The sequence below is a fragment of the Spermophilus citellus genome, assembly GCF_964194105.1.
Source record: "Spermophilus citellus genome assembly, chromosome: 7".
NCBI lineage: Eukaryota > Metazoa > Chordata > Mammalia > Rodentia > Sciuridae > Spermophilus > Spermophilus citellus.
Genome location: NC_138188.1, coordinates 122,692,280 through 122,761,065, shown reverse-complemented (window position 1 = coordinate 122,761,065; position 68,786 = coordinate 122,692,280). Strand labels below are relative to the sequence as shown.

Sequence of the window (68,786 nt, the reverse complement as noted above, 5' to 3'; positions counted from 1 at the left end):
CATCAAGAGGATGGATGCCTACTCCCATCTCTTACCCCCTCAAGCAAGGCAGCCCTGCTCTTAGAGATCTGCAAAATCCTATCCGAGACTTTCCCTCCTCAGGTTGTTTTTGTAGGCTCTGGGCATAAGGCCTTCCCAACCCACCTCCCAAAGCTCAACTTCGGCCCTATTTGTCAGTCCCTTTTCTGCATGCCCCCCATTTCTTCTAATGACATTCTCTGGAGGAGATCAAGAGGGGGCAACCCCAGGTCTCCCGGGGGGCAGTACCTGGGCAAATCCCACAAAGAAGAGCTGGTGATTGGTGAGCCCCACAGCTGGCAGCTGCTGCTCCTCCCCATGCTTCCTGAGCCATGCTTTGTAAGCCTGGGGGAAAGAGTGGGCAGCAAGTCCACCTGGGCCTGCTGCTTCCTTCAGCACCCTTCCACCCAGACCCACAGGTCTCGGCCACAGGAGGCTCACCAGGCTACTCACATTGTAGGCAGCCTTAAGCCCCCCATTGTCAGCGATGTTCTCCCCCAGTGTCTGGCGGCCATTGAGCCTCTCCCCATTGACTTGGTACTGGTTATATTGTTCCTCCATGCAGGCCGTGTGATTGCGGAAGGCTGCCAGTGACTCATTCTGCCACCAGGGTCGCAGATTCCCTTCCTTGTCGTACTCACGACCTGAGGAGAACTCACCTTTGCACCCCACAGGATGATAGCTCACCCCTTGAGAACAGAAACACCCCTGCCATCCCTGATCCACAGATTCCAGGGCCCTTAGGACCTGCCCCCCAAATCCCAAGGTCTTGCAGGAGCCACTAGGAATTCTATGGGACAACTCCCCAGGTCCCTACCTTGGTCATCAAAAGCATGTGTCAACTCATGACCCATGACTACGCCAATACCTCCAAAGTTCAGGGCCCTGGTAGATGAGGAATGCTGAGTGAGGTCATGATAGGGAACTTGTGAATCCCCTCCTCTAGTTCTGCTCCAAGCTCACATGCAGGCCCAGGTCCCAGCACCCAGCCCCTTCTGCTTCAGATATACTTGGGGTGGTTGCGGGCATAGAAGGGGGCCTGCAGGATGCCAGCAGGGAAGACAATTTCATTCTTGGTTGGAAGGTAATAAGCATTCACCGTCTGAGGGGTCATACTCCACCTAGAGGGGAAAGGGAGAGGCTGAGGCTCTCTACTCTCAAAATACCCACCCCCAAGTCCAGCAGCCCTGCCCTACCTTCCGCAAGAGCCATGTGCCACCCCTTGTCCCCCACCTCCCCTGATGTCCCCAGTGTCTGTGGCCTCCCATTCTCACTGGTCTCGGCTGGGAGGCTTGCGGAGCTGGTCAGCCATCACCTTAGCAGAGAAGTTGTACAAATTCAACATGTTTTGGAAGAAAGAATCTTCAGAGACTTCATACTATTGGCATGGCGAAAGGTGGAAAGGGAGAACATAAAGAAGATAAGAGTCCCAGATTGACTACTCATTAGCCTCTCTCCAAGCCTCAGTTTCCTCAACTGTAAAATGGGACTACAAGGTTGGGGATGTAGTTCAGTGGTAGAGTACTAGTTTAGTATGCATAAGGCTCTGGGTTCCATTAAAAAAAAGGAGTAAAATATCTGGTAAATAATTGCCAATATATAAAAAATAACTTATTGCCAGGCATCATGGCATATGCAACTTGGGAGGCTGAGACAGGTAGACTGGAAGTTCAAGACTAGCCTCAGCTATTTAGGGAGAATCTGGCTCAAAATAAAAAATTAAAAGAATTGGGGATGGACTTGTGCTGCTGGTGCTGTTATGTTTTTTTACATACTTCCTAATTTTATTCTAACAACCCTGTGAAGTATTAGTAGGACCCTCATTTTGCAAATGAAGACACTAAGGACCACAAAGGTCTTGTCCAAGGTTATACAGTTAGTTATGGGTAGAAACATGATTCGACTCAGTCTTGATCCAAATCCCTACTCACTCACTAATATTTACTATCATCTGGCCTGCAGCCTGGCACAGAGCCAACACTTAAGCAATGTGGGTTGCCTGTATCCTTTGAAAGAAACAAACAAGCACCTCCTTCCCTCCCAGTGCTTGAGTCCCAGTTACTGAGGCAAGGGAATAGTGCACTCCCTGCCTGAGGCTGCGGGTCAGTACTCTGAGCACGGGTACTCACCCCATCATAAACATCATCCAGCTCTTTGGGCTCCAGGATAAAGTCCGGGAAACCAATCATATCATAGATGGCATCTGCCTGAAGAGAACAGGTTAAAGGGTTCCCTCCCCAGGTCCCAGTAAAACTGTATCCTCCATTCCTTCCTCAAGATGGCGCTCCAACGCTAGCCATTACTCACTTTCTCCTTGGCTGCCTGACGGGTCTTCTCATCCATCCAAACCAGCTGTCCCAGAGCCTCCTCAAAAGCAGAACGAATTTCACTGATCATCCCCTCTGCCTGGGAAAGAGAGGCACAAGTTAGTCTCCCATCCACACTTAATGTATCCCTGCTCACCTATTTGCCCTACAGCCCCATCCCCATCCCCAGGTGAGCCATGGGAATGTTCACCTAAAGTTTAGCATCTGGGAAGGATGAGAAGGAAGGATCATTTATGAAGGTACTGGCATTAAGGATGGCTTTCTTTTTCTAATTAATTCAAAAATTTTAACATGTTAACAAGTCAATTAAATAAATTAATAATAAAATTTAATCTAGCACATTGTTTTTATCAGATTCTGAAAGAAAGGAATTAATGGAAACTCTGGGAAGTTGAGAAGAGTTGAAGAAGAAAACACAGTATTTATAATCCAATCACTCTAAGATAACTTCTTTTAACATTTTGATATGTATTTCTAGTGTTTTCCTCTGTCCAGATATAAATATAAAATATGGAGTTATGTTGTATGACATATGTTTTTTGCAACTTATTTTTTCACTTAAAAGTACATCTTGAATTTAAAGTTGCATCATAATCTAATCTATTCTAACCAATTTATTTTTCCTATGGTTTAAGCTGTTTTCATTTAAGCTGTTTTCATTCCCTCTATTATAAACAACACTGTCATAAACATCCTTGTGGATAATACTTTAAGCACACCCATTAATTCTACCTAACAAGAAAATATTACCTTTTTCTAATTATATAGATAATATAAACTTATTATATTTTTTTGGAAAATAAAGAAAACCTTAAAGAACAACAATAAAAAAAATCTTTATGTTTCCACTGTCCAAAGTAACCACTATTCATTTAAGAATTTCCTTCCAGTTTTTTAATATATACTCATATAATGGTGAATTTTAAGGTAGGGTCAAGAAGCCTGAAGACTCACAATTTCCTTGCTTTGTCGGTCAAATGTGGCCTTCACAAAGAGGGATCCCAAAGCAAAGCCAAGGGCATCATCCGTGTTGGAGATGCAGGTCTGCCATCGTGGTGTGCAGGACTGTAAATAAACAAGAGGGCCTTTCTGTCTCTGAAGCTAGCCCTTCTCAGCTCTGGACAATAAAGGCCTGGATTTTGGGTGCCATTTCTTCCCCAGACTCCAGGGGATATAAAGGCAATATCTCAAATTGTGCCAACACCAGGAATGAAGCTTCAGTAGGAACACATGGCTACCCACTCTGTTTTCGGCACTATTATCTCTTGCCTGAAGATTGCAGTTGTCTCCTGACTAGACACTAGTTTCATTCTCATCCCCCTCCCCCATCACTCTCCTCCATCATCCATTTAGACATCAGAAAGATCATCTAATACATAACATAACTGTAGTGCTGATCTCCTGCAGTTACTCCCGTGGTCTTCCATGAAAGAATCAAGGCAAAACATCTTAACACAAGAGCCAGGTCCCTTCATGGATTTCCCATGCACACCTCACCAAGCTCATCATCTCTGTTGTCTAGTTCTCAAGCTCCTATCAGAACCAAATTCCTCCTTTCCTCTGGGGATTTTCACATGCTATTCCTTCTGGCTGGAATGCCCTTCTTCCCTAATTTCTTGGTGAACCCATTCCTCTCAGGGAAACCTTTCCTTATGCCTCCCCCTTGTTCCCACCTCTATCCTATATCACAAAGAAAGTCTTTCACTCAGTGTGAGCTCTTATCCCCCCCCCAAATACATGTATTTGTTTATAAGTCCAACCCCCACCCACAAAAGGGAATTGTAAAATGAAGGGACAGCATTTATTTGCCTTCCCCATCCTCATCATCAAAGTTACAATGTCTGTACATATCATGTACTTAGGACATTAACTCAATTAATCCTCATAACAACCCTGCAAGTTATTCCTGCTTTACAGACTAGGAGATGGAGAATCAAGGAAGCTGGGTGACATGCCCAAAGTACCACAGGCTAAAAAATGGAGGAGTTGGAATTAGAACCCAGGTCAGCTTGATTCTAAATTTTGTGCTCCACACTCTCCACCATGAGGCAACTGGTGCCTGATGCACTGTGAGTGTACAGCATCAGCTGGGATGGGTCAGAAGGTGGGGGCAGAGTCAGAGAGCCCACCTTCTTGGTGCCATAGAGGGTCTCCAGCAGCTTTTCTTGTGCAGACTCAAAGCGCCGATCTAGGCTCGAGGTCGTCTTTTGCACCAGGTTCCAGATCAGGTAATTGTTCAGGACTCTGGCATTCATACCAGGAAATAAGGGGAAGTGGAGTACCTTTTTCCTTTCCCACCAGCCAATCCCCAAGAACATGCAGGCAGCAGGAGTCCTGAGAAGCACATGTTGAAGCTGTCCTAGAGTCCCTCTTTCACCCTGAGACCACATACCTGCCTGCAGAGGTCAGCTCCAAGCTGACTTGGGAATGGAAGTCACAAATGGGCAACCTGAAACCCTAGTCTGGAGTAAGAACCTACAGACATTCTCATGACTGGAATGACCCAGGTCCTTACTCATCAAATGCTGCTTAGTGCGGTTGTATGTATCCACTGGGTCTATCCTACTATCTCCACAGAGCCCCGAGTCCCACCCCCTGCACCTTGGGCTCCCTCCCACCTTGGTTCGGTGCGGTTGATGAGTTCTGACACCTGCTGCAAATAATCCGTCCCATACACCACCACAGGCTCAGAGTCACCCAACTCCAATGGTGACAGCAAGAAAGACAGGAACTCAAGCCAGTCCATGGAGGGCGCCAGAGCCTGAGAGCAAAAAAATTCTCAGGCTTGGTTGACTGCCTGCTGATGCTTCCAGTGGATCCCTCCCCCACTGATACATTGTAGCCTGGGAGGCCTTCCCATTGCCATGGCAACAGCTACTGGCTGCTTAGTGACTTCCTCCCTCCCTTTTCCAGGCCTAAGAACCACTCAGTCTGGGAGCTCAACCACTTACTATACAAGGAAATGTGTGATATTCAGCTGGAGCACAGATAGTCAAATATTTTCATAACTGTTGATACAATACCACTCCCCTGACACCTCCCACACACCTGGCCTCTACTCCAGAACCTCCCCTTTCCTAGCCTTCCCATAATTCACCACCAAAAGGACTGCTGCCTGACACAGAAGGAGCCTACGGGAGACACTTCCATATCCATTCTGATTGTTGTGTGAACATCTCATCCAAGTTGTTATAAATTTTTTAACACAATCTCTCCATTCATTCACAAGAAAGAGACAAATGGATGATCCTGTGAGAGGTGGCTTAAAATGGTCACCATTTGTCTTTGCAGGATAGGAACAGTGCAGCTGGGAAGCTCAGAAAAGAGAGGAAATGAAGAAAGGACCAGATGCCTCAAGGAAAATGGCATGAAGGAAAGCTAGGTGCTCTGTACCAGGGACCGGCCCATCCCAGATGTCTCTAGTCCTCTGCCTATCCCACCTGCAGCTCTGAGATGCTCATCTTGTGATAGATCTTCTCCTCATCCCGCCGCTGGTCCTGGGGTACTGTGATGTTGGCCAGTTGTGTCTCCAGCTCCAGCACCTGCCTCATTTGTTCCCGGGTGGAAGTTGGCTGTCCACCAAGTAGCATCCCCAGCTCCTCCATGTAGTCCAGGTAGGCTGTGAGCACCTGTGAAGCACCAAGACATCCTCAGAGTCAGCAAGTGCTGGCTCAGGCGGCAAGGATCTGTCCTGGCCCCACCTCTGCCCACTCTCTCTTCTGCTCAACTCATCCTTAGGGAAGCCATCATGGTTGACCCTGTTTCATTTCCAACATAGCCCTGACCACTGTCTGCTCTATTTTGATTATTTATTTCTGCACTTGTCAACTACTTTCCCCAAGGAGAACTCTGTTCAAGTTTCAGCGGCTGTTTACCCCTGCATCCCAAGGGCCTCAAACAGGACCAACCAAACACAGAATTGGTGCTCTGCAAATATTTGTCCAGTGGATGGTCTGGACAAATCTGCTTTGCCTTCTCATTTCCTAAAGCTCTTCTAGTCGTCCTAGCCCACCAGTGGCTGTGGGTCTTCACTGAACAGCTGACTGGACCCTACTGGAAATCTGGCCCCCTGCAGCCTTCAAATTCTTTCTCTCTTTCATCCTACCACGCCTCACACTTGCTATTTTTTCCAATCCTCCCCTGATCTCCAAGGGAGAGAAAAGCACAGAAAATAAATCCTTAGTGATTCTATATACACACATCAGACTGCTAGGGACTTTGCATATAATATATATCCCCCCACGCTCCCACAGCAACTTCATAAAGTGGGTACTAATCCATTTTACACAGAGCAGAGGGAATAAGTTTGGTAAGGTGACATGACTTGATTCCTATCTCAAATTACTCCATAAAAGAATCAGAATGTGCCATGGCCTGAGCACTACATGGGTCCAGCACAAACTTATGTTGCTAGCATACAAGCTCTGTGAGAGTGGGGACTGTTTGCTTTGTTCACCACCATGGCACAGTGTCTGCCACATAGTAGATGCTCAAAATATATTTGTTGAAGAAAGGGATGAAAATATACAAACAGATCTCAGTACTGTTTGGCACCAATCCCTGTGGTTTTCTTCCCAGAGACCACTCCCAGCCCTATCCTGGACCCCCTTAATGGACAAAGAAAGGCCATCTCCTTTTCTATTTTACTGAAAAGTTTTCAATCCCTTAATATTCACAATGTCTATACTACAAAATGTCTCTTTTTCTCACTCTCCTTTTTCTTGCTGCTGGTGCCAGAGGAAGAGAGAGGAGTGCCAAAACCCAATCATCCCGGATCCTAACTGGGATGGTCAGCTCAACCAAATAACGGCTCCAGCTCCTTACCTGTGGCTTAAGACTTACTTTGGAGACTTCCCTAAAGCCTCTGTACTCCTACTTTTTTTTTTACTCCATCTTAACCTTTTGTGCTGCACCCTCCTCTAGATCTTGGCAGGAAGCTTCTGCCCAAGACAACCAGTGACACACTGAGAATCAAACCCAAGGCTTTCCCTCACTCCATCAGACGTGCTGAATGATGTGGTTCACTCCTGCATTCTCCAAGTTCTCTCCTCACAACTTAGATGATGCTAAAAACACACATCTATTCACATCATTTATTTTGCAATAAATCCTAAACTTGACCAACAATATTCATACATAAAACTGGTCTATATCCCTGTCCAGAAGGACTTAGCCACTCACCCCTCCTGGTCCCTCTCTCCTTGAGTATATCAACAGGCCATCTGCCTTCCTACCTCAGAGCTTTCACCTAAGCTGCTCCCTCTGCAGAACCTCACCACTCGCTGGGGTCCACCCTCACCCCAGCACTAGGCTGGTTCCTGGTCCTGCTCACACTGAGAACCATGCTTCTCCTCTATTTCAGTCCCAACAACTGTGAACTGTGTAACCAGCTACTTCATGTCTTCTCTTCCATTCAGAGGGCCATGGTGATGTCCTGTTCACCAGTGCTTAGAGGAGAATCTGGCCCAGGAATGCTCAGGAAATGTTTGTGAAGGAATGACAGTGTGATAAAGGGCTCTCCAGGTTGTCATTCCCCACAGCAGTCTCTTTTGCTGATGCTCCTTCTTCTCACTGCACTTAAAACACTAGGATTTCCTCCTTTCCCATGTCCAGTCTTTTCCTTTCTCTTTCTTTCCCTAAATCTTTGAGTAGGTCTCAAAGAAGATGCCCCTCAAGCCTCACATTTCCTTCATACTGTTGTCTCTCTGCGATTCCACTTGACTTTCACAGCTGCTACAGACCTCTCACAGACAAGGAATCCAGGCCCCTTGTACTCAGACATCTAAAAGGAGAGGCTCTCACCCACTGAGTGTCTACCACAGCAGGAGCAGAAGCTTGCACTCCCACACCCCACGCCCCACATGAGCTAGAGGCTCTGGTTCCCCTACTTACAGAAGAGAAAATAACCTTAGCAAGATCAATCTTCTTGCACTAAGTAGCAAAGACGAGATTAAAATCCAGGTCTGACTCCAAAATCTCTCTGATGACATCACATTGTCTCCTTTTCCCCAGTGTACCCAAATCTGGTTTCTCCTGATTCCCTAAGGACCCCTCCATTTCACCATCACCATCCTAACATTCCCTCTACACTCTCTCACTTGGGCCCTTACTGACTCACAGCCTGGAATTCAGAGCAGAGACTCTTACCTCCTTTCCAGGCTCCCTGTCTCGCATCTACTTTTCATACCCTAGCCAAATTGTCTTCCCAGAGCACTGCTCACTGCATCACTTCCTCCCTGCTCTGGAGCATACAATGGCTTTCTGGGGGCTATAGAATAACTCCTTAGTGAAACATTCACAATCCCCTCCATAACTAGTTCCTGACTACCTTTCCAACCTCACTTCTACTTAGATCACTACATCTTTCCAAACTAGACCCATTCCCATGATCTGAACACACCTTGTCTTTCCTTCTTCAACACTTTTGTTTAACTTGTTTTTCTCTACCCAGTATGCCTTCATATGCTTCCACATGTTCTACAGGGTCTGGCTCAAATACAGTCTCTTCAGGAAACCTTCTCTGGACACCCAGGTCTCTCCCGAGTCCCAGAGATCCTCTTTTGAGCCCTTTTCTTAGCTATCTAGGTACACCAACAGTGCAAATTTCCAGTGATAATGGCTCTGCAACTTACAACTCAGAATTCCCCCACTGTACCTGGCACACAGTATGTGCTTATAAAATGTTTTCCTGGAGCTTAGGGTATAGCTCCATGGTATAGCCCTGTCTAGCACTCACAGACCCTTGGTTTGATTCCTAGAATCACAAAGAAAAGAAAGGAAAAGAAAAGCAATGCTTTTCTGGAAAAACAAAATGAAGGAAGGAAAGAAGGAAGGAGGAAAAGGAAGGAAGGGCAGTCAGCTCACTAGGTGACAGAATGGGCTCACCTTCCCCACTCTGACCCTGAACAAAGAGAAAAGTATTCAGGGATCAGCCCAGCTCAGCAAGGGGTGAGGATGGGGGTTCTGAGGATGTTCCTTACTTTCTCATTGGCGGTTCTGTTTAAGTAGTAATCTCGAGAGGGCAGAAAGAGCCCAGACTGGTCCACCTGCAACAGCAAGGAAAGAAGATGAGTCCCTATCACACCCGGAACCTGGACTCCTGTGCAGGGTGCACCTGCCTGTCCCCAGGTAGAGGAACCTGGGCTCAGCAAAAAGTCTCTCCCCACCCTTTCTCAGTCCAGCACCTGGATGACATTGCTGTTGGAACTCTTGGAGTCGGCACTGACATAGACGGTGAAGAACGGGGTGGCCCTGTAGGTCCCTGCTACTGCCTTTAGCACCTCCATGAAGTTGTCCTGGTCCCAGGGCCCCGTAATGTTCCAACCACCGATCTGAGTAGAGATCATAAATGGAACCTCTCGCACAGGGACCCCAAAGCTTTCTTTGAACACATTCTCTTCCAAGGCCCTCTTGCTCCCCCTGCCCACAGTCCATTCAATAGCCCTGCCTTGTCAATGAGGTCTCTTAGTGGCTGGGCTCCCAGCTCCTCAATGCGCTCCACCTGTAGGCAGGACAGGTAGAAGCGCTGTGTCTTCCGTTCAGCTTCACTGCTGGAGTTGAAGGTTGTGTTCTCTGTGGGGTGAAGACAGAGTCCAGGTGCCAATTAGGTTAACTGGTGAGGGGGAGTCCCTGGCCCTTTATTGTGCTTCTCCTTGCCCTACCAATGAGCGTCTTCCTAATGTGGACCTAATAAGACTGTCTGAAACAGCAAATGTGGGTGCCTTCCTCTCCCCTGTTCGTGGAGACCCTCAAAGATATCCAAACACTACAGGGTCCCTGGTGTCTACCACATCTTGAAACAATGCAGGAAGGAGCCCTTTTATTATACTCAATGTTTTGCCTCCCTCTAACCTGTCTCCACCTCTCTGGAGCCCCCTACTCTCAGCACATTCTACCTCACAGAGCAATCTACTTCTTCACATGTGGACATCTATTGAGTGTCTACTAAGTGCCAGGCCCTGGGATGGACACCCTAAAAATATACTTGGCACATCAATTCACTGACAGCTCCACTCACCAAGCAGGTGCTTCAGTATGGCCTGGTTCTGGTCCCAGAGGCTATTGAAGGTGTTCCATCGAGAACGCCCATCTGGCAGAGGGTTCCTCCGAATCCAGCCCCCACAGGAGAACTGGTAAAAGTCTTCACAGGGACTCACCCCACGGTCTAGGGACTCCAAGATTTTTCCAGCCACTCGAATGCAGGCCTCTGTGAGGCAGGTACTGTGGGATGGGTCTGTGGCAGGAGACATAGTTTGAGAGTAGGAGACTTTCAGATAATCTGGGAGAGGCAAACTTTTTCCAAGGGCCATGATCATAGGAAGGATGGGAAGGCTGCCTCCAAACAGACGGAATCTTAGAGGCCCTTCAGCCTCCAGATCCCTCACAACTATGAGGGCTGGTGACAGGTGTGGGCCCACCTACCTCTGTGGTACTGGACCCCCAGGACCACCAAGCAGCCCAGAAGCAGAGCAGCCAGCAGTAAAGAGACACCTGCCAAGATCAGCTCCAACTGGGTGTGCAAGCCTAAAAGTTGTCTTGTCCCCTTCCGGAATCCCACCTGGGGAACACAGGGGGACAGAGAGGGAATGAAAGGCAGGGCAGGGATCCAAGATTACAGAAGTACTCCCAGAGAGTGAAGTCACAAGCAATTCCGGAACCATGAAGCAAAAACACTAAGGGGTTGAACATTGGGCCCAGGGGCAATGAGGCAGGCCGAGTGGAGCACTGAGCCTGTTTTGTGCAACGTCATGGCTTAGAATCACCTCACCATAGTCCTAACGCAGAGGCCAGAGATGGAGCGGAGATGGGGGCAGGTGACCCTCCAGAACAGCCCAGAGCTCCTGGGTGTGCCAGGCGTCATGCCAGAGCTGGGGCCTGGTGAGAAAGGGGAAACCCCCTTGCCCACCTCCACGGCGTCTGGGGAGGCCCCGCCCTCTACGGGGGTCTCGGGTGCGTCTTCATCCCGAAGAGTGGCCCGTTTGTACTCCACCATCTGCCAGACAGTCCGGGGGTGCCAACGAGGTCAGGCAGAGAGAGCTGATGCCCACATCCCTGGCCCAGCACCCGTCGCCCAGCGGACCCCTTCCCTCCTGCAGTGAGGGCCCCTTCCCACCACCCGGGCTCTTGGGCCTGGGGTCCCCTTTGACACTGTCCCCCACCCCAACCCCCACACGAGGCCTCATCTCGGCCAGCCAGAGCCTCTTGCCCGACGCCGCCTGCTTCCTCGCGGCGGACCCCTCTGCCTCGTCCCTTCCTCCACCCGGGTCCTCTGCACTGGCACCCCAGGCCCCCACTCACGTTGCCGCCGCTGCCCAGCTCCTGAAGCGCGACATTCATGGTGAGTTGGGCCGGGCAGCGCTTTAGGGCTCAGGCCCTCCGACCCTCTCCCGGGCCGCGGCCCAGGACCCGCGCCTAGTCCGGCTACCGACCGCCATCACGGCCGCTGCCGCAGCCCCTCGCGTAGTCGCGGCGGCCCCCGCCTGCCGGAGTCCCCCCTTCCCCGCGGCGCCGCGCCCGGGGGTGGGGAGCGAAGGGGAGGGGCGGAGCGCGCCGGCGGCTCCCAGCCAGCCACCCGGAGCCCGGCGCTTGAACCCCGCGCTTGGCCCGCGCTGGCCGCCAGCGCTGTGCTCCAGCCTCGCTGGAGAAGACCTCCTCCGTTCCCCTCTCTTTTTATAATCATACCACCTCTCAGGAGCGTCTTCCTGCAAACCATCCATAATTTACTTTCCTTTTACCCAGGCCCAATCCCCGCTAATATTCCATGGTCCAGTTCTCCAAGTTTCAGGCCTTTAAGCACCTTGGAGAAATCATGCCCTCCTGAAGAAGACCTTTCCCCAATAGTCTGCACAGCTTGTGCAAAGCACACAAGCAGTTGGCTCCTATGCAGGTGTCCACAGGATGTTTACACAGAGCACAGACCCCAAGTACACAGGCAGGTACAGAGCCCAACACCCAGTCCACACACACACACACACACACACACACACACACACACCGAAATTGGCAGAATGCTCACACACTACATACTCACATGCAGGAGGCACCCAGAGTCAAAGTACGCTGTTGTTGGGTACACAGGATACGGGCGCAGTCAAGTTGCAAGGGCAGCATGCACTCCACACGCGGCCCCCCTGACTCCATTCTTACATGTTGCTTCAAGATTGCACTTTTACTCTCCAAGATAATTGCTGTCATCAGATCATCTCATAAAGGGAGGGTTACAGATGGTGACAAATTGGCAGGGAAAAAAACAGCCATGCACAGATATTTAAAGAAAAGACGTGCTAACACTTCTAACTTGGGGAAAGCAAAGGATTTTATTTGGGAGGTTTACAAGGAAAAAAAAAAAAAACCCAAGCAATATTTAACTGAAGCGCAATAGTGTGGCATCCATGCATTTGCCATCTGCCTTCCATATTGTCATTCCTTAATCAGGCCTGGTGTTGCCACAGTCTGCTGTACTGAAGACTGCTTAGTGTTTTTTTATAGTTGGGGGCAGGGAGAGGAAGAGAGACAGACAGACATTTTCCTCTCACCAGCCCCCTTCACCAGAAGACTACAAGAATTTGACCTGAGATGGCTTGAAGTGGTTGCAAATACATAATCCGTTTCCTGACTCCCACCTCAGTTCCCAGACATCTTGCGGCAAGTGGTTCTAGCAATGGAATATTCTTGTGACTGAGAAAGGGCGTATGATGAATGGATTTGGCTGAGAAGTGTTGCATTGCTTTCTTAGTCATTTTTCCACCCCAAGTTGCATATTCTCAAACAGGAGACAGTACAGTGTCAGAGAATGAAAGATTCAGACTCAGTTCCCCCATCTGTAAAATGGAAGAAAGAATAGTACCTACTTCAAAGGGTGGTTCTGGGGCTGGGGATGTGGCTCAAGAGGTAGCGCACTCGCCTGGCATGCGTGCGGCCCAGGTTCAATCCTCAGCACCACATACAAACAAAGATGTTGTATCCGCCGAAAACTAAAAATAAATAAATATTAAGATTATAAAAAAAAAAAACAAAGGGTGGTTCTGAGTATTAAATGAAATGGTATTTGTAAAGTACTTTGGATGGTGCCTGGAATTTGGATGGTACTCTTTATGCAAAGAGTACTTGTTATGTCAGTACTATTTCATTTTAATTATTATTATCACTCACGAACCATAGCTACAAATGGGAATTGTAAGACTAGAAGAAGCCTGTTCTAATTCCCAGATGGCAGAATAAGCAGATATTTACTAGGTTAGTCAGGGTTCCCTTTCACTTCTTAGCAAAACTGGAGACTGAAGCAGCAGATCTTTAAAAAATGACACACCACTTTCCTCTTCCTCCTCCCCTCCCCAAAGTTACATGGAGAAAAACAGGGCATCAAGGTCATTCCTTCTCCAGGGGAATTCCACCATGGTGTGTGGTCATGTGAGTACAATCAAAGCTACTGCAGAAGAATCACCTGTCAACAGGATGATCAGAATTAGTCTTATGACCACTGCAACACCATATTGTAATTGACCAAGTTTATGCAATATTTTGCTATCTGACAACCACTATTCTAGGTGCTTTATATCTATGTGTTCATTTACCTCAATTATATTTATGAAGCCATTCTACAGATGAGGAAACTGAGGCATAGAGATGCTGAGAGCCACAGCTAGTAGGTGGCAGAGCTTGGATTCAAACCCAGGGGTTCTGACTCCTTTCTGGAAAATAATTTAGCAATAGGAATCCAAAGGAGGCTATGTATCCTCCTACCATTAGTTGCTAGTCTTTTCTACATCTCCTCTAGAAAGAGTAAGTGGAAACATCAGTTTTCAAGCCAAGCAGATTTGGACTCCAATCTGGAATATCTGTATCAAGTTCTGACGTTTAGTTTTTCTTATCTGTATCATGAGAACAATTAAATGCAAGCACATATGAAAGGGTCTGATACCTATGTTTACAGTGTTCTCAGATTCACAGGCTTTCCTTAATAGCATTTCTTTTCATACATCTTGTAACCATAATCATTTATAAGGCCCATAACTATTCCTGATTACATATTAAATAACCTATTATAAAAGGTTTGGAGGTGGTTTTATTCTATAAGTCTTCTGTATGTATTTATTTATTTTTAAAGAGAGAGAGAATTTTAATATTTATTTTTTAGTTTTCGGCGGACACAACATCTTTGTTTGTGTGTGGTGCTGAGGATCGAACCCGGGGGTCACACATGCCAGGCGATCGCACTACCGCTTGAGCCACATCCCCAGCCCTTTCCTCTGTATTTATAACTTTTGACTTTTTTCTTATAGTCTTCCATTTTTTCTCTTTTCTGCTCTTTTCCCCCCTACATATTTTTCCCCTTTCTTTTTCTAAACTGACTAAACTGAGAGGGAATGGGCAATTCACTCTTAACTTTACAAGCACAATGCAGTCACAATGATAACAAGAAACATTAGTGTTTAGTACTTTTTTAAAGAATCTTTTAATATTTATTTTTTAGTTTTGGGCAGACACAACATCTTTGTTTGTATGTGGTGCTGAGGATCGAACCCGGCCGCACGCATGCCAGGCGAGCGTGCTACCACCTGAGCCACATCCCCAGCCCCTAGTGTTTAGTATTGACAAAGATGGGAAATATGGGTATTCTCGTTTATTGCTAGTAGTTTATAAATGGATACAACATTTTTGGCACTTTGAATCAAAAGATATAAAAGTGTTCACATTGACCCAGAAAGTCATGCTTCTAGGGAACTGTTATCTAAAGAATGTTTGTATCACTGGGTGTAATAGCACACACCTAGTATCCCAGCTACTCAGGAGGCTGAGACAGGAGGATCTAGGTTCAAGGCTAGTCTGGGCAACCCGTTTCAAAATAAAATAAAAGTGCAATGGCACATGCCTATAATCCCAGCAAAGTGGGAGACTGAAGCAGGAGGATTGCAGGTTTGAGGCCATCTCAGCAATTTAGCAAGGCCTTAAGCAACTTAGCAAGACCCTGTGTCCAAATAAAAAATAACAGGGTTGGGATGTGGCTCAGTGGTTAAGCACCCCTGGGTTCAATCCCTCCTACCAAAAACCAAACAAAACATACATTGCCAGTGTATCTCAGTAGCAGTGTCCAGTACTGGGGGAGAAAAAACATATTTGCATTAATTAGCTTTTGCTGTGTAACAAAGGATCCCAAATGTAGCAGATTAAAATAACGAACATTTATTACCTTTCATATTCTGTGGAGTGATTGCTATAATTGGGTGATTTTCAGGGCTGGGCCAGCTCAGTAGGAGCTGATGGTCTGGGATGACTTAAAATGGTCTCATTAACATGTTTGGGCTTTAGCTGGGATGACTAAATCCCATCTCTCTGTAGTTTTTCCTCTTCTAATAAGCTAACTATAACTTCTTCAGATAGTGGTCTCAGGATTCTCAGCATCAAAAAAGGAGACATGCCTTGATACATAGGCATTTTTCAAGCCTCTGCTCCATCATACTTGCTAACATCCCCACTGGGCAAAGCAAATCAAATGGTCTAGCCCAGATTCAGAAATAGACTCACTTCTTGATTGGATGAGCAACAAAATATCATGGTCATGCTTTTAAAACATTTGTTCATCGCAGCACTATTTATAATACAAAAGAAAAAAGGGGGTGTCAATGTCCAAGATAAGAGGGCTTCTTGAATAAATCAAACACCCACACAATGGGACATTTGCAAATGATAGAAAAGGAGTTAATGCTATGGGGAAATATATTCTACATATAGGTTTAGGTGGGAGAGAAAAAGGGTTACAAAATCTCAATTTTGTGAAGCTACACACACACACACACACACACACACCTTAATTACAGGGGTTTGCCACTGCACCTGCTCCAGTGTCATTCTTAAAGGTAATCATTATCATTAGCAGTTTGGTATCCCATCATATCTTTCTCTTTTTTTAAAATAATATTTTCACTTGTAGATGGACACAATACCTTTATTTTATTTGTTTATTTTTATGTGGTGTTGAGAATCCAACCCAGTGTCTCACATGTTAGGCAAGCATTCCACTGCTGAGTTACAACCACAGCCCCAGATCTTTCTTTTACGCATTTACATACTTAAACATCGTGTGTGTGTGTGTGTGTGTTTGTGTGTACACTTTCCCCTCACATATGAAATTATATTTTCCATATGGTATTCGGTGACATTTTGATAAGCCTTGGAGATCTTACATGTCTGTTTACACAGATCTGCCTCATTCTTTTTGTGTGTGTGTGTGTAATTTATCAGCATCTTTTAAATAGAACAAGTCCTGGAAATACCCTGATGGTAAAGGCTTCCTTTGAGTGGATAGGGTAGGGGCAAAGGGCCTTATCAGAGCATTTAAGAAGGAGAAACCTTCTTTAAAAAAAAAATTACCCAAAACTATTTGTAACAGCTTGTATTTATTTCCAAAGTCTGGTGTAACAAAGTACCACAAACTGGTTGGCTCAAAACAACAGAAATATTCTTTCATAGTTTTGGAGGCTAGAAGTTCAAAATTAAGGTTTTGGGAGGGCCATCCTCCCTCAGAAAGATCTAGGGAAGAAACTTTTGTGGCTCCTTCAGTTCCTGGTAGCTTCCACTCCTATTTCTCTACCTCCTTCATTTGGTCTTTTCTCCTGTGTGTTTCTGTGTGCCTGTCCTCTTCATACAAAGACATCAATGATTGGGTTTTGGGCCCACACTAATTCAGTTTGGCCTCATTTTAATTTAGTTACTTGTATTTGTAAGTATTTTATTTCCAAATAAGGTCACAATCTAGGTACTGGGTGGACATGAATTGAGGTGTATGTGAAAAGGGTTCTATTCAACTCACTATATGGCTGTACAGCTTCCACTTGAATAAAAATGTTGATAATTGCCAAAACACTTATTATTTTGTTTGGGACCTATGGAGTAAGTTCACTAGATTTGGGGGGACATTCAAGTGAGAAACAATGTGCCATTACACATCTCCAAATTTTATTTCATTTTAACTGAAAATATATTTTCTTCTCATGAGCAAGGATGCAAACATCAGAATTTTAAGTATAGGATCAAAGTTTAAAGAACTCCTCCACATTTTTATAATATAGCTGAATCTTATTTATACACAGTATTGCAATATCTTTACAATATTCCCTTAAGGCTTTTGCTTTAAGCATGATCCAGCATACATAGGAAGGACAAGAATATAATTTAAACAAATGAATTCGGGCTTACATTGTTAATCCCCGTTCTCCCTCATTCTGTAGGGAGAAAAGAATTGTTTAAATTCCCCACACAAAGCTGTTATCTTTGCCTGAACAAGAACTCTCATGGCCCCTTCTTTAGCACCTTAGGTGAGGGGTTACTCATTACCTACTGAGACAACATACAGTCTCACTATCTTTGTAATTTGACTGGAATGAGTAGAAAGGGCCTCCGCCTGGGGTGTGGAGTGAACGTACAAAGTGATTATTATCTTCATCAGCGCTGTCGTCACTTTCGCCGAATGTGAGACACCCCCTCCCCTCCAAGGCCTGTGATTGCGCCAGAGCCTTTGCGCGCTAGCAAGCAGGTGACGTTGCCGCTGACGGCCAGCTAGGGCGGGGGTGGGGGTTGCCAGAGGTAAGTGGGAAAGAGCTTGTTCCGGTCCAAGACGCTAGAACTCTCCCGTGGTCCCGGCAACCAGGGCTAGGGGCGCCCTCAGTCCCTCCCTCCTTCCCTCCCTCGCGACCCATACTGGCAAGCGCCACGTCCTCAGGCGCTCCTTGCTTCCCCGCGTCACCCGCAGCCCAGGCGCCCCCCACGACGCTGCCATTCATTCCTCCTACACTGCAAACGCGCGGGAGCCTCCTGGGCTGGAAGAACCAAAAGGCGCAGCGGGCTCTTCGAGTCCGGATTTCGGCCGGGAGTCCGCTTTGGTGCGCGATATGACCTTGGATTTATGTAGACTCCTCCTAGCATAGGCTGAAATAGACTAAGGAGACAGAGACACAGTAGAGCAAAGGTTACAGGGGCCAAACATGGAAACAGATTCAGAAAGGCAAAGATCCTAACACAGAGATATACAGGGAGACACGTAGAGATACACTGACATACAGAGACAGACATAGAAAGGCAGTGGGAGATGAACAGACCCTGAAGAACCGCTAGAGACCCGCAGAGCAACTAGGATAAAAGAGCGCGCCAACCACGAGGGCACCACCCACAGGCCTGAGCTCTTCCCGCGCTCCTGTGGATTTGTGTCTTTTCCACTCTTCACCCATACCCAGAGCTTCCTGCCGCCGCGGTTCCGTTGTCCGCTCTTTGAGTTGATTGCCTTGCTGCTGTTTTCAGGCCCCGAAGGGCCGCGCCAGCTTTTGCACCCCTGCTCAGTCTCCTTTGCACAGCCTTCTGAGCCCTGGTGTCGGACCCTCCCCCTTTCTCTCTAAGTACCAGGCTCGCTCCCAATTTCTCTCTGGTCCCGCCCCTCCCCGCCAGCTCTTCCCAGCGTTGGTCGGTACAGTTCTTCCAGACCCACTGCGGGCCATTCCCCGCCAATGTGCGGGAACCTCCCACTGCTGCTCGCTCCTTTCGGGGGATAGCTGGGCGCGCTTCGGCCCCTCGGCCCCGCCTCTTTCTCCTGGCCGGTGCCCGCCCCGCCTCCACCGCGCCCCGCCCGCCGTTCTCTGCCGCAGTCGGGCGCTCATCGTCATTCCGCTCTCGCCGCCGCCGCCACCCCCGCCCCCCGCTTACTGCCCCCGCCCCCGCCCGGTCCCCGCCGCCGCCGCCGCCGCCTGCCCAGCGGCCCGGGAGGCGGAGGTGCGGGGGAGGAGGCCCCGCTTGGCTCCGCAGTCCCGGATGCTGCATGACTTCATCCTTCCGCCGGCTCCCCTACTGAGCTAGGGCCGGTCCGGCAGCTAGCCCGCCGCCCGCACCCCGCTGCAGTCCTGCGCCCGCTCCGCGCCCACCCCGCGCCCGCCATGTCCGAGATCCTACCTTACAGCGAGGACAAGATGGGCCGCTTCGGCGCAGACCCCGAGGGCTCCGACCTCTCCTTCAGCTGCCGCCTGCAGGACACCAACTCCTTCTTCGCGGGCAACCAGGCCAAGCGACCCCCCAAGCTGGGCCAGATCGGCCGAGCCAAGCGAGGTACGCGGCCCCAGCTCGGAGTCGCCGCCTGACCCAGAAACCCTCCGCTGGGCGCCCCCCGGCTGCCGTTCCCTCCGAGTAGCCGCAGCTCCTGCCGCAGACCAGCGCAGCCAGCCGCTCTTCGGCCCGGGTTGTGGGGGGAGGGTCCCTGCTGCAGTGTTGTCCCCCTCTTCTCCTCTCCCGGGAACACAGTGCCCCGGATTCGATCGGTGCTCGCTACCTCTGGAAGCAGAGCCCTGGCACCTGGGCGAGGGGGAGGGGCCGGTCCGGGCATTTGGGGCTGCTTGGAAGTGGGAACAGAATGGTGGGCCAATTCTTTGGGATCAAATGCTCAGTCGGTGGATGCTACGAAGAACCTTCAGGTCCAGAGGGTCGTCCGACTGGAGGGCAGAAAGGCCAGGGGTTCTGTTGTCCTGGTTGTTTGCATGGGGAGGGGGACTTTGTTGGTCCCAGGATCGGAAGAGGGGTTCAAGTAGCAAGAGGTTTAGGTGAGGAAGAGGGTCGGATTAGCTGCATGTTCCGTTTGAGCCCCATTTGAGGAAGGGGTTCTGTTGAACTGAGGGTTGAAGAGGGAGGTTCTATGAGCTAGAGATATCTCTGCTCAGCTCAGATTAAGGAAGGCTCAGGTGGCGGGAGGGTTCGCACTGGGAGGCATAATTGCCAGAGCTTTTGGAAGAGGGGCGTTCCAACATAGGGAGGGAAGGGGGTCTGTGGGAGCGAGGCTTGGTAGCCTGGAGGGAGGCAGGAATGTTTGGATGGGGAAGGCTCGGTGGCACCGGGTTCCGAGGGGGCGTCGCTGGGCCGGGGGACAGTAGCTACGCGGGGCCCATTCTCGCCGCCGCCCCCCGAGGCCGCGCGGCTGACGCGCTTTCTCCCTGCGCAGTGGTGATCGAGGATGACCGGATAGACGACGTGCTGAAGGGGATGGGGGAGAAGCCGCCGTCCGGAGTGTAGACGCGCTGGCTCCGGCGGCGGGCTCCGGGCCCAGCCCCGCAGCGGCCAGGAGCGCGGGCCGGCGATGCGGCTGCCGGCGCCCCCCGCCCCGGCCCAGGAGCCCGCGGGCGGGGGCTGCAGGTCTGCGCCGCCGCTGGGTCAGTGTCTCTGCCGCCGCTGCCAGGCACTCCGGAGCTGTCCGCTTCAGCACCACGGCGGCGGCGGTAGCGGCGGCGCGGACCCACCCGGAGCCCGCCGCTGCGCTCATGCACTTTAGAACCTCGGGCCGCAGCCCCACCCAGCACACCGGAACGGACACAGAGACCCGCGGCCCCCATTCCCCGGCCCGCCCCCTCCCGCACGGCTCCCCTGCCCCGCCCCCCTCCGGCCAGTTTGGTCTGCAGACCGGGTGGCTGCCGGTGTCGGACCGCGCGTGGCCAGGGATGTTTGGCTGCGTATTTGCATGAGCTTCCCATCCACCTGAGCCCAGCCCTCTGGGCAGTTCCTAATCCTCACCCCAGTCTGGCGTGACCCCAGCCTCTTTCTAAGGAACTTCCTCAGCACATTTGTATTTTTATATCCGATTCTTTGTTTACTGGCTCCGCTCATGGTTCGTGCCCTCCCCCCACAGCCTCCGCCATGCTCTTCTGCGCCTGGCAGATAGGACGGGTGTTGAGGCTGGGTTGGGACAAGCCCCCAACATGGTAACCAATCATATGGTCAGTCTGCCAAAGCCTCACTCCAGGAGGTTCTCAGGCAGACCCCTTTCCCCCAAGGTATCACCTTGTAAGGGCCCAGATCTGATTTTACCTTGGATCCTTTCGTTCTACCCCTGGGAACCCAAATGGGACTGCTCTGCACCTCTGGATGACACCTGTGGACCTGGAGATGTCCTCAACCCAGGGGTGTCCTTTGTAAAATGTTCCTCCATCCTCACTGTATCAGGAGTGTGTGAATAAACACAGACCTCCCTGTGTGTGTGTGTGTGTGGCCACTGCTTCAGTCTGCTCAGGAGCGGGGCCAAAATGGGAGGGAGGCAAATACTTGGTAATCTCAGGTGCAAAGTTGCTGGTAGGGGAGGGTTGCCAAGGGAGTACAGGCAGGCCAGCCTGAGCTGGGAACATGGTTACCATGTGGCCTCCTTAGGTACATGAACAGTCTAAGCAGGACAGGTAAGCAGTGTTGGGGCTGGAGCTAGGGTCGGAAGCATAAAGCAATCTATATTCAAAGTCTGCTATCTCCTGTACACAAATGCAAGTTGGAAGGGGGCCTCTTAGGCCAGCTGTTGTACAGAAGGGCTGTTAAAATTTACCCCAGGGGATGAATTACTGGTGGTCCGGTATGGTGGAGAAGTTTATGGGGAACGAAGTAGAGTTCAAAGGAACATAAGAAGGAAGCCAGAAATCTAGGGTCTGGGGACCTAGCTGGAGCAGGGCTCACATGGGCTTGTTCTCATAACCTCTCTCTTGCACATAAGACCTCTGGAATGTGAGCACCTTTGAAACAACCCCAATCCTGAGTGAGGAATTCCTGAGAAGCCCAGGGAGAGCTGGAGGACAAGGCCTCTGGCCTCACAGCTGAATGGCATTGAGAAAGTCTTCATGATCTGAGTCTTGGAAGAAGCAGGGTGAGGTGGGAGGGCTGGGAGGTGACAGGATCTGGGCTCCTAGGGCCAGCTGGGCCACACTGAGCTCCCCACCCTTGTGCATGAGGTAGAAGTGGTAGTGGAAACCGCTGCCGTAGGTTGCATGCCTCAAGGACCAGCCATATCGGGCTTGGGCATAGTGTCTGGTCCGAAAGTGGGGGGCTGCAGAGGTCATTGAGATGAACCGGCCCCCAGGGACCAGCACCCGGCTCACCTGCAAGGCAGACAGAGAAGCCATCGGTGATGAGTCATCTCCAGGTTCTCAAAGGTCAGTACTGCCCCAGTCAAACCTCAGGTATTACCCTCCATCCAGTAGCTCAAACTTTCCATGGCAAAGAGTAAGCCACATTCTCTGCTCCTCGCCATTTCATGAAAGCAGGGCTGCGATCTAAATAGGAGCATGGGAGTTCAGGAGGCATGGCTTTCCTATCAGCTGTTCACCTTCTCAGTCTGTATCACCTGTCTGGAACTTGCCTGTTACCTTACCCCTGATGCAACCTAGTAGCCAAACATTGGCCTTTGTAAGCTTAATCACTCCAGCCCCTTCTAATCTTGATCCAGCTTAACACTCCCATTCTTTAGAGAACTATACTTCTGAGGGTGATCCACCACCTTCTCCAAACCAGACCTCTAGCTTTTGAGTTCTTTCCATCCCCTCATCCCCACCTCTTAATCTGCCCTCCTCTCTTGCTGATTCCTCACCTCACTGAGCACCTGGTCCACAATGTGGATACCTTCAGATGATATAGTCCAGGGATCCTGTTCCCCAGCCAGCAGGGCATCCAGTGTGCCCTTCTCAAGCACCACATCAAAGGAGCCACTAGGGAAGGCAAGCATCCGCACATCCATGGTCTCCCAACGCAGCCTGGGTATATGGGCATAGCGAGCCTGCATGGCAGCCACCACTACTGATGAGTAATCCACACTGGTCACATCGGGAAAGCCTCCAAGGAACAGCTCGTAGCTCAGAGCACTATTCCCGCAACCTGGTGTGGGATGGAGTGGGTGGCAAAAGAGCTAGGTTAGTTTTGGTTCTCACCTTCCCTGTTATTCATCGTGGCCCCACATTTTCTCTCAGTCCAAATCTTCTAGTACTAAAGGAAAGACAGAAGTGTTCAGAAAACACATAAACTTTGGAATCACGCAGACCTCAGCATAAACCCTGGCTCTATCATTCCTGGCTGTGTGAACTAGGGCAAGTTGTTTCAATACCAATAACTTGGATTTCTTATTCAGAAAAATGACGATAACAGTCAATAGGCTACACAAAGGATGCAACACACTAATTTAAGAACTAAAACATCTGTTGAATAGCTGAAGGAGGTCCATGCTTAGGAATTCAAGGGTCTGGATTCTGATATCCCTAACCACACCGCCATGGAAAAAATCATTTGACTTGTTGAATTTCAGTTTCCTCACACTCAGGATGGTAATAATACTGGTATTATTAGGACTGTAATCTCAGTATTATTCTAATCCCTAACCTTTTAGAGGATCTTGGAAGATATCTACCCTGGGAAGGTTTCATGATAGGAGTTATTATTTTACTTTGATTTCCATGGCAGAATTGGTAAGTGAGGGTAAACTAGGTGGGGACACACAGCAGGGTTGATCTCTTATAATTTTTCATGTACATATATTTTTTTTAAATTTTAGCTGTAGATGGACACAGTAGCTTTATTTTATTTATTTTTTTAATGTGGTGCTGAGAATCAAACCCAGTGCCTCACACATGCCAGGCAAGCACTCTACCACTGAGCCACAACTTCAGCCCCTCATGTACATATTGAATACTACATATTGGTCTCTGTTGATGAATAAGAGTGCCTTCCTTCAAGAAACTCATGCTCTGGTGGAAAGGAAAAACATGGAAACAGGCAACTGTCACATAATACAATAAGTATTTCAATAGGGACAGGCTGTGGGAGCACAAAAAAACCCTGATCCCACCCCAGGTGGATCAGCCAACAATTTTAGGGGAGCTAACAAGCAGTATCTTGGGGGGGGGTAGAGAATCACAACACTGATGGGAAATGCTTAGAATGCAATCTCAAAGAGGAACGGTTAGAGAAGGGTAGAGCTTAGAGTAGATGTGGATCTATATCACAGTGGACATGACTACTTTAAAATATCCAGTGGTCTCTGCCAGGCCATCCTGTGGCCAGTCTCAGGCTGAGAATGGGACAGGATGATAGCTCTTGGTAGTCCCATGTAGGGGATGTTGGATCTTAGAATTAGTCTCATTTTAACCCTCATTTGGTTCCCTAAGAGGATCACAGGATCAATTGTTGAGATATCCCTAATCTAGCAGAGCTTGGCACCTAGACAGAGCATCCAGAAGCAGCTCACCAGTCCTCAGCAGTCCCTTCCCATGCTCCTCCTCAGGCCCTGGGGCTCAGGGAGAGTACTATCTTGCCTGGTAAAGCCTAACGCATGCTTCCCCATGTTGGACCTGCAAGCACTGGATGGCATCTTTTAAGAAAACTTTCACATTTACAAAGCAGTGATTTCTGCCTCAGTGATTTGGGTCCACAACTAAGAAAGGGATTGGAAAGAACACTGCCTCCTAAATGGTGCCTTAGGGAAGCAAAGCCCTGGAGAACTGACCCAAATCCAAGAACACATCATATGTGGATCCAAAGCTATGAGGATGCTAACCCAACACTAAGAGTCTGAGATGTAATCCTGAATGCCAATTCATTAGTAACAAAAAATAGCCATCGTTGGAACTGGACAGTTGAATTCTTTGGTCAGTCCCTTTTCTCTATAGGAAACTAGAAGCCAAATTATGATCAGAAGATTCCTAAAGGATATGGAACCAAGCAAAGATGGAAAATCTGAGAAGTATACTGACAGTAAAGCAGAGACAGCCATCCATATGCATTCACCTGCCATGAGAACAGTCTACTTACAGGGACCAGACACACAAGACTTCAGTCGGGATCTCTGAACATTCATGGATAAACTGTCTCTCTGACTTTCATTTTCAATAATAATGAAGGCTAGGAGTATAGCTCAGTGGTAGAGTGCTTTCCTAGCATGCACGAGGCCCTGAGTTTGGTCCTCAACATGTGTGGGTATGTGTGCATATGTACACATGCACAAACACACATGCACACACACAAGCATGGTTCAATAATAACAATGATTATTAGCCAGTAACTGAAATTGAAAAACAGGTACTATGCTAACCATTTCATAAGAATTGTCTGTTTATTTTCACAATAGATCCATATAGAAGATACTATTATATTAACATTCCCATTTTCTAGATGGGGAAATTGAGAAATGTGGATAAGGAACATACCCCAAGACTACAGTCAGATGTAGAGTCCTAATTTGGACCCAGACCTGCCTCACTCCAGAGCCAGAGCTCTTAAATCACAATGCTCAACTACCTTCCAAGTTTTTTTTTTTTTTTTTTGGTGGTGCTGGGGATCGAACCCAGGGCCTTGTGCATGCAAGGCAAGCACTCTACCAACTGAGCTATATCCCCAGCCCCAAAATAGCTTGCGTACCTTCCAAGTTTTGAGAGGCCCACTCACCTTCAGTAGTGACACTTCATCTTTATCAGTAAGACCATTAAGCTATAATTCACAATGTAGTCACTGGACCAGTTTCAACAGAATTCTAGATATCTCTCACCCATCTGTGTGGTGCAGCAGCAGAACTAGAAGCTCTGGAGTCAGAGTGTACCCTACTTCACCTTGCTGCATGATAGTGGTAGACACTGTCAATACTCTGACCAGATCTCCTCGGAGTCCTTTAAGTAATTTTTCTATGTCCCTAGGTTGTGGTATATGTTTGCATTGAAGTTTGCATCTGTGATTCTTCAGGCTGAAATTACACTTAGGGAAACTTTGCCTGACATCACAATTTTGCTTGGCTTCTTCCCTTTTGTTACCCCAATTTCTCACCAATATCTTCTGGGAGCTCTTATATAACAAATGACTTGGACATGATTCTCATCTCAGGATGAGAAATTGCTCCTGAGAAATCCATAGCAATGACCCATAACAGTGGTTGCCAAATCCAGCTCACCACCTCCTTTTGTAAATAAAGTTTTATTAGAGCATGGCTATTCTTATGTATGTGTTTGTACAGTACAATAGCAAAACTGAGTAGCGTAACAGAGACTGCAAAGTTTAAAATATTTACCATCCAGCCATGTTCTGAATAAGACTCTTAATACTTTTAACTTACCTTTAGGGAATGATTAAATAAGTCAGAAAGGACCCAGCATGTTCCATGGCATCTACCAGATACCTTATGTTTGTTAAGGTGGCATGTAACATATGGTACACCCCATGTCGAGGGTCCTATTGTTAAATCTTTGGAGATCCTTTCTGAAAACTCTTCGCTTTTGATTTTTAGACTTTTCACCCCTCCTATCCAGAAAAGGCTACTCTCAGTCACCCAGATTTTAAGACAGTTACTCTGCCAACCGCCAGCATAAGAATCAGCTGTGGGGCTTCTTGAAAATAGATTCCTCAGTTTGGGAGGCAGAGGTAAGAGAATCATGAGTTCAAAGCCAGCATCAGCAACATAGTGAGGCCCTAAGCAACTCAGTGAGACCCTGTCTCTAAATAAATATAAAAAGGGCTGGGGATGTGGCTCAATGGTTAAGCATCCCTGGGTTCAATCCCTGGTACAAAAAATAAAAAAAGAAAAGGGAAGGAAGGAAGGAAGGAAGGAAGGAAGGAAGGAAGGAAGGAAGGAAGGAAGGAAGGAAGGAAGGAAGGAAGGAAGGAGAAAATAAATAGATTCCTAGAACCCATCCCTGGAATTAGAATCTCAGGGTGGGGGTCCAGCTTTCCAGGTTATTTTGATGCACACTACATCTTTAAAAAATAGCTCTATGGTAAATCTATACATAAATCATTTAGTTTACAATCACAAAATTCATGAACATTTACCTCTGGGAGAAGGGGTTTTGGGAGGAATTACACAGAAAACCTTAAATATACATGAGGCTTATTGTGCCAGGCCTTGCTCTTTCATTCAATCACCTTAGAAAATCAATATTTAAGTACTCATTTTTTAGAGGCTGGGAAAATGGAGGTACAGAAATTTAAGTACTTTGATGACAACACACAGCCAGAATTAGATGAGCCAAAATTCCAAACATGATTAGCAACTTCCACAGTCCAAGTTCTTTTTTTGTACTGGGAGGGAACTCAGGGGCACTTTACAATGGAGTACATCCCTAACGCTTTTTATTTTTATTTTGAGACAGGAACTTGCTAAATTGCTGAGATTCTCACTAAATTGCAGAGGTTGGCACTAAACTTGCAATCCTTCTGCCTCAGCCTCCAGATTCACTGGGATCACACTGCACCTGGCCAGAACCCAAATTCCTCACCACTAGGTTATACACACACGCATCAGATTTATTATTCATATCTTACATATATATGGTATTACAGGTATCAAATATTTCACTTACAAAGACTTTGACGCTGAAAAATAAAAACTATAATTGGTAGGAAAACCTTTGCTCATTCAAGCTTCACTATGTGCCTTCAAGGCTGACAGAGGGAGAGAACTCCTAGTGGGGCAACTGGACCTCTCAGAGCCCTACTTTGCATCCCAGCACCTCTTTTCCACAGGAAATCACACCAATCTCGGCCGCAATCTCCACTTCGATCTCAGAGGGCGCTGTTTTTACCTTCACTTCACACTGAGCATAGGACAAAGTTTCAGTCAGGGTTTGGAGAGTGCTAACTCCCTCTAGGTACCAATGGTTCCTGGTGCCAACTGGCGCAAAAAGAAAAGCGCTAAGCAAAGTGCTCGAGATGCCTGCATTTGTATTATCTCGTATGAAATCCTAGTCCCATTTCTAAAAATGAAACTGACGCTCACAACGGATTCATTACTTGTCCTAAGTTATACTGCCAATTTGTATTGGGACTTGAACTAGGTCCTCTGCCTTCTCCTGGGCCAGAGGTTACCCAAGAGTCCGGAACAGGGTCCAGGATCACTCCTGTTTGCCCTGGCTAACTACAGCTGGATTCGGAGGTACTGGATCTTAGCTTCCCACTGGGGTCCACTGAGAGGGGCAAAGAGACAAGGAGAAAGCGGATGAGGTCAGATCAGGCCTGAAGCAGCCTGATCTCCTAGCCGGGACAGCTCTGGGGATACCCACCTAGCACGAGGATACGGTCCTCCGGCCGCAGCTCAGGCTCTAGGAGGGAACGGAAGGAGGAGAAGTCTCCGAACCACTCGTAGGGCGCAGAGTCCGCCGCGCCTCGGTAGCGCTGGTCCCAGTACTGAACCTCGCAGTACTCGAAGTTCTGCTCGGGTAACTCCGGCCCGGGGTCCGGGGCCCAGGGAGAGGCCATGCTCTAGGCACTCTCCAGTACCCGACCTACGCAGCCAATCCGGAGGGTGGGATGTGGTGGGCGGGGCCCTTGTGTCTCCGCCCACCACCTGCAGTTGCTCAACACAAACACGTGGAACTTCCGTCTTCTGCTAAGCGCTCTTTGAAGAATCCTCCGGCTGGGAAAACCGAATCATCGTCTACTTTCGCAGTCTTCTGGTTGTACTGCTTAGTCGCCTTCACGGGCCACACTTATAGCGCCAGACTTCTCAGGCTCACCACTGCCCTCTTATGTTCCAGTTTGAACGGCTCCTTCCATTAGTAACTGAAAACAAACTGAAAATTCATTTCTTCCCAAGCAGTTCTTGAGCACCTAGAAGGCTCAGAAGGGAAGCGAGATGGGTGCAGACCGACTTTGGCCTCCAGCATGAACACAAGTATTCCCAGCATAGGGGAAGTGGAATGCTTGGCTTGCGAGGAACAGAACTTTTGTTTTTCGGAGCAGACATTCGTTCTGTATTAGAGCATGTGTGCCCAGGACTGGGTATATACTGAGGAGTAAAACTTTGTTCCTGCTATTTCGAGGTGTGTGTTCCGCCGGAGGAGACAGATACGAAAGAAATAAATTTTAGTGTAGTATTCTGGCTATTTGGATCAGCGCTAAATTTGGTGTTAGACCCGGAGAAGAGGAACGGAACTGAAGTGTCGAAGGGTTGGATTTCCGGGGTGGTGGACCAACTAGAGCGGCGCACCGTCAACATGGCGGCTGGGCTGCGGAAACGCAGCCGGGCGGGTTCCGCGGCCCAGCCGGCGGGAGTCTGCGGACAATGGCTACAACGCGCCTGGCAAGAACGGCGCTTATTGCTTTGGGAGCCGCGCTACACGCTGCGGGTGGCCTCCTGCCTCTGCCTGGCAGAGGTGGGCATCACCTTCTGGGTCATTCACAGGGTAGCATGTGAGTGCGCCGAAATGGAGGGGGGAGGGAGGGAGACCCGAACCCCTACCCTAAAGTGGGTCCTAGACCTGGACTCAAAAGTAACCTCTAGAGCACTCATTCATTATCTGTAGAGTCATATTCTTTATCGGAGCCCCAAACTTGCTCCACAGGCAGGATGACCTTAATCCTGCTCCCGTGACGAGGGGCAACCCTAAAGGTTGGCCTTCTACCCTGATCATACAGCCTGCCAGGCTGGAAAAAAAAAAAAAAAAAAGGAGCCTGGAAGTCAGTTCTGGGTCAGAGTTAGTGTGATGCTACTGCTGCTTGTCTCTGTAACTTGGACACGTCACTTCCCTTCCCGGATCTTGACGTTATCAACCATTTAAATTCTGAGGTCTCTGAAGTCCCTTCTTTATGATGGCATTTTGTGACCACTTGAATCTGTTAGGCATTATTAGTTGTTCTTTCCAGGCTGAATCTAGACTCTGGGCTTGAGGCACCTCTGTTTCTTGTTAAGGACTTTTTCATTGAGAACATATTGAGTGCTTGTCATATGTCTAACATTATGTTTTCTTCTCTTTTTTTTTAAAATTACCTAACATTATGTTATGTGCCACAAGTACAGTGGTGAATAAGAGAGATGTATTTATGACTTGGACATATGGGTCTGAACTAAGATGTTAGTAGGTAATTATAATGTATCATATTCATCTTGATAGTAATAAGACAGAGTGTTATAAGAATTTAGGAGGGTTCAGGCATGGGGGCACTTGCCTGTAATCCCAGTGGCTCAGCAGCTGAGGCAGGAGGATTGCAAGTTCAAAGCCAGCCTCAGCAACTTAGGGAGACCCTGTATCAAAATAAAATAATTTTTTTTTTTTTTTTTTTTAAAGAGAGAGTGAGAGAGGAGAGAAAGAGAGAGAGAGAGAGAGAGAGAGAGAGAGAATTTTTAATATTTATTTTTTAGTTCTCGGCGGACACAACATCTTTGTTGGTATGTGGTGCTGAGGATCGAACCCGGGCCGCACGCATGCCAGGCGAGCACGCTACCGCTTGAGCCACATCCCCAGCCCATAAAATAATTTTTTTTAAGGGCTGGGAATGTGGCTCAGTGGTTAAGCACCTCTGGGCTCAATCCCTGATGGTGGGTGGGGAAGGGCAGCAATGACTTAGGAGGGCCAGACACCAGGAGTAGGGGAAAGTTTCATAGAGCCCCTCTTGAAAGGTATGTAAGAACAAGCCAGATAAGGAAAGAAGAAGGAAGGAAGGGGATGGCAGAGAGGATCTTGTACCAAAAACCTCCAGTCAAAACAGAGAATGATTCCTTTGAAGAACTTATTTTTTTTAGAGCTGCAGTGTCGAAACTGATTTGAATAGTAATGAGAGAGCAGATTGTACAAGTCGAGATCAGATCATAAAGAAATTTAACAGTGTTGTAAGGAGACAGCATGGTGGTTAAAAACTTGGGGCCCCCAACTCTATCCTTTCTAATTCTTAAGTTAGTCATTTAACCTAATTAACTTTTAGATTCCTTTTCTAAAAAATAGGAATAATAGAGATCGATCTTTATCTTTAGAGCCTTGGGAAATCACTGAAGGGTTTTTAAGTAGAGAGACCTCATAATGATTTTTATTTCGAGAAAACTGTTTTGGGCAGGGTAGAATATGCATTGTAGTGGAGTGAAAGTAGAAACCAGGAGCCTAATTAGGATACTATTGTGTTGTTGAGGCTACAGATTATGTTAGACCCCAAATTGACTATGTAGTATCAGAGAAAGATGAACTACTAGAGATCTTTAGGATGAAAAAACAGAATTTGTTGACCAAGGGTTAGAATGAAGGAGGAAAATGTATCAAAGATGTATTCCAGCTTCATGACCTGGGCAGGTAGGAGGTTGGTTGTTCTATTAATGAAACCCAAGAAAGAGTAGATTTGGAGTGGGAGGAAAGATCATGAGTTCAATTATGGACACATAGTTTGAGATGCTTGAGTTCACCCAGCAAGTAGGCAGTTAGATAAGGAGTGGAGATGGAAGTCCTGGGAATGAACTGGAACTCTGCTTTGATGTTCTGGAGGCCTGGTGCTTTGGGGCAGGCAAATTCTGGATTCAAAATTAACCAGACCATTTTATCCTCTTCCAGACACAGAGATTGACTGGAAGGCCTACATGGCCCAGGTGGAAGGCGTCATCAATGGCACATATGACTATACACAACTGCAGGGTGACACTGGACCTCTTGTGTGAGTTATTATAGGAGGTTGAGGGAGAATGCGAAGGGCTAGCTGGGTATCAGGCTGATTAGCCTGACCTAGTCTCACATTCCCCTTCATCTTCCAGCTACCCAGCTGGCTTCGTGTACATCTTTATGGGACTATACTATGCCACTGGCCAGGGCACTGATATCCGCATGGCACAGAATATCTTTGCTGTGCTTTACCTGGTGACTTTACTACTCGTTTTCTTAATCTACCACCAGACTTGTAAGGTGAGTCCATGCTAGAATCAGAGGGCCCCAACCTGGAATGGTGGGTTATGGGGATGGCTCAGATTGGGGGAATTGACCTTATTCCCCACCGTGCCCATCCCTCAGGTACCTCCCTTCGTCTTTTTCTTCATGTGCTGCGCTTCTTACCGGGTCCACTCCATCTTCGTGCTGCGGCTCTTCAATGACCCAGTGGCCATGGCGCTGCTTTTCCTCAGTATCAACCTCTTCCTGGCCCAGCGCTGGGGCTGGGGCTGCTGCTGTTTCAGGTTGACACCCTTCCACTCAGGCCCCTTCTCTCACTTTCTGCATTTCCAACTCTTTCTCCCCAATTTTCTGTAGCAGAGGGAATAAGGGAGTGAACAGATAATGTAGGTCACTCAGGGCTCCACAAGCAAGTCTAGAAAGCCTTTATCTTCCATGTCCCTTCCCACGTATAGCCCTCTTCCCCTCTTTCTCTTCATCCAGTGTTGGGGTTGGTCCTTGAACTTCTAAATACATCAGTATGTGCTCATTCAGTTTGGGCAGAGGGACTACATACCTGTCCCCTTCCTCCAGCCTCCTCCCAAGCTACCTAACCCTCCCTCAGCAGTTCTGAGTGAGGACCTCATCCTGAAGCTTGCTGGTAGGAGGCCAGGAATTGCTGTGATGATGGTGGTACATCTTCAGGCAGGATAAAGAGTTTTGGAACTGATCTTCACCCTTCCTCTCCCCTGCCCACTTCAGCCTGGCGGTCTCCGTGAAGATGAATGTGCTACTCTTCGCCCCTGGTTTACTGTTCCTTCTCCTTACGCAGTTTGGTTTCCGTGGTGCCCTCCCCAAGCTGGGCATCTGTGCTGTCCTTCAGGTATCCCTTCTTCACCCTTCCCTTTATGGATGAGGAGGCCATTAATCTGAACTTCTTCTGTTACTTGAGACTTTCTCAAACTGAGAGACAGGGTTTGGGAGTTGATTCTGAGATGGGCAGCTTTAGTTTCCTTAACTCTAAAATAAGACTGTTGAAGTAGTTGGCCTCTGAGAGGCTTTCCAGTTCTGTCTACTTGTGAGTTGGTTAATCCTAACCTTAAAGCATCAGGTTAGGATTATTTCCTGTTATTACCTGCAAAGAAGCTCAGATCAGAGCCTCTTTGGTGCCAGGCTCTAATCTGAGGTGGTTGTGGAGGATGGATTTTTTACTATTCCTGATAGAAATTAGGGAACCTCTGAGACCTCCATCCACTCCCACTCCCCTCATTGATTATCATGGAGGCTGGGGTAAACCTTGGCAGCTCTTCTGACATCACACTCATTCTCAGGTGGTGCTGGGGCTCCCTTTCCTGCTGGAGAACCCCATTGGCTATCTATCCCGCTCCTTTGATCTTGGCCGCCAGTTTCTCTTCCGCTGGACAGTAAACTGGCGCTTCCTCCCTGAGGCCCTATTCCTGCATAGAGCTTTCCACCTGGCCCTGTTGGCTGCCCACCTCACCCTGCTCTTGCTATTTGCCCTCTGCAGATGGCACAGGTAAGAAACAGGCAGTGCGATGGACAGGGTTGGGGAAAAGGCCTGAGCTTTAGGAGCTACTTGGGGAGATGTTAAACTCATGGGGATGAGTCTAGAGTTTGGCCCACGATGGAAGCTTGATAAATGTCTGAATGACTTCTCCCCAGGACTGGGGAAAGTATCCTGTCGCTGCTGAAGGATCCCTCCAAAAGGAAGGTTCCACCCCAGCCCCTCACACCCAATCATATCCTTTAAATAATGGAAAGGTAAGTCTTGTACTCTTCAGGTGCAAGGTGGGGTCTCAGGTCTGTGGACCTCAGATGGCTGATAACCTGGGGGAGTGAAGGGGAACCCATTCATAGAGCTCCTCTTCTGTACCAAACACTGTACTGAGCACTTTACGTATCAAAGCTTAGTTTATTCTTTTGTTTTGATTTGTTTCTGGGTACCAGGGATTGAACCCAGGGCCACTTTACCACCGAGCCACATCTCCAGCCCTTTTTAATATTTTATTTAGATGCAGGGTCTCATTGAGTTACCTAGGGCCTCAACTAAGTTGCTGAGATTGACTTTGAACTCATGATCCTCCTGTCTCAGCCTCCTGAGCAGCTGGGATTACAAACATGTGCCACTGCACCTGACAGTTTATTCTTAATTCTAAATATTGAGCTTCTGTGATAGTGTACGCACTCCCTGCCTGGTATCCTAAGATGTATATACATTCAAACATTTGAAGCTCACAAGAGATAAGGAGACACTCTTATTATCTTCATTTTCTAAAAAGCAAAATAAAGGCTTTAAGAGGTTAAGTAGCATCACATAGCTAGTGGAGAGATTCAAACTCACTAGGCTTTATGGTCCTAGGTATTACCATCTCCCTGTTAGATTAAGGAACAGGTCCAGAGAAGTTGAGAAATTTTTGCCCAGGGTATGCATCTAGGAATGGCAGAACCAGGGGGCTTTCTGACCCCAAAACTTTTACCCTGTTGGGGATACCCCCCCCCAAACTCCTGTACCTTCTATTCCTGCCCTTGGCCTTGACCATCCCATACAGATTGTTTCTACCCTCTTCACCTCCAACTTCATTGGTGTCTGCTTCAGCCGCTCTCTCCACTACCAATTCTATGTCTGGTATTTCCACACACTGCCCTACCTCCTGTGGGCCATGCCTGCACACTGGCTCACACACCTGCTCAGGTACTGGCTGGAACAGCCTGGGGGAGTGGGAAGGGCTAGGGGATGTGTCTAGGGCATGAGAAGTCAAAGGACTGTTGGTCTTGAAACTGGACCAAACCTGGGGCCTGTTTCTGATCTCTAGGTTGCTGGTGCTGGGGCTCATCGAGCTCTCCTGGAATACATACCCATCTACATCCTGCAGCTCTGCTGCCCTGCACATATGCCATGCTGTCATCCTGCTGCAGCTCTGGCTGGGCCCACAGCCTTTCCCCAAGAACATCCAGCACATCAAGAAAGCCCACTGAAATCTACCCCTTTCCTTCCAGTCCACTCTCAGGACCCTGGTGGAATGGACTCTGTGCCCTTTCAAATAAACCTTTCCAAGTCGACTTCTGTGCAGCCTACGTGGAGATAGGAGTAGCTGGTGCCTGGATCAGGCTGTGAGGGGTATGTACCCAGCAGATAAAGAGCTTACTCAGGCAGTCCTAAGAGGCACTTTATTGCATAGGATTTGGGGACTGTGGCTCTCTCTCCTTCCCCTGTGCTACACAGAGGAAGGGGCACAGGGTGGGAGGAGAAGGAGAGAGCACTGGCAGGCACTTTTTGTGAAGGTAAGAGGATTTCTAGGGAGGGAATGAGAAGCAATGGAGGACAGGCTGACACCAGCCTACCTCTTCCCAGCACCGAGCAGCTGGCCTGGGCGGCAGTGAATTGAGTATGTTGGGGACACCAGTCCCAGTGGAGGGCGGCCCTCACACATTTGCTGGGCTGTAGCACAGCAGGTGCAGCTGCAGGTTCTGGTCCCAGTGGCGTAGCAGCAGGAAGAGTCCCCTGGCTGCAGCCTTGAGGGCGGCCAGGTCAAGACCATCAGGCAGGTGCTGGGCCCGCAGCCAGCAATCTGCCTTGGCTGCTGTCAGTTCCCATTCACTGAAGGCAGCTGCACAGCGGTGCTCCAGCCACGCAAGTGCCACAGCTGTGGCCCAGGTGCGATCCCGAAGATCTGAGCCTCCTATCCCTTCCGCCCCTTCCGAAGCCTCGGTATCTGAACCCCGCCCACTGTCTGCCTGGCCTGGACCCTCTGAGCCTGAGCTGGGGGACGGGCTACAAGAGGCTGTGGCACTGTCACCCTGGCCAACACTAGGGCCCAGAAGTGCCCAGGGAGATGAGGCAGAGGTGGGGCTGAGGCTGGCACGGTGTGCAGCAAAGGGTGAAGCACGACACAGGCGCTCCTGGGGAATATGCACAGCAGCACAGAAGGGTGCATCCAGACGGAAGGAGCCTGGTGCTTCTTGTAGCCGCACCTGAGGAGAGAGGAGGTGGGGGGAGAAGTGAGCTGAGACATCACTCTAGCTCTGGTGACACTACCCTCCACCTCCCGAGTCCTCACCAAGGGCAGGTAGTCGTGGTCGATGCCTCCACTGTTGCCTCCATTGGCCTGGCCAGCCTTGGGACTACAGAGTCTCCGTCGGCGGCTCAGACTGAGCCTCGAGGAGGGCTGATAGGGCAGGTGGTGAGATCCTCCAGTGGGAGTTGTTGGCTCCCCCAAAGCTGACTTGGAGTTGTCATTTTGGTCCAGGTCCCAGGTGCCTACCAGAGAGCCTCCCTGAATTTTTGTGGTGGGGCCAGCCAGTGTCAACTGGTAGTCCCTCAGCCTTGAGCTACCCTTTCCCCACATTTGGGCTATACCTTTAGGGTGGGCTGCAGTGGGCAGAGAAGTTGCATCTAGATGGCCCTGAGAGACGTAAGTGCCTGGGGGTTCAGCCGATTCTGCAGGGGCATAGGAGACAGGAGTCAGGTTTGTCTGCACAGGTAGTTAGGTGAGAACTGTACCTAAGAGATCACCAAGGGAGGACTCCTACCTGAGCTCCGCACCTGCAGGACTCCGGGCAGGACCTCTCTAGTAGTAGCATCCACAGCTACTGGGCAGGTGAAACAGGAGGGAGCACAGCTGACCTTGCTTGTCTGAAGGGCTCGAAGCCAGGACCTTCGGGCGTGGCCTGTAAATCCAAGGAGCAGCATGCTGAATTCCCACCCTCTACAGAGGGCTACATAGAAAAACCATGTTCCCCACATCTTCTCCCTCTGTTTACTTTTAAACAGAGTAGTAAAGTGCCCTTCTCAGGCCTAGAACCAGCTATGACAAGCAGAGCTAGAAACCCCTAGCTACCCAGAAACTCAACAGTCTAGACACCACCAAAGGAACATTGCCGGGTACTCTTTCCTCCACTCATTTCACAGTGTCCAAAAGAACTTTTCTGAGGGAATGGAAATTTTCTGTCTGCACTATCCAATATGGTAGCCACTCATCACATGTGACTTCCAAGCACTTCAAGTGTGGCTAGTGCAATCAAGGAACTAGAATTTTAACTAATTGTAATAGTCATTTTCAGAATGACAAAGATTTGTTTCTGTGTTGCAGGCACTGATAATTATTACAAAATCATATTTTCCTCTGTAGTGGCAGCTAGGAAGCTTATCAGGCTTGGGTCCCATGCTTTTATGGATATACAACTTCATGGTATACATTGTTAATATAACCTAATTCTTGGCTCCCTTTATTTTCATTTTTTCCCATTGTCCTGCTTGATTTCTAATCTCAAGCCACCTGAATCCTTTATGAGCAAAGTGAGGAAAAGAGTGATCTAACAAGAGACATACCTCTGCTGCTTTCTGTCCCATGCCCTTGGGCTCCAACTGGGCCACTAGCAACTCACCCCGGTCAGCTGTGGTCTCAGCTCCTCGGAGCGCTAGCTGTTCATTGTCTCGGACCACTGAGGCTGCTGTCAGTCGGTGAAGTGCTTGGTCCCAAGCAGCTTCTCTTACAGCAGTTGATGGAGGCTTTGAGGCATCCCCAGGTCCCCACAGTGTCTCCAGCCCAACACCCACCTCCCAGCACATTGGTTGCTCCCCATACAGGCCCCGGATCACCACATGGCAACGTGGAGCCTGGGGAGGCACTGGAACTGCTGGAGGGGTTGGTTCCCTATTTGGGGGCACAGCTGTGAACAAGAAGGGTGGTTCCATCAACATGTCCCAGTCCATGGGGGCTGGGGAGAGCAGGTTTCCTAGGGAGAAAAGATGGCAGAGACATAGCAGTGTAGTGCCTTGGGCTCCATGTCCCCAAGCCTCCTTTTTTTTTATATATTTTTTATAATATTTATTTTTTAGTTTTTTCAGCGGACACAACATCTTTGTTTGTATGTGGTGCTGAGGATCGAACCCGGGCCGCACGCATGCTAGACGAGTGCGCTACCGCTTGAGCCACATCCCCAGCCCTCCCCAAGCCTCCTTGATATTAGAGAACCCAGCTCCATTTCCAGCCCTTACCTGAGTCGTCCAGGCCCTGCCCAAGCTGTTGGCCTGACTCAGGACCTGGCACATCTGGTACTGCACCCAGAGAAGGTTGCCGGGGTCGGCAAGGGACTGGGTTTGCCCGGCCTGGTGGAGATGAGAGACTTCGGCCAGCCAGAGCTGCTCTATGCCTACGGCCCAGCACCTCTGCACTCAGGGCTCCTGCCTGCATGAGAGATGTGGGGCCACTGGTCAGGGGCTGCAGAATCCCCAGCCTTCAAAAATACATAGTGGGCTACATGCCCCTTGTCATCTCACTCTACTCCCTATTGCCCACTTCAGGTTGTTGTTTATCTGTTTTTGTTTATATCCCCTTCTTTGCCTAGTTAACTTCTACTTATTCCAGACATGGCTTTTACTTTCCTGACTCCCTCTGACAGAATTAGCCATCCTAATTTGGAGCCCCAATATTCATCACTGATTATTGCATGGTTTCGTCATTATAAATTTAGCCATTTATCTATCTAGACTTGATAAACATTGCATAATGTCTGGCACACAACAGGTGGTAAATAAACGCTGGATACATGATGGTTGAATGTGGGCTGGATCTCACCTTGAATGGAGACTGTGGTGGTACAGGCAGGGGACAGGAACGGGAGCCTGTAGATTCTCCCCAGGCCAGGCTGCGGCAGCCCTGCTGAGAGGGAGGATCCAAGGGAAAATAGACCTCGGGGGAGCCAGGGCCCTGGGAGCCAGGAGACTCACTGCTGCCTGTGGAACCCGGGCCTGGCTCAGGGCTGGCAGAGCAGTGGGTAAGCACATACTGTTCCCGGATGTATGAAGACTGGAAGATGCGGCGCCATATGGCTGTGTCATTGGATGGATTGGGTCCAGGATCTGTGACTGGGTCTGTCAGAGCATCAGTACCTGCTGGAGGCAGGAGAATGGGCCCTAGCCCTGACCTTTCTTCCTCTCTTACACAGCCATACACATACACTAGAGTACTCACTCTGATCTGAGTCCCCAGCAGCCCATGGACTGGACAGCTCTGCTGACACAGTGCGTGTTTCCAGTGGCTCTGAGGTGCCAGTGGGCTCAGTGCCAGGGGTGGCAACAGATGGTGCCTCCTCTGGGGATGGGAACACAGAACCACCCAAGCTCTGCCAGCCAGGCTCTTGGCCCTATGGAGAATAGCATTGAGGAAAAAAATTGATTGTAGCTATATACTACCTCTTTCCAAGTGGGATTTTAAGATGGTTCACAGCAAGAAATAAAAACCCAGTACTAAGGAAGAAGGAAACATGTTAACCATAAGGATTGATAGAGCTGCTGTGGAGTTGAACTTCAGGTTTGTCTTGAGCTTCCTGGCAGCCAGGCAAAAAAGCAAACTGTAGTTGGGCATACAAGCACACACCTGTAATTCCAGTGACTTGGGAGGTTGAGACAGAAAGATTTCAAGTTCAGAGCAAGCTTCAGCAACCTAGTGAAGCCCTAAGCAACTTAGCAAACCCTGTCTCAAAAAAATAAAAAAGGCGGGCTGGGGATGTGGCTCAAGCGGTAGCGCGCTCGCCTGGCATGCGTGTGGCGCGGGTTCAATCCTCAGCACCACATACCAACAAAGATGTTGTGTCCGCCGAGAACTAAAAAATAAATATTAAAATTCTCTGTCTCTCTCTCTCTCTAAAAAAAAAAAAAAAAAAAGGGTTGGGGATGTGGGTCAGTGGTTTAGTACCCCTGAGGGTTCAATTCTGGTACAACAACAAAAACCATTATATAACTCTCAGTCAAAAAAGGAGGAAGCATGTTTTGTTCTGAAGAAAGAGACAGATTTTTTTGTAAAAAAAAAAAAAAAAAAAAAAAGAACCTACTTTTCCTCACATTCCTATTATGTTTTAAGTATCATGCTAAGGGCATTGTACCTATGAAAAACTTAATTTACTTAGGATGAAATGGGCACAAAGAAGTTAAGTGACTTGCCCAAATCAAGTGGCTAGCCAGTGGCAGAGCTGGGATTTGAGATTGCACCTACACTAAGCTCATCTGTCACTGAGTGTTTAGATGTGGGTTTTATTTTATTTTTGTGGTGCTGGGCATCAAACCCAGGACCTCATGCATGCTAGGCAAGCACTCTATCACTGAGCTACATCCCAGTTCCCAAATGATGCTTTCTGTAAGGCACTATTTGAAGTAATGAGCAAGTTTTAACATAAACCTCACAGCAAATGCTGGAGTTTTTTGGTGGCTATGTGTTTTAATGACTTCTGGTGAAAACTAAGGGCAACATTTTATAAGGCAGTGGAAGACCTCATGAGGGGGGCAAGATGTAGTTACCTTGGAGATCCCAATGTGATCTCTTTGGGGCCCTAGGGAACAGTAGGGGAGCTTGGCAGAGAGAGAGATAGGAAAGGGAATAAGGAATTTGAAGAGATGCAGGGACTTCAGCCAGCCAGGTCCATCTATCACACCTAGCCCAGGCCTACCCCTGGAGGGTGGGGCCGGAAGCCATCCACCCTGAAGAGTGAGCAGTAACCAAGCAGCTGATCCCCAGGGTAGAGTGCTGGGATTTCCCTGGGAGTCAGGAGAGCCTCCACGGCATCAGGCACAAACCAGTCCACAGAAATGTCACTCAAAGCAGGCTCCAGTGCCTTCCGCAGAGCCTGCACCAGCTGTGGGGAGGGACCAGAGGGAGGAAATCAGAAAGGAGTGTCACATCCAGACAGTTCAGGCAGGCTGCCTTTCCCCAACTGCCCTTTGTCTAACTCTGGGCTGATGGAGAACAGAGTTAGTCTGGGGTCAGGAGAAGTAATGGGGGTAGAAGCAAGCAAGGGGACTGAGAGCTTAGTCCTGGGGGCTTGATCTTTCTCCTGGCCTGAGCTTTGCCACATGGATGAATCAAGACTTCATGAGAATAAGGCTCAGAGGCAAAACAAAACTGAGTAAGATTTGGGGGATAGTCAGATGCTGTGTCCGCATCTTTCGTCTTCCACAGCATCCCACAGCAGTACCAACAGTTCTTCTCCTGGCTGGCATCTCCTCAAGGAGAGGAAGGTTTAGAGTAGGGAGAAGTCCTAGTGAGGGTACCAAGAGACCCCATGGCCTGACTAGGTTCTATTTCAGATTTGATGTATAATTTAGGAGGATTTCTAAAAATATAGAACAGGATCCAGGCTCAAACTCACCATGGGCTGCAGCCTCTCTCCAGACCTCAGGAAGTAGGCCTGGCCTCTGCTGAGGGCAGACAGACCCTGGAGCAGCTGGTAGCAATCAGGCCCCAGCCCAAAGGAGAAGCACCTGACAGGGAAGGGGAGCAGCTATGACCTTCAGAAGCCTTTTGGGGAGAGGGATCAATCTTAGGCACCTGGCTCTGCCCACTCCATACCTGGCTGCCCCTCTGTGCCACCTCATGAGCTCCAGGGTTTGGTGAATAGTGACAGCCATGGGCGAGGCAGCAGTGAGCAGGAACAGCTGGCGAGGATGGGCCTTCTGCTGGGGCTGCCCCAAGGCCCAGTCCAGTGCAGCCAGTATATCTGGGGGGCCACTCCCAGCCTGCAGGGTCTCAATGCTCTCACAGATCAGCTGCACAGTGTCCTGGAGGGAGAAGGCAAGGCTGGGCTGGGTTGGCCTGAAACATCTCTGTAAGGGCCCCAAATCCTTGGACCACACTCACATCGTTGCAAGACCGGCTCTCTGGGAAGAGTGGCTGCACCGAAGTCCCAAACATGGCCAGGTTGACAAGTGTCTGAGTTGGGAGGGACTTCACAGCCAAAACAATGGCATCCTGGAGAAGGCCAGAGAGGGCAGCATGAGGCAGGTCCTACAGGCACTGGCAGAGAACAAGGAACTCCAAAATGCTTGCCTTTTCCAGGCCATGGTTAAAATGAGGTCTGGATGAAGTCACCTAGGAGAGGCCTGAGTGTGTGAGACTGTGGGACCTTGGGAGTGTGAGGCAGCCTCTGAATGTATGTGAGACACATTTATATATGGGACTCTGCAGGCATGTGTGAAACCTGGGTCTCTATGATCAGGTCTCAATGTGACTGTACAGGAGAGAAGCTCTTCAAATCCAGAAGAGACAAACATTTGTATAAGAGAAAGAGAGACTGGGGCCGGGGAGGAGGACAGTTGGGAAAGGATCACTCTCTAAGGGATATATCTCTAAGGAGTTTCTGTCAGGTTCTTTTCCGAAGTTGATGTTTTAAGCAACAAGGCAACTCCCAGCATTGAGAGCCTGCCTCCAGCCCACCTCAGACTGCTGCCCCACCCAAGCCCAGGGCTGCTGCACAATCCCCACAAGCCTTGTGTGCTGCGCTGCTGCCATCCAACAGAAAGAGAAGCTCCCTGGTAGCTGTGCCCAGGTGTCCAGGCCTGGAGCTCAGATCCGGGCAGAAACTCAGTACCAGCACAGGGTTCAGCAAGATGTCCTTATGGAAACGTCGCTGCAGGAACCACACCTAAGCGCAGGAGCCCCAAATCAAACTGGGCCAGGTTTTAGTGCAGATCTATCCAAGGTAGGCAGTGGGACTTGGCCCTGTTTCTATCTGATTCACTTAGAGAGGGTGCCTTTTTGTAGTGATCTGAATAAAGTCAGGGGAAAAGGCAGGTGGCTGAACTATGCCTATGTCAGACGTGGTCTCCATCCTCTGAGACATATCCTAGAGAGACTTATGTGGGTCCTCCTGTGATGATACTCATGTGTCCCATAGTGGGCTGGACTGAGACAAAAAGAGGCCCCACCCTTCCCGAGGTGCAACTGCTTGCCTGCTCGTCATGCATATGTGCAGTTAGCGTGAAGGCCAGAAGCCATACCTGCCGGTCCCCATCATTGTCCCTTCGCTGCAGCCTCTGGAAATCCCGGCGGGCCCTCACCTGGGCCTCATATTCTGATGCACTCAGGCTGCCAGCCTCCAGTATCAAGTGTGGTTGATGGGGCTCTGAGAAGAGGGGATATAACTCTGTCAGGGAAGTCCCTGCCCGTGGACTTCCTTAACTATCCAGTCCTCTTGTTTTAAGAGGACCCTGCAGGTTCAGCCTCCTTGCACCACCCTCACTGAGATGATTCAGTCCATCTGCCTGGGGCCCAAAAATTTATACTTGAAAACTGCTTAGGTTATTCCTAAGGAGGTCAGGGCTGGCCCACTGTGGGTCCGTGTCTCTCACCACTGGGGTATAGCAGGATCTCCAAGGGCCGGTCACATAGGTGACCCTCTGCCAGTGTGACACAGATGGTGGCTGCAGAGCTGGCATGAGGGGGGGCATCTGCCCGCAGGGCATGAGAGGGGCTGTCCAGGCCTGAGGGACAGAAAGGCAGGGGGGAATGATGACCATCTAATCCCAAACCAGTGTTAAGGTCACAGATATCTCCTTCTCTGATGACAGTTGCTGTGGGCTGGGACTATAGCTGATCCAGTTCAGCTCTTGGAATCTGATCTATAGGGTCTGATGGACAAGGGAGAATCTATTTCCATGGGCTGGGACATGTGTTCTCAGGTCTGTTCCCAGCTAGTAAAAGGATTATACACCAGCCAATTAGCATTCTTCTCCATCTCTTGCACAAAGAAGATCCACTTCAGCACTGAGACTGGTCCTATAGTAAATCTCTCTCTTGCCATTGGTGAGTGGAGTTGGATATAAATAAACTACATTGATAAAACTAGGTTGGGTAGAAGTGGCCAGGGGATGCTCTACCGTCAGACTGAAGGTTCCTAAGGCTTAGGTCCCTGTCTTCTTTTTGTCCTCTGTTCCTCCCATCCCTAAGCCTTGAATTATTTCCTAGTCTGCTACAGGGGGATGGATGGGTCAGGCCAGGTCAGATGCACCCACCTGCCAGCAGGCATGGCCCAGTCACCAGCATCTCGAAGGAGAAAGTATATGGGGCAGGACAGCGGGCAGGGCCTGAAAACACGTCTGGAGGGGCAGGTGGCTCCTCCCAGGCCAGCCCTTCCTCCTCAGGGCTGCCTGCCCCGAAGCAGCTCGTGGGGCTGGAAGGGAGCATGAGGAGGGTCACTGGGCCACCATGAAGGCCCCTAGCCCCTCTGACTGATTGCCCCCACCCTTCTTCACCCTATCCATCTCCCGGGGCATCGTGCTGAGACCCCTCACCCGCACTAGACCCAGAGAAGCCGAGGGAGGGACGAAGAGAATCACCATAGGCCCAACCTGTCGTCACAGAGCCCCGGAGGCCTGGGGGGCCCTGGTGGGCCTGGTGGGGCCAGCGGGGTGAGCACAGTGGGCAGAGCCACACGCAGTACCCCATCAGGCCTGGAGGGCAGCTCCCGGCTGCTGCACAGGGTCACTGTCATGGTGCCAGCTGCAGCGATAAGGCCCGTGGGCAGCACCAAGGTTGACCGGGCCTGGGCCAGATCCAAGACAAGATGACCTATGATGAGTGAGAAAAGGGATCAGAGGGGGCTGGAAGCGAAGGGAATGGGAGGAAATAGAGGTGGGATCAGCAATGAGTCGGGGAGTCTGGGCAAAGTGGACTTTGTACAGTCGACAGGAGATTGTGTTAATGCGTTAGTGATGCAGGATGGACACGTGAGATGAACAGTGATAGCAGAGGCAGTTTGGGCATGGAGGGATCTAGCTATCATCATGCAAGGGAGCAATGACCTCACTGCTAAAGGAGGACTGATGAGAAGGAGGATATCCATTCTCAAGGTCCTGGGGGAACTATACCATCTGCCTCTCTTGCCCTGCCTGTTCCTTCCCATTCAGCCTTTGGATACCATCTTTCTAAAGGACTCTCCCTTGTGGACCAACACTTTCCTTACATCTAGGACCCACAAATCCCCTGCTAATGAACCATCAGGGACTCCTCATGCCCATTAAAATAATTCCAGACTTTTCCCCCCTGAGAGGAGCTTAAAGACAGCAATCTGCTTGGAATCAGACTAGAGGAAATAAACCGCATTTGCATGCTGAGCACATGTTTTATTTAGATGGTAGGTTCATTTGAGGACTGTTGGGGTAGTCACCACTGCTGCTGGATGCTTATACCACCTACACAGTCTGCCCCCATCCACCTTTATAGCCCTACTTTACTTCACTTCCCCACAATAATAAATATTCATCCTTTTGAAAAATACTTGCTGAATAAGTGAAGAAAAAGAGACCTAATACAGTGGAGAGAGTACAGCATTTGGGTTTGGAGTCTCAGTCTGTGATTTCTAATTGTGTCCTCTAACAACCATCTTAGGAGCCTCGGTGTTTTCATCCATAAAATGGGGGTCATAATAACTATCTCTCGAAGACTGTGGTGAGGAATACATGAGATAATGTATGCAAAGCACCCAACATACAAGTAAGTAGCCATTGCTACCATTTTCATCACCCATAAAAGGGGGACAGGAACAATGTACATTACATACCTCTCCCAGATTCGAATAAGGTGATACTAGTGCCTGGGCTTTGTAAACTGTAAATCACTACAAACCTGAGGCATCGTATCACCATTCCCTGTATAACCTACTTACAAACCTTTGTTTATACCATTGCCTCTACTCTCCACTCCACCAAGCCCTAACCTTCTTTCAGTCAAATGCTGGCTCTTCTTCCTTCTGGAACATTCCTGGGGCCTGAGCCCAGAACTCACTTTTGCCTTTAACTATCTGCAGGGCTTATGCCACCTCTGAACACCACTGGATTCTCTCTTCTTATCTAAATGGTGAATCCCATGGGCAGGGTCAAATGAATATATGAATGAACAAAGGAAAGAATGACACACAAGCCACAGAACCTAGCTCCTCCCACAGAACCTAGCTCCTCCCATAGAACTCACTGAGCCCCTTTATGCCAGGTTCTGTGTGATATACTGGGACTCAGAGATGGCCAAAACACAGTCCTAAACTCAGGAGATAATTCTTCAAAGGGGGAGACAAGACATGCAAGCCTGTGACAATTACTCCCCCTAATAAGTGCTGTAATGAGGTGGGAGGAAGGGAGGAAGACTGGGGGGAGAAGGGAATAGTGCAATTAATTATTTGTGAAGTAAGGGCAGGTTTCCTCAAGAGTGACGATTGAGTGGACCTTAAAGGACAAGTACAAATGTGCTCATTAGAAGATGGGAAGATAGAACAGTGAGGTGTAAAAGGACTTGTCAGTAAGGCCAGTGCCTGTGGTACCTAGTATAGGAGCGCGGCAAGAGGAACAGAATATAATGAATGAGGACCTAGGCTACTGGGCAGAGAAGTTTGCACTTGATCTAGGAGCTGACTGGTTTACACCGCCCTGGCAGAGAAGGTGTGTAATCTAAAAGATGAGCGGCTGTGGGGGTCAGCTGGGGGCAGGTCTGCTTCTTCTGCCACACCCTGGAGAGCCTGTGGCCACCGGGGTAGTAAGGACCGGTGGTGTCTCAGCCAGCTTTGTGCCGCCTGTTGTGTCTGTCTCCCAGATCTGGGCCACATTCCCAGAGCACTTGGAGCAGATGAGGTGCCCAGTCCACGACTGTTGGATAAAGGGATGAATCAATGAATGAAAAAACAACAAAAAAGCGCCTGGATGAAGGTGGGGGAGGGGCGGGAGACTGAGCAAGAGCAGGAACCTGAGCTTCCGCTGGTGTTCAGGAGTTCGGGCTGCAGGCGCCCGGGACTCACCCTGCGCGCAGCGGCGGGGCGTGGAGGTCCCCAACCCTGGGCCCAACGCGCGGCAGCACGCAGCCTGCAAACGGCGCCGGCTCTGCAGCTGGAAGGAGACGCGCCGTCCGGCCGCCTCGGCCTCGAAGCCTGATACTACTTCGGCCTCCGCCAGCGGGTACACGAACACGCCTGCCGGGAGGGGAGGGCAGGAGGCTGCGTCGGACCCCACCCGGCACCCACTCCCACCTCCCCGCGCCCGCGCCGGCGCCCGGCCTCACCGTCCACTGGCTGCGGCTGCGGGTTGTGGTAGGTGAGCCGAGCCCGCAGGCTGAGGCAGGGTCCGTTGGCGCAGGCCCGGACCCAGGAGTCGGTGAGGGGTAGCGGCGTCCAGCTGGAGGGGCAGTAGAGGCCGGGCATGGTGCCCACCCGTCGGCCCTGAGGGAGCGGGGTATAGTGAAGCCGGTGTGCAGCGCAAGTCCCGTGTGCCGCGCCCGGAGCTCCTGAAAGCCAGTCTCCAGAGCTGAACTCAGGCACTAGGACGCGTGCCTGCAAGGGGCACAAGGCTGAGCCGCGCGGCTTTTCCCAGGCTGACAGGTGGCAGGGAAGATAAGAAAGGGAGGTGCAGGGATGGCGGCCTGGACAGCTTTGCCCGTTACCTGGGAAGCCGGGCGGAGCGCAGCTCCGGGCAGCACGGGGTCCCGGGGAGCGGAGGGTTAATGATTAACCGGCACTCCCGGCGCCCTACAGTCCCGCCGCTGGCTCCTCTGGGGGTGGGGGTAGGGGGTTGTCACAGCTGTTCCATCACCCGCTGGGGCCTCACCACCGCCCCTGTACCTGCGGGCCCCCCGGGGCTCCCCGTGGCTGCCAGCTGTCGGAAGTGGCGCGGGTGGAGATGGAAGATGTTCAGGGTGGGGATCAAAGGTTTAAAGGGCCAGCATCCTCCCGGGTGCCCCCAGCCCAGCAAGGGACAGGAGAGGATGGGGAGTCGAAAAGGCTGCAGTCTTTCCTGTACCTTATCTGCAGCGAAGGGCTGCAGACCTGAATGGAGGGTTTGGAGTAAAAATAATGAGCAGGGAAGCGAAAAGAAGGGGTCTTTTGGGAGGCCAGACGAGAAAGGCGTCGGAGCCGGGGGAGTCTGTGCGATCCATCCAGTGCACCTCTCCCCACCCTGGCAGAGCTGATCTGGGAGTGGGGAGCTGCTGCAGTCGCCGCGGTCTCCACAGAGGATGCTGGGGGCTGAGACTTAGGATCGGTCCCCCTCCCTGCGGGCAGTCCCAATCTCACCGTGGCTCCTCCGCGGAGTTCTGGGCGTCGCGATCCGAAAAGGGTGGGTTGTGCAGCCTCTGAGTTCAGGTTCGCAGTGAGTTCCGGCACCTTCGGAAAGCCGGCTCGGGACTCCGGAGGCGGTCGCTGTGATCCTAGCTGGGGCGCGGGCAGTGCTGGTGGTGGTCCCGCCCCCGCTCCCAGAGGCCGCCCCACTCGCCCGCATCGGCCCCGCCCGCCGCTGCGACTGGGCCGCGCTCCCCCTCCTGCGGGCGCGGTACTGCCTCAGCTCCAGCCCAGGCGGCGGGAGCCAGGCAGTGCACCGCAGTGCGGGGCCCGCGTACCCGCCGCCGCACAGCCCCCATCAGCGAGGGACCGATGCCTCAGAGGCCCCACCCCTTCAATCCTTGGGGAGGTGAGGCAGCCTGCGAGCGCGGCACAGCCGCTCAGTCTGCAACCCCCACCCCTGTAGCGACCCCAGCCATCCCATTATCATTCTACCCTGCCTACCCACACCCCGCCCTGAGTAGGCTTCCCATCACTGCAGTGACCCTCCCTTCACACTGCAGCGAACCCCAGCGCCCCATCACCGTAGGACTCTTCCCCCCTAAAGCCAGCCCCTTTCTTCTGCAAAATGCTCTTTAATTACTGCAGAAAACCTCCCCCATTTCTGCAGGTACCTTTAGCAGTTGTGGTCACTTCAGTGACCACTCACCCCAAGCGACGCTCCCCCATCACTGCAGCGACTTCCCCGCACCAGGAAGCAGTCAGCCTTGCCATCACTGCAGCGCCATCCTCCTACTCTTACTGGGGGTGGGGAGGATGTGCAGGATGATTCCCTCAGGCTATAACCCCCGGTTTCTGACCTTACCTGGGGCCTTGAGAATGAAGCCTTTTAGCCTTATGGCTGCAGACTGTCCCTGTCACAGCAGTGACCCCCGTCCCCACACACCCATTCCTGCAGCGCCTCAGGAGAAAACATCTCTGCTTCTAAAAGAGGTCCCTTGTTATTGACAGAATTTTCATGTGGTTGACACTGTTCCCCTGCAGATTAGGAAAGTCTGTAAAACTTCTTCCAGGAAGTGAGGGTGTTTAAGGGTCACACATGCAAGCATTCTTACAGATGCCCCACTCATTCTGCAAAGAGAGCTTGAGGAGAGCTGGGGTGTGGGGCAGCCACTGGGGAGCAGGTTTTCAAGACAGGCTCAGGGTTCTCACCCCACCCCTTAACTCCATCCTTTTAATTCTAATCACACTGGCCCCCAGGGGATATCCTGCCTCCTGGAGCACCTGAGCCCTTAACCCCAACCCTCTGCCTTGCTTAAACCACTTAACATAATAGAGATGGCTTGGCCTTTCCCAGAAACTTCAGGGTGGAAATGCACAAGGACAATATAGAAAGCACAGACACTGTCACAACAGTGTAGTCCATAGGACACTCCAGCTGGGTCCCAGCTCTGTTTCTTCCATACTTTCTGAGCCACTAACCTCTATTCTCCTTTCTCTGCTGAATCCACCCCTGTCTCAACACTAGGGAGAATTAGTGGATGAGCTGGATGGTCCCTTCAGGGTGATACAGGCTCCCAGGCAATACTAGCCTTGCTCTTGAGAGCCCCATGGAGACCCAGGCAGTGCCCACCTTCCCCAAGGACTTTATGTTCTGCTCCTTCTGCAAATGAATCAGAGCCATGTGTGGCCCTCAGGCCAAGCATGCAGGAAGCTGTCACCTGGGAGACTTGTACACATAGAAATGGAAGAAGATGCCCTTGTCTTTGGTCCTGAGGAGAACTTGAATATAAGACAGTCTTCCAGAAAGATGGTGTCCTTATGGGAGATCACACACACATGGGCAGAAGCCATACTGCGCTGGAAGCAAAATTGGCCCTGAGATCCTGTTGGGAAAGCTGTCTTAGCTGAGACAAACCAAGGCAGAGACAAGACAGCTGCTCCACAAGACACCTAGACCATGTTGCAGGGTGGGGCAGGCCAGCGCAGGCTTCTTGGCACCACTGGGTAGGGGCACCAAAAAGGGGTTCTGAGGTCCAGCTAGAAGGCACTTTGGTGGTGGGGTGTCAAATGGTAGCTGAAGGTAAAAGGGGACAGCACAGCCACAGAGGGTTCAGGTGCTTGGTTCCAGGAGTTGGAGGAGATATGATGTAGTTAAGGGATGCCTGGGGCTAGTGTGAGCTGCTGAGTGCTAGGCAGAGGAGAGGGGTTGAGGCTAAATAACTGAAAAAACTCAGCCTCTGCCTTAAAGAAGTTTACACCGAGTTGGGTGACCTAGGCGCAATGGTGCAAGCCTATAATCCCACAGTTTGGAAGTCTGAGGTAGGAGGATGGTAAGTTCAAGGCCAGCCTTAGCAATTTATTGAGGCCCTAAGCAACTTAGCAAGATCCTGTCTCAAAAAATGGAAAGGGCTGGGGTTGTGGCTCAGTGGTTAAGTGGTTAAGTGTCCCTGGATTCAATTCCCAAGACCAAAAAGAAGGGGGGGAGTCAGGTTAACATACACACACACACACACACACACAACACACACACAGCCAATGTAGACTAAGATAAGCGCTGCATTACAAAGGAATAATGGGTGTTATAAAAGCTTTTAACAAACAGCAGCCTTATATAAGAGGGACACTTGCTGGGGGAAGGTATTTAAGTTGAGTCCTAAATGGGAATTAGGTGGTGAAGGGGAAGGTGTTTCTTCAGAGGGATCAACCTGGAAACTGTGAGAGATCCAGAGGGGGTGAAAAATACAAGTAGATATGTGTTTTCTTCTCTTAGTCAACATTTTGGAGTGCTTAGCATCAGCTGGCTGTGTAGCTTAGTGGTAGAGTAAGTGTTTAGCACATGCAAGGCCCTGGGTTCACTCCCCAGCACCAAAATCAGTATCACCACCACCATCATCATTGTCAAAGCAGCCCTAAAAGATGGATACTACTGTCAGATCAGGGTGGGCAGGCAGCAACCAAAGGAGGCAGATTTAAAAGAGCCGCTGAACAGGCTTTATTGAGATATCACTCCCGGGTAGAACTCAATCAGACCCACAGAGGGGACAGGGGAAGGGTCTGAGGAGAAACCGCATGGAAGCTCGACCGGACTGGACTTTTATGGGGCTTTCAGCAGGAAGGGAAGGGCTTGGGACAGGAAAAGGTGTTCCTAGGGTCTCTTGCCCCCTTGGAGTTGGTCAGGGGAGTTGGCTGAACTCCAGGATTGGCCAGGGGGTCCTGTTGGTTGACAGGCATTAGTCAGGAGATCTGGCTGATTGACAGGCGTTTCCACCGGCATCTGATTGATGTTCTTTTCCGGTGAGGGCTGCTTTGTTCTAAGTTGCCACTAAGTCGCCACCAACCTAACAACTACTCTTATCTTATAGATGAAAAGATAGATATTACTATTATCTTACACTTATCTTCGTGGCACCCAGAGAACAGAAGCTCAGAGAATTAAGTAATTTGCTCACAAGCTGTGGTAGAGCTAAGCCGCGTGGCCTTCTATAAATCCAAGCTTCTTAGGATGCTGATGCAGGAGGATCACAAGTTAGAGGTCAGCTTGGGCAACTTACGGAGACTTTGTCTCAAAAAAATAAAAAAAAAGAGGGCCGGAGATATAGCTCAGTGGCAGGGGCCCATCAAGCTCAATCCTTAGTACCACAGACAAACAGAAAGTGGAAGAACCAAGATGTTGAACTCAGACCGTCTGGCCAGAAACTTTGTTTTTATTATTATTTTGCACTGCAGATTGAACCCAATGGTGCTTTACCACTGAGCTATATTCCCAGCTTTTTTTTTATTTTGAGACAGGATCTTGCTCAATTGCTGAGGGTGTCCTTAATTTGCTGAGGCCTCAAATTAGCAATCCTTCTGCCTCAGCTTCCCAAGTCTCAAGGATTATAGCATGTGACAATGCACCCTGCTAGAACCCTTGCTTTGAATTACTACTATAGATAATATGGCTTTCTTTTTAAATTTTTATATATTTATTAATTTACTGAAGATGAGGTTATGCTATGTTGCTCCCTCTGGCTTTGAATTCCTGGGCTCAAGTGATTGTCCCACCACAGTCCCATTTCTCCACTTCAGTAGCTGGAACTGTAGACACATAACCCCATGCCCCGCTTTCTTTTTTCATTCTCTCCTGACCCCCTGCACTGGGAATTTTGTTATTGGTTCTTTATAGTTATATATGACAGTAGATCCATTTTCATATAATTATATACACATGGAATATATCTTATTCTAGTTTGAGTCTCATTCTTATGGTCGTACATGATGGTAGTATTCACTTTGTTGTTTTCATATATGGGGAAACTATGTCAGATTCATTCCACTGTCTTTTTTTTCCTGTCCCCCCACCTTTTCTCCATTCCTCATTGTCTAATCTATTTTACTTCTATTCCTTCCCTCAAACCACCCCCTACATTATTGTGGGTTAGTGTCTACCTATTAAAGAAAACATTCAACCTTTGGTTTTGTGGGACTGGCTTACTTCATTTAGCATGATAGTTTCCAGATCCATCCATTTGCTGGCAAATGTCATAAAGTCATTCTTCTTTATGGCTGAGTAATATTCCATTGTGTGTGTATATGTTATATATATATATATATATATATATATATATATATATATTGCATTTTCTTTATCTACTCATCTATTGAAGGGCACCTAGGTTGGTTCCATAGCTTAGCTATAGTGAATTGAGCTGCTAGTAATACTGATGTGGCTGCATTACTATAGCATGCTGATTTTAACTCCTTTGGATATAAACCAAGGAGTGGGATAACTGGGTCAAATGGTGGTTCCATTCCAAGTTTTCTGAGGAATCTCCATACTGCTTTCCAGAATGGTTGCACCAATTTGCAGTCCCACCAGCAATGTATGAGTGTGCCTTTCCCCCACATCCTTGCCAACATTTATTGTTATTTGTATTTTTTTAATAATCCAGAAACATTATCCATGAATTTATTATCCCAGATGACCAAGCATTTTGATAATTATTATTTTCTAGAAATCCTAGGGGAAGACAAAAAGAAAAATTTATATGTATTCATGTAAGGAATTTTATGGCTGTGCAAAGAGAGGGCCATGTGGCTCCCCAGAAGGTTCTGGGCCCCATCTAGACTGTCCATTTTACAATTCTAGTTCCACAGACAAACAAAAAGTGGTAGAACCAAGATGTTGAACTCAGACATTAAAAGAGCTCCAAAGGCCTGTGATCACAGGCATTGAAGAGAGTCACAGGCCTTCCTGCTCCAGTTAGACCCTTGGTGGTTGAGTGTGTGGGAGCTGCTGAGGCTTGCTTCCTGGGTCTGGTGGAGGTCCTGCTGCAGGACCTGCAGCAACTGGTGTAGAAGTGTAAGGTTGCTGTCTCTTCAAGGCAGAGCAGGGCAGGAGGCCGGTCCCTTTTTATTGGATCACTGCGATCCTGGCCCCATCCTGTTCACTGCTGTTTGGCATCTGAAGCTTTCTTGTGTAGCTCCCATTCTGAACTTGGAACCAAGGGGCCAGTACTTGAAACAGCTTTGGGATCAAGTCCTTTTCCATGAGCCAGAAATCAGCCATGCACATAGCTCATTTGTTTGTGTCTCCCAGCTTTCCATAGAGCTTCTCAGGGTAGCCCCTCATCCCGTCCACACGCGCCCATGGTGCCTTGATCATTCGTGTCACACTACTCCAGTGAGCAATTTCCACAAAAGGTAGATGAGGGACTCCAGGCCAAGGCCCAGTTGGTGAAATACCTGTTATTTGTTCTTGATAATCGCTATTCTGACTGGAGTGAGATGGAATCTCAGTGTCGTTTTAATTCTCATTTCTCTAATTGCTAGAGATATTGAACTGCACTAGGAATTGAACCCAGGGGTGCCCCAACTCAGACTCCCAAATAGCTGGGATTACAAGCATGTACCACCATACCTGGCCAAACTATTTTTTAATTAACAAATAAATACCTCATAGTTCTTGCATATAACATGTTGTTTTGAAATATGTATACATTGTGGGATGGCTAGACAGTGTGACTTTCTCTTTCATTTATTTATCTATTTATTTATTTATTTATTGGTGCTGAAGATTGAGCCCAGTGCTTTGAGTACATTAAGTACATGTTTTACCATTGAGCTACATCCCCAGCCCCAATATGACTTTCTTTCTTCTCATTATTATTCTTCGCAGCACTGGGGATTGAATCCAGGGCCTCTCCATCAAGTCAGTACACAGAAGAGAGCCCCAGAGGTCCAAGGAGTGGGTGGTTGAAGCTGGGCTCATTCTCAACTGTTGAGCAGGTAGGAGGCCAAGGAGTGGCTTCCTTGCATAGGATAGGGCCTAGCACACAGTAGGTGCCCAGTACATTTTGGCTAAGTGATGGGGCAAGGAAACCCAAGATTGTACCAGTTTTCTAATCTCCATATGGAGCAGAGAGCAGGGCCACTGAGGTCCTCTGTTCAGAGCATCCACTTACCTACCTCAGCCACCTGCAAGTTCGACTGTGGGCTGCTGTTTTTCCTCAGATCTGGTGTTAGAGGGAAGATTCCAACTTGTCCCTCAGGACAACACTGCCCAGGTATGGGGGCTGGAACTTCTCAATGACTTTTCCAAGGGCGGTGGTGATACAGGGAGTGGGGCCATAATCCCAAGGGAAACAGCCTTAGAAAATGACAGTGGGGACTAGGGATGTAACTCAGTGGTAGAATGTTACAGGCCCTGAGTTCAATCCCTGGTAACTCCTAAAAGGAAACAGAAGAGAAATGACAGTGAGATGGATCACCTTATTACAAAGCACAGCCTCTTTGTCTTCTGCTTATGGGTTTCATCCCTGCCTTTGAGAATGTGGTCTTGTTTCCCTGAACTTCAGAAGCAGATATACACTCGGAGCTGAGCTCAGAAAAAGTTAGGCCTAGAGAAACAGAAGGGTTTTGCTTCTTGCATATCTAAAGCTCAATTTCCAGAATCCCAGCCCCTGTCTGAAGCCCAGATTGAAGCTGGCTTCATTCCATCCTTCGTCACTCCATACACACTTCTTGGAGCATATTATGTGCTAAAGTTCAAGCTACAGCAGGAAACAAGACAGTGATGGGCTTTCTCTTCATGGAAGACGTTAAACAGTTAGACAATGACCTCTTTAAACTTCTTATTTGGAAATGACTTCAAAATTTATTCATTTCAAAAGTTACTTGGAAGGGCTGGGGATGTGGCTCAAGCAGTAGAGCACTCGCCTGGCATGCGTGCGGCCCAGGTTCAATCCTCAGCACCACATACCAACAAAGATGTTGTGTCCGCCGAGAACTAAAAAATAAATATTAAAAACAAAAAAAAACAAAAGTTACTTGGAAATAATTTCAAAATAAAAGTTGCAAGAATAGCATTTTTTTTCTGAACCATTTGAAAACAGATTGTACATATCATGTCTCTTTATCCCTAAACACTCGAGTTAAGAACAGGAACACACTCTTATATAACCATAAAATAGTTGTCAAATTCAGAAAACATAATATTGAAACAATACTATTACCTAAATCATGGTCAATATTTCAGTTTCACTAATGTTTGCAAAAATGTTTTTCATAGCTCTCCCCACTCCCATCCAAACCAGGATCACACATCGCATTTAGTTAATAGTTCTCTTTAGAGTCTTCTATTGAAAATGGTTTCTCATTCTTTTTGTCTTTCCTGATTTTATTTATATATATATATTTTTTGCATAGTTTTGGGGATTGAAGTCAGGGGGGGCCTCATGCATGCTAAGCAAGTGCTCTGCTGCCAAGCTAGACCTTTTGTCCCAGAATTTTCCTCCCGATTGGAAGTCTAAGGTTTTTCTTTTCTTCTCTCTCTCTCTCTCTCTCTCTCTCTCTCTATATATATATATATATATATATATATATATATATATATATATATATATATATATTTCCTTTGTCACCCAGGCGGGCTCCAAACTCATGGGCTCAAGTGGCTAGGTCTACAGGCACACACCACTGCAACCAGCCAAATACTGATATTATTTTTTTTAAGAGTATTAGCCAGTTACTTTACAGAATGTTCCTCTGTTTAGGTTTGTTTGCTGTTTCTTCATAATTAGAATCAGGATATAAACTTTTGGCAGGAATACTACATAAATGATAAATTATTCTGACTAGACCACCTTGGTATGGTTTGTGTTAGAAAATATGACTGGTAATGTTAATTTTGAATATCTGATTAAGGTGCTAACTTAGTGTTCTCCAGACAGAAAGAGAAAGAAAGAGAGAGAGAGAGAGAGCATGCTTGTGTGTGTACATGTGTGTGTAAAATAAGGAATTAGCTCATGCAATTATGGAAATTCATAAGTCCAGATCTGCAGTGTAGTGTGACAGGCTAATGACCCAGGAGATGGTGGCACATACCTGTAGCATTTGAGTCCAGCCTGGGCAACAGGAAGGAAGGAAGGAAGGAAGGAAGGAAGGAAGGAAGGGAGGGAGGGAGGGAGGGAGGAAAGAAGGAAAGAAAAGGACCCAAGAGAGCCAAAGGTATAGAAGAAATCAAAAGGCAGTCTACTGGAGAATTCCCTCCTTTGGGAGAAGGTTGAATTTTTTTTTCCATTCAGGCTTTCAACTGATTGGATGAGACCCACCTACATTGTAGAGAGCAATCTGTTTACTCAAAATTCACCAATTTAAATGTTAATCTCCTCTAAAACCACTCTCTAAGTTGACACATAAAATTAACCATCATGGTGGTGTCTGCCAGATTTCTCCACTGTAGTCTACTACTATTTTTTTTTTGTAATTAATTAAGTCCTTGGTAGAGAGATAGTTTGATTCTATGTAACTTTCGTGATTATTCACCAAAATTTCAGCCACAACTTTCACCATCCATTAATGACATGTTTTTTTTTCTGTTTTATTGATATTTATATATTTATATATGATTTATATATTTATATATGATAAAAGTCACCATTTTTATTGTGGCAACATACACATAATGTACAATTTGTCATTAATGATATCAAGAACTTTTCCAATGTTGTGCAATCATCACCATTATCTAGTTCCATTTAATTTATAAATTTTTAATTTTTAATTTTTTTGCGATACTTGGGATTGAACCTAGAGGCATTCTACCTCAGCCCTTTTAATTATTTTATTTTTAAATCATCATCATCATTTTTGGGTACTGAGGATTAAAGCCAGGCATGCTTTACCAAGGAGTATATCCCCAGTCCTTTTTTTTTTTTATAGCACATGCAAAAATTTATTTAACAGAATGATGAAGAAGGGACAGTAAAAAGTTTCAACCATTAAAATGAAAATGCGAGAAGTGTGCATATATATACATATATATGTATATATATGTGTGTGTGTGTATATATATATATATATATACACATACATACATATATATATGCAAACAGGAATGCTGAAACAAATATATAAATACATGTGAAACTAGCCAATATCCCAGTTCATTTTATTTTGATTTTTACACAGGTTCTCCCTAAATTGCTGAGGCTAGTTCTGAACTTTGGATCTCCTGCCTCAGCTTCCTGGGTCACTGGAATTATAGGCATGGGCCATTACATCTGGCTCTAGAACATTTTTTTTTATATTAACGAGAAGCCCTGTACTCATGAAGCAGTTATTCCTCATTCCCCACTCCTCCCAGTTCTTAAAAACCACTAATATGCAGTCTCTAAATTTGCCTGTTCTACATGTTTCATACAAATGAAATCATACAGTAGTTGGCCTTCAGGTGCCCAGCTTCTTTCATTTAGCATAGTGTTTTCAAGGCTCATTTATGATGTAATATGATGCACTACTTTATTCCTTTTATGGGTGAGTAATAGTCCCTTGAATGGATATACCACATTTGTTTATACATTCATCTGTTGAAGGATACATTAGTTGTTCCCATCTTTTGGATAAGTGAATAGTGTTACAATGAACATTTAGATACAAGATTTTGTTTGAACATCTTCCCCTCCCCTTTCACTCTGCCCCTCTCCCTCCTCCTTGCTAGGTCAGATCCAAAGCCTCATGCTTGCTAGGCAAGTGCTCTACCACATGCCATGCTCCCAGCTCACCTATGTATTTTCTTTTTTTTTTTTTTTTTTAAGAGAGAGTGAGAGACAGAGAGAGAGAGAGAGAGAGAGAGAGAGAGAGAGAGAGAGAGAGAGAATTTTTTAATCTTTATTTTGTAGTTTTCGGCGGGCACAACATCTTTGTTTGTATGTGGTGCTGAGAATCGAACCCGGGCCACACGCATGCCAGGCGAGCGCGCTACCACTTGAGCCACATCCCCAGCCCCTGTATTTTCTTTTTTTATATATTTATTTTTTAGTTGTAGTTGGACAGAATACCTTTATTTTGCTTATTTATTTTTATGTGATTCTGAGGATAGAACCCAGGGTCCCGCACATCCGAGGCGAGCACTCTACCGCTGAGCTGCAACCCCAGCCCCCCACCTATGTATTTTCAATTCTTTTGGGTATACACCCAGAAATGGAATTGCTAGGTCATCTGGTAATTCTGTGTTGAACCTATTGAAATTGTCCACACCAGCTGAACCATTTGACATTTCCACCAGCAATGTTAAGGGTTCTAGTTTCTCCATATCTTCACCATCACAAATCAAAATAACTTACCACATTTCCCTTTTATGTCTCTTGCCTTTAGTGTCATTCTAAGAACTCTTAATCAAACCATGGGTCTCAAAAAATTTTCTTCTGTGTCAGCTTCTAAGAGTTATATAGTTTTACATTTATTTATTTATTTATTTATTTATTTACTTATTTATGTATGTTAAAAATAGTTCACATATTTATTGGCAAACCAACCCAAACCAGTACTACAGCACCTTCACAGCTAAAAAAAGATTGCATTCCTAGTTAAATATTCCCAACTCCCCAGTTGATCCGGTGGTGACATTTTCAGCTTGATGGGACAAGATGATCATAACCTTGAGACAGCATGAATATGGGTGCCATTTCAGGTGTAATTCCTGGCAGACCCAGCTGGGTTCTTCTCCAGGGTTTACTCTTGGAGTGTATCCTCCTTCGTTCAAATCCACTGGGGAACGGGACAATTTTGCTTTTGTTCATTGGCCAGGAATCGCTTGATCCTCAAAGTCTTGTGAGAAGACATGTCGAGGAACAGAGTCAAGTGCACATGCAGCCATGGCAAGAAAAGGCCAAGAAGGGGATGAGGGCATTTAGAAGGTGCCACAGACAGGTGGAGCTTCTAGAGTTTATATTTAAATCTCTGATTCATTGGAAATAATTTGTATGAGGTATGAGTTTTAGACCAAGGTTGTTGTTTTGGGGTTTTTTCTTTTTTTGGGGGGGTCTTTGCCTATGAGTATACAATAACACCAAAATCTTTTGTTGAAAATACTCTTTTGCTCCATTGAGTTGCTTCTGCATCTTTGTCAAAAAATCAGTTGACTTTACTTATGTGGAGCTATTTTTTTAGTTCTCTATTCTGCTCATCAGTCTATATGTGTATCTTTCTGGCAACACCATACAGAATTGTTTATTTTTACCATAGAGTCTGTATTATTGTAGAGATATAATAAGTCATGAAATTGTATAGACTGATTCCTCCCATTTTATTCTTATTTTTCAAAATAGTTATAGTAGTTTTAGTTCCTTTGCCTTTCATATAGATTTTAAAATACTCGTCTATATCTACAGAAAGTCTTGTTGAGATATTGATAAAGATTACATTTAACCTATATGTCAATTGAGAACTGACATCTGTGTGTGTGTGTGTGTGTGTGTGTGTGTGTGTGTATACTGATGATTGAACCCAGGGGTGCTGTACTACTGAGCTAGATCCCCAGCCCTTCTAATTTTTTAAAAATATCTTTATTTTATTCATTTATTTTTATGTGGTGCTGAGGATCAAATCCAGTGCCTCACACGTTCTAGGCAAATGCTCTACCAGTGAGCCACAACCCCAGCCCAGCCTTTCTAATTTTTTATTTTGAGATGAGCGTTTGCTAAGTTGCTGAGGCTGGCCTCAAACTTGTGATTCTCTTGCCAAAGCCTCCGAGTTCTGGAAATACAGGTTTGTGCCACCACACCCACTGAATATCGACATCTTTATCACACTGCTGTTGTCTGAGGCAAGGTCTTGCTATGTTGCCCAGGCTGGTCTTGAACTTGGGAGCTGAAGCTGTCTTTCCACCTTCAACCTCCTGAGTAGCTAGAACAACAGGCATGTGCCACTGCACCCTGCCTACTATGTTGAATCTCCCCAATCCATAAGCACCAGTGTGTTTCTCCATTTACTTAGATCTACTTTATTTGTTCATTTTTTTTTGGGGGGGGGGTGGGGAGTTGTTTTGTTTTTGATACTGGGGATTGAACCCAAAGGTGCTTAACCACTGAGCCATATCCCCAGCCCTTTTAAATTTTTATTTAGAGGCAGGGTCTCTCTAGGTTGTTTATAGCCTTGCTAAGTTGCTGAGGCTGGCTTTGAACCTGTGATTCTCCTGCCTCAGCCTCCAGAGTTGCTGGGATTACAGACATATGCCGCTGCACCCAGCTTATTTATTCACTTTTAATTTGGATTTTTAAATTATGATAATGCTGCAAGAAAGTACATATTCCGATACAATTATCATGGGAAGAGAACTTGACCTTAACTTGGGGGAAGGATCAGGGATAGCTGTTCAGAACATGTCACTTTAAAATTGAGATTTGAAGGATGAGTAAGAATTAACTAGTTATCAGACACGATGGCACACGCCTATAATTCCAGAGGCTCGGGAGGCTGAGGCAGGAGGATGGAAAGTTCATAAGCCAGCCTTAGCAACTTAGTGAGGTCCTAGGCAATTAAGTGAGACCCTATCTCAAAAAAAAAAAAAAAAAAAAAAAAGAGCTGGGGATGTATCTCAGTGATTAAGCACCCCTGGGTTCAATTAGCTATGCAAAGTAGATGGGGAGAAATTTGCAGGCAGAAGGAATAGTGTTTTCAGAGGCCATGAGTAGACAGAAAGCATGAAGCTTTACAAGCAATAAATTAAAGTTCCTATAGTTAGAGACCTGAAAGCAAGGGAAGAGTGAGGTCAGCTGATCTGGAAAGGTCAACAGTTGCTTGTCTATTCAGGCCTTTAGAGCCTTGTCAAGGATCCTCAGCTTTACTTGAAAACTAGAGAATAGAAAGCCATTAGAGATATTTAAACTAGGGAATATGATTATACATACTTCATTCCAATTTAATGAGTTATTCTCTATCACAAGTTCATATGTATATAATATATCATATGTATAAAATACATATATGTAATACAATATGGTAAATATGTAATAAAATGAGTACACATTCAGGATAGAAAATCTTAAAGGATCTTCAATGAAAAATTTAAAAATTCCCCTCCCTTTTCTTCCTCTATTCCAGTCCTAGAAGTAATCAATGTGGTCACTATGTCTTATGCATCTTTCCACTGTACAGCAGAGAAGCCAGCCTACAGAAATAAATGCTAAAGTGTGTAAGAGAATATAGTCAAGAATACAAACCTGTTTTAAGGGCCAGGGAGACAATGTCCAAAAAAAGGAAAACTGTGAAATAAACGATAGTCTATGCGTACCACGAAACATTGTGCAGTTGTGCGGTGCTGTTAAAAAAAAAATTATAGGTCCTGCTTACATACATTGATAAAAGGCAAAAACAAAGTGCAGGATGATGTGTATAATATGAATCTATTTTTTTTTCAGTACTGAGAATTGAACCCAAAAATCTCTACTGTGAGCCACATCCCCAGACCTTTTTATGTATTTATTATTTTGAGACAGGGCCTTGTCAAGTTGCCCAGGCTGGATTCAGACTTGGGATCTCCTGCCTTAGCCTCCCAAGTACCTGGGATAATAGGCGTGCATCACCACGCCTCACATGAATCCATTTTAATAAAGTCAAATAATTACCAAAGTCCTCTGGAGATAATATCAGGGGAGTACAAAAGCCTTGCAAAGAGAGAATTTGATAAGAACAGAAAGGGACTGGATTGTTGAGAGTGACTTTTTAATTTCTTCTTTTCAAAATCCCAGCTCTGGTCAGTTGCCTTCTTCCTTTCTGCTTCTCCCTAAGGGGTTGTGGGGGGACGTGGTAGGGTGTGTGTGGCAGCCAGAGGAGTGATGCATTGTGGGTGTGTGCCTCTGTCCAGTATGGGGCTCTTTCCTTCCACTTCCTTGGGTCATCAGGACTGCCACAGGCTGGAGTGACACAGCCTTCAGAATTCCCAGTACCCTTACCAGACAGTGTTGCTGAGACCTCAGGGGAACATGAAATCCAAGTCCCAAATAACAAGACACCAAGGGAGAAACAACAAGACACCCAGATTAAGGGAAACAAACTAGGCAGATTGTACTTTCAAAGTAAAACTTTTAAAACAGATGAACTTTCCAGGGGTGTGGCTCAGCTGTAGAGCATTTGCTTAGCGTTCACAGGATCCTGTGTTGGATTCCAAGAACTGGGGGAAAAAAAAAAAAAAAGCACAAAACAGTTGAACCAAGAATTTAGAATCTATTTTGATAAATATATAAGGAAAGAAAGAAACATATTAGCAATATAAAACAATAGCAGGAAATCTTTAGACAAATAAACTTGTGGAACTACTAATCCATAATCCCTTATCAACAATCAACAAACAAATAAACAAACAAACACCTTTGAAATTCCAGAATTAAAAAAAATAAGGGCTGGGGTTGTAACTCAGTGGCAGAGCAATCGCCTATCATGTGTGAGGCACTGGCTCAATCCTCAGCACCACATAAATAAATAAATGTTATAAAAAATTTTTAAAAAAGTTTTAGGACAATTCATTGACAAAATCTGAATTGACAAGGGACTATTTGTAGTAGTAGTTATCTCATTCAGTGTGAATCTTTATGTTTTGCTTTATGTTTGAAAAATGGCAAAAACAAAGTGCAGGACAATGTATATACCATGAATCTATTTTTTTTTTTTAGTACTAAGAACTGAACCCAAAAAGAAATAATATGTCTGTTTATAGGATATTGTTCCACATCCCAGTATTATATTAGTTTATTTTTGCTTTAACTTTTTAAAATTTGAAATGCTCAGAATTCTGAAAAATATGTGGCTCCAAGCTTTCAATAAGTGATTGTGGGACCTCTTCGTATGAAAACTAAAATTAAAGAACATGATAGATGGGATTAATAAAAAGCTGGAAATATCTGAAGAACAAATTAATGAGTTAGTAAATCAGATTGAGGAATTCTTTCAGAAAACAATATGGAAGGATACTGACAAAAATATAAATTCACAGATATGAAAGCTAGACGTGGATGTCTGAACATTCAGATAATAGGAATATCCAAGAGAGATAAATTAAAAGGAGAGAGGGAGTACTGGAGATAAATTTCTCAGAACAAAATAAAAACAAGTAACTTCAGATTGAAAAGACACTTAGAGGCTCAAATAAAAGAGAATAAAGAAAAACAAAAACATATAAATACTAAAGGAAATCTAAGAACAATATAGGTAAGAGAAAAATTCAAAAATGTTTGGAGAAACATTTGAAAAAATTGTAGAATGGCTACAATGGAATAAGGATCAATTCACATAAGTATTTTAAGTAATTATTTTAAGTAATACTTTTAAGTATTTTTTTTAAAGAGAGAGTGAAAGAGGAGAGAGAGAGAGACAGAGAGAATTTTTTAATATTTATTATTTTTTAGTTCTCGGCGGACACAACATCTTTGTTGGTATGTGGTGCTGAGGATCGAACCCGGGCCGCACGCATGCCAGGCGAGCGCGCTACCGCCTGAGCCACATCCCCAGCCCATTTTTAAGTATTTTAAGTAATTATTTTAAGTAATACTAGTGGCAAGAAAAAGCATAAAAATACTTTCAACGGTTAGTTGAAGGAAATAATATGTAAACAAGAATTTTATATCTAGCCAAATTATCATTCAAACATGAAGACAAAATAAAGATCTATCATATAGAGATGCACATGAAAATATTCTTGGAAAAGTATTCAGATACAAAGAGATATAAATCCAGGAGCTGTTGCAAAATATATGGGAACTATCTTACTTTAGTCTTTGTTAAAATTTATTGTTGTCTTAAAAGAGAGAGAGAGAGAGAGAGAGAGAGAGAGAGAGAGAGCGCGCACTCGAGAGCTGGGCTAGTGGGGCACACCTGTAATCCCAGCAAGACTAGGGAATGTAGCTTAGTGATAAATGCCCCTGGTTCAATCCCCAGTTTAAAAAAAAAACAAAAAACAAAAACCGGTCAAGGATCAGAAACATGTATAAAGTAAAGAGTTGGACTCTGTGCTGGTTCCAGTGGCACATACCTGTAATCCCAGCAATTTGGGAGGCTTAGGCAGGAGGATGGAAATTCAAGGCTAGTCTCAGCAACTTAGTGAGGCCCTAAGCAGCTTAGTAAGACCCTGTCTCAAAATAAAAAGAAAATGTAAAAATGCATTCTACTGTAAAATAAATAAATAAATAAGAAAGAAAGAGCTGGACTTGTGGCCCGTTCCTATAATCCCAGTGATTTAGGAGGTTCAGGCAGGAGGATCAAAAGTTTGAGGCCAGCCCCAGTAACAGACCCTGTGTTAAAATTAAAAAGTAAAAAAGAGCTGGAGATGTAGCTCAATGATAGAGTACCCTGAATTCAATGCCCAGTACATACATACATACACACAGAAAGAGAAATAGAAAGAAAGAAAATCAATCAATAAATCAGTAGGGAAAAGTAAACATGCATATAGGTCTGAAGACCATCACCAAACCAAAAATATAAGGCTTTTAAAACTCTATGGAAATAAGGAAATGGGAGGGGAAAAAACAATATGAAACCCAGTAAATGGAAAAGAACACAAGAAGGGAGAATAAAGTCATAAAATAGCAGGAAATATATAATTATAAATGGGTTAAACATTAAAAGAGATTCTCTCTATAGGGCTGGGGTTGTGACTCAGTGATAGAGCTTGCCTAGCATGTGTGAGGCACTGGGTTTGATTCTCAGCATCACATACAAATAAATAAAGGTAAAAAAATAAACAAAGGCATTTATTTAAGAAGAGAGAGAGAGAGAGAGAGAGAGAGAGAGACTGATTCTCTAGTGGCACATGCAGATAATCCCAGCTACTTGAGAGGCTGAGGCTGGAGGATCATGAGCTGGAGCCCATCCTGGGCAATTTAGAGATACCGTGTCTCCAAAGACTTTCCAAAACAAAAGAATCTCTAATAAAGAACAAAATTCAGATGTTGCCTTTAAGAAGCAAATGTAAAAGTTGAAAATGATAGGGAAAGGTATAGGAATAGCTGGGGCAGTGTGCACACCTGCCCAGCCACTTGGGAGGCTAAGGCAGGAGGATCACAAGCTTGAGGCCAGCCTGGGCAACTTTTATTTTGTGTGTCTCAAAATAAAAGAAATAGAAAGGGTTTGGGATGCAGCTTAATGGTAGAGCATTCCTGGGTTGAATTCACAGTACCAGTAAAAGAAAGATATATAAGAGGAAAATATAACCTAAGGAAAGCTTAAGTAGCAATGTTAGTATCTGACCAAGTAAAATGTAAAGAAAAAAATTGTATGTGTGTGAGTATTAAGACACAAAGAAGGATATATATGTATACACACATACCTACATATTAATACATATTTTATATATATATCCTTCATATATATATATATATATATATATGGAAGGGGGAGGGAGAGAGGGAAGAACAAAGGACATTTTGTATTTATACTTACAAAAAGAACAATAGAAACATAGGATCTATCTGTCACAAACATGAATCTATTGCCACAGTATCAAAATATATCAAACAATTGCTAGTTGGTCAGCAAGAACTAAATATGACAACAAATACAGTTAGAGATTTTAGCACACTATCCTTGTAAACTGATAGATTAAAAAATAAAATGAGTCCCAGCAACTTGGGAGGCTGAGGCAGGATAGCAAGTTCGAGGCCAGCCTCAGCAACTTAGGGAGACCCTGACTCAAAATAAAAAATAAAAAGGGCTGGGGATGTAGTTCAGTGGTAAAGTGCTTGCTTAGCATTCAGAAGGCTGTGGGTTTAACCCCAGCACGTGTGCATGTGTGTGTGTGTGTGTTTGTGTGTGTGTGTGTGCGTGCATAGAGTAAAAACATGAGGAATATAAAATACCCAAAATATACAATAAGTTTAGATGCACTTCTTTCTTTTTTTTTTTAAAGAGAGAGTGAGAGAGGAGGGAGAGAGAGAGAGGGAGAATTTTTAATATTCATATTTTAGTTCTCGGCGGACACAACATCTTTGTTGGTATGTGGTGCTGAGGATCGAACCCGGGCCGCACGCATGCCAGGCGAGCGCGCTACCGCTTGAGCCACATCCCCAGCCCCAACACTTATTTCTTATACAACTGATATCATGCTTACTATGCACAGTTCTAAGTTGCAAATATTAACTTTTTGAATCCATAATAACTCTAAAAGGCAGATATTATTATATTTCTCATTTATTAAAGAAGGTGAGGCATGGCAGTTCACTATAGCTTGCCTGAGTTCACACTGCTATTAACCTTAGACCAGGGTTTGAAAGTCAGCAAGGTGATTTCAAAGCCTGTGCTCAGAATCACTGTGCTAAACTTCAGTTCACAAACAGGAAACACTATTTTCTCGTCTACTCAAAAGACGTAAAAAAATACACCACATATTAGATCACAAAGAAGACCAATTCATTCCAACAAATCAGTAGCTTATAGACTGTGTTTCTTAATCATAATGCATTACAACTAAAAATTAATAACAAAAAGAAAACTTTAAAAATTTAGTAATAAATAGCCACTACATACCTTTTAGACTGGCAAAAATCCAGGAAACTGACAATACCAATTGCTAACAAGGATGTTAAGCAACAGGAACATCTTGTTCATTGCTGGTGGGAATGTTAAATAGTATAACCATTTTGGAAGACAGTTTGGCAGATTCTTAAAAAGCTAACTATAGTTTTACTTCATAATTCAGTGATTACAACTTCTAGATATTTACCCAACTGATTAGAAAACCTATGTCCACACACACAAAAAGCACATAAATGTTCATAGCACTTTATTTTTTTATTTGTGACCACTAAATACTGGAAGCAACAAAGATGTTTTCTTTTGTTCTTTTTTTTAAACATTTATATATGTTCTTTTTTTTTTTTTAAAGGAGAGAGAGGGAGAGAGAGAGAGAGAGAGAGAGAGAGAGTTTTTAATATTTATTTTTTAGTTCTCGGCGGACACAACATCTTTGTTGGTATGTGGTGCTGAGGATCGAACCCGGGCCGCACGCATGCCAGGCGAGCGCACTACCGCTTGAGCCACATCCCCAGCCCCTTCTTTTGTTTTTATAGTACTGGGAATCAAATTTGCACATGCTAGGCAAGTGCTCTAACAGAGCTACACTCAGCTCCCAGGTGAGTGCTACATCCATATAACAAAATACTATTAAGCAATATAAAGGAATAAGCTATAAAACCACACAAATACATGGATGATTTTAAATGAATATTGCTAAGTGAAAGAAATTAGTCTGAAAAGGCTACACAGTGTATGATTTCATTTATAGGACATCATGGAACAAGCAAAACTATAAAGATGATAAACAAAATTATTGGGTATGAGGGGCAGGTGCGGTGAGGGTTGAATGATGAAACATAGGGGATTGGGGGGGACACTGAAGTTATTCTGCATGATAATGTGACAGGTAATATATGACCCTATGCATCTGTCAAACCCATCAATCCTTCTAGCACAAAAGTGAACAGTTATGTATATACAATTTAAAAAACCATTCAAGAGAACGAGAGATCTTAGGATGTAATGCAGAATGTGGCAAAAGACTCTAGCTGTATTGCATATGTATGAAATGAAATTATTGGAGAGTGGAGAATGGTGCTGACCTGAGTTACTCTGGAAATACATAGAGTCTGTAAGACTAAAGGTAGGGCTGGGGTTGTGGCTCAGCGGTAGAACGCTTGTTTAGCATGCACGAGGCCCTGGGTTTGATCCTCAACACCACATAAAAATAAATAAATAAACAAAACAAAGGTATTGTGTCTAACCAAAAAATAAATATTAAAAAAGACTAAAGGTCAAAGAACTCTAGTGGACAAAGTTGTTTCCCATGGGGAAATGGGTTAACATACATTCATGTGTTCTGGATTTGAACAATTAAATAAAGGAATAGTGCATGGTGGGAGTCAGGTTTATTTCCTTCCTTCCTCCCTCCCTTCCTTCCTGCCTCTGTCCCCAGTCCCCTTTTTCTATATTGGGGATTGAACCCAGGGTACTTTACCACTGAGCTACACACCTCCAGCCCTTCTTATCATCATCATTGTTGAATCATTATCATTTATTTAGAGACAGGGTCTTGCTAAATTGCCCTGGCTGGCCTCAAATTTGCACCTGCCTCAGCCTCCTGAGGCACTGGGATTACAGGTATATGCCACCATGACAAGTGAACCAGGTGTCTTAATGTTGGAATGGGGGGGACTCCCATTTATAGATGAGCAAGGAGAAAAGGTTAGAATGATCCATGAGTCATTAGTATGCCATTAGTATGGCAATTAGTTGGAGCCATTAGTATGAACTCATGAGCTTACTATAGAGACAGGTGGGAAATATTTATAGATACATGTTTATATACTTAAAATCATAATTAGACAGTGAGTCATCTCAAAATACCAATAAAATCAACAAGCTATTGTTACTTGTCAGAGAATTCATCAAGGTAGCCTGATACAAAATTAATCTACAGGCCTGGGGCTGCAGCTCAGTTGGCAGAGTGCTTGCCTAGCACGTGTGAGGCACTGAATTCAGTCCTCAGCACCACATAAAAAGAAAATAAAGGTATTATGTCTATCTACTATAAAAATTTTTTAAAAAACAGATCAATCTAGGGGCTGGGGATGTGGCTCAAGCAGTAGCGCACTTGCTTGGCATGCGTGCGGCCCGGGTTCAATCCTCAGCACCGCATACAAAGATGTTATGTCCACCAAAAACTGAGAAAAAATAAATATTAAAAAAAAATTCTCTCTCTCTTTTTAAAAAAAGATCAATCTACAAAAACCAATAACATAGCACTTATAATCAACCAGAAAACGCAATAAAAGGGATATCATTCACAATATGACATAACCATAAAAAATCAGATAGTTTACTTAAGAATATATAAGAAAACACTAAAACCCAAAAGTTCATAGAAGTGATCCAAATGAAGTAGAAAGAAACTCTAGTGTCTTGGATGGAATGGTTTAATAACAAATGGTGTTAG

At 46.8% G+C, this 68,786-nt stretch overlaps 5 protein-coding genes and 1 pseudogene across 13 annotated transcripts in view; 2 read left to right on the top strand and 4 right to left on the bottom strand.

The window, feature by feature from the left end:
• The window catches only part of ECE2 (endothelin converting enzyme 2), a 13,478-nt gene extending 1,343 nt beyond the window's left edge, over window positions 1-12,135 (bottom strand). Inside the window, exons 1-18 of one of the 7 annotated variants that reach the window (XM_081300870.1) lie at window positions 11,643-12,072; window positions 11,113-11,337; window positions 10,767-10,902; window positions 10,363-10,578; window positions 9,793-9,917; window positions 9,530-9,676; window positions 9,326-9,391; window positions 5,786-5,974; window positions 4,964-5,106; window positions 4,475-4,589; window positions 3,300-3,410; window positions 2,326-2,424; window positions 2,148-2,225; window positions 1,293-1,396; window positions 1,029-1,139; window positions 836-903; window positions 472-662; window positions 268-363 (exon numbers count right to left, since the gene is read on the bottom strand). In XM_081300870.1, the coding sequence (XP_081156996.1) occupies window positions 268-363; window positions 472-662; window positions 836-903; window positions 1,029-1,139; window positions 1,293-1,396; window positions 2,148-2,225; window positions 2,326-2,424; window positions 3,300-3,410; window positions 4,475-4,589; window positions 4,964-5,106; window positions 5,786-5,974; window positions 9,326-9,391; window positions 9,530-9,676; window positions 9,793-9,917; window positions 10,363-10,578; window positions 10,767-10,902; window positions 11,113-11,337; window positions 11,643-11,681 (2,259 nt within the window). In that variant the 5' untranslated portion in view covers window positions 11,682-12,072. Of the gene's footprint in view, window positions 1-267; window positions 663-835; window positions 904-1,028; window positions 1,140-1,292; window positions 1,397-2,147; window positions 2,226-2,325; window positions 2,425-3,299; window positions 3,411-4,474; window positions 4,590-4,963; window positions 5,107-5,785; window positions 5,975-9,325; window positions 9,392-9,529; window positions 9,677-9,792; window positions 9,918-10,362; window positions 10,579-10,766; window positions 10,903-11,112; window positions 11,338-11,642 lie in introns of all 7 variants that reach the window. The other 6 variants (XM_081300872.1, XM_081300869.1, XM_081300868.1 and 3 more) reach the window with 6 other exon arrangements.
• A 5,730-nt stretch (window positions 12,136-17,865) lies between these two features.
• On the bottom strand, window positions 17,866-28,362 carry EEF1AKMT4 (EEF1A lysine methyltransferase 4). The gene is made up of 4 exons (XM_081300875.1): window positions 28,157-28,362; window positions 22,714-22,997; window positions 19,281-22,225; window positions 17,866-18,279 (listed from the first exon to the last, which is right to left on the bottom strand). The coding sequence occupies exons 1-3, from the start codon at window positions 28,350-28,352 to the stop codon at window positions 21,938-21,940; spliced, it is 768 nt and encodes a 255-aa protein (XP_081157001.1). The 5' UTR covers window positions 28,353-28,362; the 3' UTR covers window positions 17,866-18,279; window positions 19,281-21,937.
• On the top strand, window positions 18,274-20,427 carry CAMK2N2 (calcium/calmodulin dependent protein kinase II inhibitor 2). Its single transcript, XM_081300876.1, has 2 exons — window positions 18,274-19,433; window positions 20,317-20,427. Exons 1-2 carry the CDS (start codon window positions 19,265-19,267, stop codon window positions 20,385-20,387), a joined length of 240 nt encoding a protein of 79 aa, XP_081157002.1. The 5' UTR covers window positions 18,274-19,264; the 3' UTR covers window positions 20,388-20,427.
• Window positions 28,363-29,056: 694 nt separating the features above from the next.
• ALG3 (ALG3 alpha-1,3- mannosyltransferase) lies at window positions 29,057-34,795 on the top strand. Of its 2 annotated transcripts, none has more exons than XM_081302169.1 (9): window positions 29,057-29,285; window positions 31,409-31,508; window positions 31,606-31,753; window positions 31,859-32,019; window positions 32,477-32,597; window positions 33,046-33,251; window positions 33,398-33,475; window positions 34,284-34,427; window positions 34,549-34,795. In XM_081302169.1, exons 1-9 carry the CDS (start codon window positions 29,090-29,092, stop codon window positions 34,709-34,711), a joined length of 1,317 nt encoding a protein of 438 aa, XP_081158295.1. In that variant the 5' UTR covers window positions 29,057-29,089; the 3' UTR covers window positions 34,712-34,795. The 2 variants fall into 2 exon arrangements, with proteins under 2 accessions (XP_081158295.1, XP_081158294.1); XM_081302168.1 differs by having other exon boundaries at window positions 29,058-29,248.
• Window positions 34,734-47,608, bottom strand: VWA5B2 (von Willebrand factor A domain containing 5B2). Its single transcript, XM_081302167.1, has 19 exons — window positions 47,558-47,608; window positions 46,552-46,708; window positions 46,292-46,462; window positions 43,857-44,076; window positions 43,521-43,678; window positions 42,858-42,989; window positions 42,507-42,631; window positions 41,996-42,151; window positions 41,368-41,478; window positions 41,080-41,288; window positions 40,880-40,991; window positions 40,181-40,366; window positions 38,710-38,881; window positions 38,314-38,630; window positions 37,734-37,923; window positions 37,121-37,471; window positions 36,266-36,403; window positions 35,794-36,173; window positions 34,734-35,707 (listed from the first exon to the last, which is right to left on the bottom strand). The coding sequence occupies exons 2-19, from the start codon at window positions 46,688-46,690 to the stop codon at window positions 35,159-35,161; spliced, it is 3,816 nt and encodes a 1,271-aa protein (XP_081158293.1). The 5' UTR covers window positions 46,691-46,708; window positions 47,558-47,608; the 3' UTR covers window positions 34,734-35,158.
• A 5,179-nt stretch (window positions 47,609-52,787) lies between these two features.
• LOC308653400 (large ribosomal subunit protein bL17m-like) lies at window positions 52,788-55,918 on the bottom strand (annotated as a pseudogene). Its single transcript has 2 exons — window positions 55,910-55,918; window positions 52,788-53,269 (listed from the first exon to the last, which is right to left on the bottom strand). The product of its transcript is annotated as a large ribosomal subunit protein bL17m-like (transcript).
• Between the last annotated feature and the right edge of the window lie 12,868 nt (window positions 55,919-68,786).

Excerpts from the sequence above, each read along its gene's own strand:
- CAMK2N2 (XM_081300876.1), top strand. The coding sequence starts at position 19,265 with ATGTCCGAGATCCTACCTTACAGCGAGGACAAGATGGGCCGCTTCGGC. Across the intron at positions 19,434-20,316 it reads GATCGGCCGAGCCAAGCGAG|TGGTGATCGAGGATGACCGG; the intron begins GTACGCGGCCCC and ends CTCCCTGCGCAG.
- EEF1AKMT4 (XM_081300875.1), bottom strand. The coding sequence starts at position 28,352 with ATGGCCTCTCCCTGGGCCCCGGACCCCGGGCCGGAGTTACCCGAGCAG. Across the intron at positions 22,998-28,156 it reads GGACCGTATCCTCGTGCTAG|GTTGCGGGAATAGTGCTCTG; the intron begins GTGGGTATCCCC and ends ATCCCACACCAG. Across the intron at positions 22,226-22,713 it reads TGGACCAGGTGCTCAGTGAG|GTGAGCCGGGTGCTGGTCCC; the intron begins GTGAGGAATCAG and ends TCTGCCTTGCAG.
- ALG3 (XM_081302169.1), top strand. The coding sequence starts at position 29,090 with ATGGCGGCTGGGCTGCGGAAACGCAGCCGGGCGGGTTCCGCGGCCCAG. Across the intron at positions 29,286-31,408 it reads GGTCATTCACAGGGTAGCAT|ACACAGAGATTGACTGGAAG; the intron begins GTGAGTGCGCCG and ends ATCCTCTTCCAG. Across the intron at positions 32,598-33,045 it reads GCATCTGTGCTGTCCTTCAG|GTGGTGCTGGGGCTCCCTTT; the intron begins GTATCCCTTCTT and ends ACTCATTCTCAG.
- VWA5B2 (XM_081302167.1), bottom strand. The coding sequence starts at position 46,690 with ATGCCCGGCCTCTACTGCCCCTCCAGCTGGACGCCGCTACCCCTCACC. Across the intron at positions 42,152-42,506 it reads ACAATGATGGGGACCGGCAG|GTGTGGTTCCTGCAGCGACG; the intron begins GTATGGCTTCTG and ends TCCTGCGCTTAG. Across the intron at positions 35,708-35,793 it reads ACCACGACTACCTGCCCTTG|GTGCGGCTACAAGAAGCACC; the intron begins GTGAGGACTCGG and ends CTCTCTCCTCAG.